The 72089-nt window shown below is 39.7% G+C and overlaps 1 protein-coding gene across 1 annotated transcript; it reads right to left on the bottom strand.

The window, feature by feature from the left end:
* Positions 1-7040: 7040 nt before the first annotated feature.
* On the bottom strand, positions 7041-28082 carry LOC104226387 (1-aminocyclopropane-1-carboxylate oxidase homolog 4-like). Its single transcript, XM_070171883.1, has 3 exons — positions 27407-28082; positions 26830-27199; positions 7041-7482 (listed from the first exon to the last, which is right to left on the bottom strand). Exons 1-3 carry the CDS (start codon positions 28009-28011, stop codon positions 7222-7224), a joined length of 1236 nt encoding a protein of 411 aa, XP_070027984.1. The 5' UTR covers positions 28012-28082; the 3' UTR covers positions 7041-7221.
* Positions 28083-72089: the final 44007 nt, after the last annotated feature.

Here is a 72089-nt window from a genome sequence, read left to right on the forward strand (position 1 = left end):
CTCTTCCTTCTGGGCAGAGGAAGCCTTCAACTTATTTAGCTCCGAAGTAGCTTCTCGAGCTCCTCCTCACGGCATGAGAGCTCATCTTTAAGCTTGGAAAAGTCTTGGTCATACAATTTCTTGACCTACAACAAAGAAGTTAGAAAGGCAAGGGTAAAAAATTAAAGCGCAAATGGAATGTCAGGAATATCACCTGCTTTTGAAGCCTATCAGTCTCCTCGAGAGCGATGGCGGCATCGAGATTTGTGTCTTCTTCGACATCGACGAAGTAGTCCTTGAGTGTATCATCCTCTACATGAGAGGCCCCCACATCGGCAGCATCCCCATCTTGGGCATCCCTTATTTCCCCGGGGGAAAATGCAGGGCACGATTCAAAGCCACCCATGGCATCAATTTCTATAAGGGTCTCTTCTCGACCCCGAAAAGTTTCGGTTTCAGGCCCTCCAACATCGCCAGCTGAGGATTCACTGGCACGTACTGTACCATGTCCGGCTTGCGGCTCGGGGACTGCGCCCAAACCCTCTTCGAGGGTCTCTTCAGTACGAGTTTGGTCTACATCGTCCACCTCCGACTCGGCGACTTTCCGACCAATAGCTTGTGGAACATCAACACTCCATCTTACCCTTTCTACCAAATGGCCATCGCCATCATCGTCATTTTCACGAAGACTTGTCGCAGCCGTCAAAGTCAAGACCGTGGCATCGGTCTTAGGCTTGCGAACCTTGGGTTTCTTTAATTCTAGAGACTCGGCCGACGCATCATTCTTCCTCTTTTTACCCTTATCGGGTTTCGAGGTCTGTTCTTTACCAGGAGGAGGCGATCTCATCAACACGCCATCCCCGAGGCCTACACAGGCATGATACGTTAAACTTACCGCCACAAAGAATACATGTAAGGAATTTGGCAACGACAACAAGAAGTACTTACCGTGGTTCTTAGCCTGCCACCGCGTCTTGGCCAAATCATGCCAAGCACACTCGCTATAAGGAAAAACAGAGTCTAGCTGACTGATCCATCCTAAACGGTGCCCTCTTTCTGAAGTAGCGTTTTTGAAGTTTTTGCCATGATTACAGCTTAATTTCAAAGAAAGAGGATGAAGAATTAAGCACAGAAAGAAGATGGATGCAGAAAGTTGTGAACTTAGTTCTAAAGACTTGAAGATATTGTAAAAGTATGAATGACAAATGAATTGAAGTATTTATAGAAGTCGTTTGGGCAGCGTTTGAGAAGCAGAAGAGTCGAGTCAATATCGGTTCGTGGGCTTTTCGATAATCGATTTGACATCGACCTCTGCGCAACCTTTTGAGTCATGGCATTTAATGCTCTGATGGGCTGACGTCATAACGTAAGTATTGAAGAGGTGAGAATTCAAGATTGTTTCTTATCATTTCACTCTAAGAAACACGGGGACTATCTGTATACGGCTAAAATCGGAGAGTCTGATTTTATGATCAATATGGCATTTCGCAGCCTATCTTTAGAAGCCTCGAAGCATAGCTCGAGGTTTGACCCCAAGGTTCCCAACGCTCGACCTGGGGGTAGTGCAAACCTAAACATTCTCCATTGTCTTTCCTTTGATTTATTGCTTACATTTATTGTATTTCATTGATTGTTCTTCATTTATTACTCATTATTAATCATAAAGAGCCATCATTGAGGCCCTTAGGACTGTTAGTCCTTCATCGATCACCCTCCAGTCAAGCTCATTAGCTCGACCTTGAGGCCCAGCTTAGGCCAGCTCGAGGCCCCGTTCCACGGCCATTCGGTTTGCATAGCACACTATCCTCTTACTCTTAGCTTACTTTTCTAGCTCATACTTAGCATCCACTGTCTAATAACTAGCATAAAAATAAATCACGTATTTTTAGAACCACAAAATCAAATCTAATTATAATTATTATTTTCAAGGTAAACATTTATAAGGTGAAATAAATAAATACGTAAATACATAAAAATTCATCAATTTTATTATTTATCATATGGAGTTCTTTTTGTCTTTTATACTTTTGTAAATTTTATGAGGAAGGCAAGCTTTGTAAATAGCACAGAGAGAAAAAGTAGAGAGAAAAAGCAGAACAGAAAAAGTCTTTAATCCGATTAGAAAGCACTGGACAGAGTTGCAATTACTAGACTTCAATACATTTTCATCTTGTATAAAATATTTATTTTTTAAAATTATAATGTTTCAGGCCAGCATGCGCGCATAATTTTTTTAAATAATATTGGGAGAGGGGAAGGGATAAAGGGCGAAAAGAATTTACACTATTGATAGGGTTTGAGTCTTTTGATAGGAAAGGACAAAGTTGTATTTTTATTTTTTGCCTGTCTTTTATTCTTTTTTCCTTTATAATAATAATAATTGAGTTATTGATATCGTCTAATTCAAGACAATTATTACTGTAGATCTTGGTAATATGATTAGAAAGTGAATTTTGACAATCGATAAAACACCATTTTTAACAATCTAACTAGCCAAAATTAAATACCATATGTTGGTTGCATAATCTAACTTATTCGCGCGGTACTATATATATAGATGGAAGACATCAGTGAATGTACAAATAATCTTCTTACAAATTTAGTCGAGTTGGAGGAAATAAAATTAACATATAAAGTTAATTCTATTTATCGATGAAATCACAGTCACTCGATTTTCTTTAGAAAACAAGAAAAATGCATGTAGCAAGACATCACAGTAATATCAAATTTAACCAAGCTTCTAAAATCTGCTTATTTTAAAAAGTATTTTTCTAAAAAAAAAGTAATTTTGATGATAAGCAATTTGCGTTTCACTAATTAATTTAAAAAGCACTTTTGTGTTTGGCCAAACTTTAAAAAGTGCTTCTAAATGTATTTCGCTCGAAAGTACTTTTCAAAAACGTATTTTTTGGGAGAAGCTATTTTTTTCTTCTTCTCAATAATTACTTCTGCTTCTACTCAAAAACACTTTTTTCCTTCTAAAAACTTGTCCAAACACTTTAAAATTGAAGAAAAAAAAAACTTGACCAAGCAGGCTATAATTTGGCTTTGAGGTAGGTCTAGGGGTGTCAATAGATCTTTAAAAATCGATTAAACTGATTGTATCGAACCGTACTTAATCGGTTGTGAGGTTTATTTTAATAAAATCGTATGATTTTATATAAACTTATAACGGTACCGAATAATAGGGTAGGTTTTTAATTTTGAAAAATCAAACCGAAAAAATATTAAACTGTGCCGAGTAATTCTATATATGAAAGATATATTTTATATACTAAATTTAAAACTAACAAAGAAGCTCTTTTTCTTGGGTCCTGGGATTAGGGATGTACATAGGTCGGGTTGGTTCGGATTTTATTATTATCAAACCAAACCAATTGTGACAGGTTATTAAATCTAAAGACCAAACCAAACCAACAAAACTCAGGTTTTTCAATCTCGATTTTTCTCGGGTTATACGGGTTTTTTTCGGATTTTTTTTCCGGTAAAATCTTCGTAGAACAAAACATATAACTTATGCTCAAAATATTTTTTTAATCCTAGTAAGATACAACTATATAAAGTATTTTTCCAAGAAAATAATACAAAATATGATATGTGTCATGGCATTATCCTAAACTATTCAACAATAAAGACAATAAAATTATGTAATATAAATATTGCTAATTAAAAAGTCATAATAAAAATAAACATAATCTAAAAGTACTAAGTCATGCTAAAATAAGTAGACTAATAAGAGGGTATTAATTACATGACTAAACGCTAAAGAACAAAATAAAAATAGTTTATACATTTTTATCTAAATTATTGCAAAACAAAAAATAGATATTCAATACATTCCCGTTCTTAGTATTGAATTGAATGTCTTTTGTTAGCATTAGTATTGATCTGATTTTGGTTTGGGCTTTTGTTAGTATTATTTAATTTACTAATATTAATGGCTATAAAACTTATTGGAACATTCAAAAATTCTAAGTCCAAACTTGAAATAATACCTTAAAAGATAAAATTATGAAATTTTTTAAGAAATATTTATAAATTACATCACAATAAGTATATTTATATATTAAATATATCTAAAATTTCTATATATGTAATGTCAGGTTGGTTTGGTTTCGGTTTGACTTTCTTTAGTTAAAACCAAACCAAACCAAACCAATTATGGTCGGGTTTTTTTTCCAACACCAAAACAAATCAAACCAAACCATAGTCGGGTTTTTTTCTCGGTTTGACTCGGATTATCTTGTTGGTGCGGTTTTTCGGTTTCCTTTGTATACCCCTACCTGTGATTATGGAAACTGCTACAAATGACAACTAATTAATATCCAAGGTCCTAACTTCCAAACCTATTGTACTACTTATATCGAAACTAAATTAGTTCTAATATCTTGAGTAACAAGCCATTAGGTATTCCAGTGATTTTCAGTAGCAATCCACAAGACATCTTTCCTCTCGTATAATTTAAATTTCTCTTGTTGGGTACTAATCTTTTAATAAGCTCTATTCTTTAGTCCCAACTCGATTAGTATCTTTCCACTCGTATGATTTATATTTCTCTTGTCTTTGTTTAATTTGTTTTGCGTTGTAATAGAATAGTGGGATGAATCTCTATTCTAGATATCTTTCATGTTCATTTGATCATCACTTTTAAAAGAGTAAAAATATCTAGAGAGTTTCGCCAAAGTCCTATGCAAATACACATTACTGCATTCTAAATTTAACTAGCGACTCTTGCATGACATTTTAAAGAAAATACCGAAATATTAACTGAACCGTACCAATAACGAAGAGAAACCGAGATGATTGGGACGATTTTGAAATGTCCAATTTTGGTTATGCAAAATGAAATAACCGAAAATTTAAAATGGTACAAATTTTATAAAATAACCGACCAAGCCGAACCATTGAACCCAGGTGGGTCCCTTGTCAACAGTTATCATTTATTCTTCTTCATTTTATAAACCCAATAATTTGTCGTGACAGATAAAAATATTCACAGGGGTTAAAAATATGAAACAAATTCTTAAGCATGTAAAATGCTTTTCATCAATTTCTGTATATATTTAACTTGATGCACGAGTATGAAATACGTCATTCAATTAGTCATAATCAAGAAAGGTGCAATGAAAAGGGGAAAATGGCACGTTGATAATAATGAAAATTAATTAATTGAAAGCAGTTTTAATAAGCAAGTAAACGAAAAGAAGCTATAATTGGAAAATTGGTTGGTAGATCTGCAATTCAAGTTTTTTCCATCTACATTGGAAAAGAAAAATCTGTGATGTTGATGTACCAACAATTAGGAATAGAGATGTTGCATTTATTTGATTTTTTCCCTTTTGTAATACTTTTTCTTTTCTTCATTTTTGGTGTTAAGTGATTGATGGTATGCCAAACTCATTATTCTTTCCTAGATATGACATGTGTCATGTTTTGTAAGATATTTTTTTTGTTCTAGAACATCCTAAAAATCATTCTACTAATAAAATTATAATATGAAATTTTTTATTCTACTGAGTATAATGAACGTTAAAATGTTAATTTGACTTGCATATCATATTAACCATAACGAAAAAATAGTAAAGTTCTGTTGAAAAATTAATTTTACAGATAAAACATCATGTCAAAATTGCATTTAGGTATTTTGAAGAATCTAAATTCTTAAAAATATGATAGTAGTATAAAAACAGAGTAATTCAGACAGTTAGTAATATCTCGAAGTGAAACGCTTAACAAATAAGTTGAAATCGGCTAGTACTTTGTAACTTTTATAACTTTAGAGAATTCAAATTCGTATAAATGCTCAAATTTTACATATTTCTATGATTCAAATTAGCTATTTAACCGTCAATTAAATTGTTTTTTAGTACTATTACTATATTAGACTTTACATCTTAAAACTTATGAGTCAAACAAGAAGTGTGAGTTTATATTTGAACATTCTAAAAATTATTTAGTAGATTAGCATTAGATCACAAAACCAACTCTTATCTCTATAGAAGAAAACTAAACCTTTTATAGTGGTGGGTTGGTGTCTGCCAAGCTTAAACATTGAACTTTTAAGCGGCTGATTTACACAGATGTTCCTTTTTAGATTACTATTTAAATCATGTACCTATTTTTAATAGTTGTGCAAATATTGCCCTTGAAAAATTATTCTTCCAAACAATATTAGATTCGATTCTAATGTTTACTCATGTATTCTCAACTTTATAGACAAAACATTAAACCGTTGTCTAAAAAATCCATAAATTGCAATATAAATAAAAAGAGGATTATTTACTAAACAACTGTCCCAAAAAGATAGCTAGCAAAAAAAATGCTTTTAAGCTACCCTTCAATTGAGTAAAAATAGCACGGGCTAATCAGTTTTCGGACTGGTAATCGAAAAATAGCCAGCGTTTGCAAAGTCATTGAAAAATTGCCACTGTTTTGCTGAAACACGGAAAGTTCCAGCATAATATGCGAGATTATGGAGCTCCTACGTGTAAACTTCCAGCATATTATATTGGAACTCCAGCACATTATGAAATTCCAGCATATTATGCTAGAATATTTTCGAATTTTGAGGGTAATTTTGTTCAAATTTTATCTTTACATGAAAATTGACTAAATTTCATGTAAATCTTTGCTATTTTTTATTTTGTTCCCTGCGATAGACGATAGCGAGGAGAAGTCCTTTGCTCTTTTTTTCCCCTCTTCAAGACAAGTCCTATATGGAAATATGTTTTGAGTTTTATTCATGTTAAAGACAATGAATTATTTCTTTCCTTCCATTTTTAATTATCCAAAAACAAATGCATTAATATATCTTTATATCTCAGCAATCTACGTTATTAAGTTTAATATCTTTCCTCAAGCCAAACATTTTCCTAAACCAGAAAAAAAATGAATTATGTCAAACTTTAAACAAGCGTAGCAAGCAATGTATCAGAGCCTTCACTTCTATTTCTGAACTTAGCAGTCTTTGAATATTCGATAATATCTCTGTGTATCGTCCAATCAAACCCGGGCATAGGCGCATAGCTGTACAATGCCAAAATGGCTCAAGAGATGCATCAAAAGTGAAACAAGCAAATTCATTTGTATTCGGCTCTTTGTGCATATATGCATTTTCCTAATATATCGATGAAATATTCCACTTGACAGTAATCTTATTCCATAATACATGTACAAGAACAGTATCATTTACACAAGCTACATATTTTGATACAAAAGAATGCTGCCTGTCCAAAGATGTTCTTATATTTGATTTGAAACCCTGTAGTAATTTGTCAAAGTCTTCCCATCCAACTCCTTTGAAAAGAATCTTCTCATATAGTCCATGAACACGAATTCCCGATAAACTGCTGGTTTTTCATCTGATATTAGTTCAGGTAGAGGTCCAAATGAGTTCTCTCTTTGGCTTGGGTTAAAGAAGACAGCAACTGATACGCGTGGTTCTTGAAAAGGGTTAGCCAGAACTTTGTGCTCCACACTTTTGTATTCGTCATTCGATATTATCTGCAGTAGCGGAATCGATTAATCATGAAACATATCGTTTTAAGGAAATGCGAGAAGCACAAAAAGATGAGCATTGAACCAAACTATGTTTAGGGAAACAGCATTAGCAAAAGCAAAAAGTAGCATACAAAGAGTTGTTCTTGACAGACCATTTTGGTCTAAGTTGAGTCTACCATTTGGTATTATGGATAAGCAAAAATAATTTTGGGATAAAAATGTACGACTGCCTTATCCCTTTCTTTGTTACTAATCCTGGGATTGGTTATCCCAGAATTAAAAATGGTACCGGAATAACTTATACCTGCCAGAGGGTGGAACAATAAACTCACGATAAGTTATCGCAGGATAATGCAGTAGAATTGACAATCCCATGATTAATACAACATATAAAACAATCAATAAAAAATAATACCAGCATAACTAATCTCAACATAACTAATCCCAGTACACTAATTTCATCATAACTAATCTCAGCATAACTTGTCTTCAAACCAAACGACCCCTAATTGTACTAATAAACCAGGTTCCAACTTTCTAGCCCGACTATTTGGCATGTTGCTCCCAACCTTGTTGGTCATCAATGTTGCGGAAGGCAAATGTATATAGTGTGAATAAGTCACAACTACTATACCAAAAATTATGACAGCCACCAAATACTAAATAAGACAATAAAGCAACAATAAAAGGAACACCAGAATTTACGAGGTTCGGTTAATTTTGCCTATTCCTCGGACACAACAAATATTTTATTTCACTCCAAAAATACAAGTGAAATAATACTTGAAAATGTTGGTTTATGTTTAGTCAACAATGGCATGCTGAAAATGTTGGTTTATGTTTAGTCAACAATGGCATGCCAATTGGAAGAGTTGGTGGAAAGAGTTGGTGTGGATGCTAGGAGGAAGCTTCCTCCTTTGATGTCACCCATGACATCAAGAGGAGGTAGTTTGATGTCACCAATGACATCAAGAGGAGGTCTTTACCTCTATAAATAGATGCACTCCTTCACTTGTAGAAATCATCCCAAAATAATACAATACATTGTAGTGAGTAGAGAGTTAAGAGAGAAATTCTCTTAAGTGTAATTGGGAAATCTCCCCTTCCTTTGTTAATATTAAAAAGGGCAATTGTTCTCTGGTGGACGTAGGATTATTTTGATCCGAACCACGTTAAATCTTGTGTTCTTTCTTTTACGTTTCCGCTAACAATTGGTATCAGAGCGACAGGATTCTTTAACGATCCAAGGAGAAAGAACAAGCAAATATGAGTTCCATGAAGTTTGAAATTGATAGATTCAATGGACGCAACAACTTCAATATCTGGAAGATCCAGATGATGGCGTTACTGCGGAGGGAAGGTTCAATCCATGCTATTGACGGAAAGTATCCTACGGATATATCAGCTCCCGACAAGGAGAAGATTGAAGGGGATGCATTGAGTGCAATCCAACTATCCCTTGCACCTAACGTGCTTTGTGAAGTGAGTACGGGTACCGAAGAGACGGCCAAACAGTTGTGGGAAAAGCTAGAAGGGCTATACCAAGACCGATCAGTGACAACAAGAATGTTGTTACAACGGCGTCTTCACACATTTAAGATGGGGTCAGGTACTTCGTTACAAGATCATTTAGATGCGTTTAATAAACTTGTCATGGACTTACAGATTGCAGGAATTAAAAGGGAGGAGGAGACGCTTGCATGTGCTTTGCTATTTTCATTGACTTCAGGATATCGTGATATTGAGAATTCAATGATGTATAGCAAGGAGCCTATCAAGCTTGAGCAAGTGCGGCAGGCACTTAACTCTAGTGATGTGCGGAGGCACATTGAAGGAGATAGAGATGACCAGGCAAGTGGCCTCTTTGTAAGAGGCCGGACTAGCCAACAGGGAAAGACCAAATCAAAGCACAGATCAAAGTCTCGTGTGAACAAGAAGAATACAGAGTGTTGGGGTTGTGGCAAGAAGGGGCACTTTGAACGAGATTGCCCAATGTCAAAGTCCAAGGAAAAGGCGAGTGCATCTACAGTTGAACAGGTACATAATTTTGATAATGATTATGTACTAACAACATCGTGTAATAATAATAGTAGTTATGAAAACAAATGGGTGTTAGACTCTGCTTGTACTCTGCATATGACGTTCCGAAAAGACTGGTTTAGCAGCTACGAGAAAAGTGGAGGAACCGTAGTAATGGGCAATAATGCAACTTGTGCAATAGTTGGCATTGGCTCAGTTCGGGTTCGCTGCCATGATGGAATCGTGAGGACTATTACACAAGTCCGTCATGTTCCTGATCTGAAGAAGAATTTGATCTCCTTGGGTACTCTGGATGAACAAGGCTACAGGTACATGAGCGAAGCAGGAACTATGAAGGTGACTAAAGGTTCTTTAGTCATGCTGAAAGGCAAGCTGGAGAACGGCCTTTACACATTGGCCGGAAGCACCATTGTTGGCTCTGCAAATGCATCTACAGTGCAGTTATCTAATGATGACAAGGCAAGACTATGGCACATGAGACTGGGTCATATGAGCGCACGTGGACTGGAGATGTTGAGCAATCGTAAACTTTTGGAAGGTGAGAAGATCAGCACGCTTGACTTCTGTGAGCACTGCGTTCTAGGGAAGCAGAAGAAGGTCAGCTTCAGCACTGGCAAACACAAGACAAGAGGAGTGCTAGACTACATCCATTCAGATTTATGGGGTCCTTCTAAACTTCCATCGAAGGGCGGAAAGAGGTATCTTCTCATTTTTATTGATGATTTCTCACGAAAGGTTTGGGTGTATTTTTTGAAGGCAAAAAGTGATGCTTTTGAAGCATTTAAAGAGTGGAAGATTTTGATTGAAAATCAAATGGAGCGGAAAATCAAGTATCTTCGCACAGACAATGGCTTGGAGTTTTGCAATGAAGAGTTTAATGAATTCTGCAAGGTTCATGGGATCTCAAGACATAGGACTGTCAGGCATACCCCACAGCAGAATGGAGTTGCCGAGAGAATGAACAGAACTCTTCTTGAAAAGGCTCGTTGTATGCTCCTACAAGCCAAAATGTCCAAAGTATTTTGGGCTGAAGCAGTTCACACTGCTGCTCATATTGTCAATCGATCTCCAGCATCGGCAATTGACTTTAAGACTCCGAATGAGGTATGGTCAGGTGAACCCTCTAACTATTCATACTTACGAGTATTTGGGTGTCCAGCTTATTATCACGTTAATGAAGGAAAGCTTGAACCAAGGGCTAAGAAGGCCATATTCGTAGGGTATGTGGATGGAGTAAAAGGGTACAAACTTTGGTGTTTGTCTTTACTCAAATTTATAGTTAGTAGAGATGTCACCTTCGATGAATCCTCTATACTTGATCCCCGTAAAGTTTCCGTGGAGTTTTCAGGAAACAAGAACAACGAGCAGGTGGAGCTTCCGGTGGAGCTTGCCAAGGAAAAGGATCAAGAGACTCAGGTTAAAGATGAGTCAGAAGATGTAGGCGTTGAAGAACTTGCTGTCAATGAACCATACACAATTGCGAAGGGGAGGGAGAAGAGGCAGACACGAGAACCGGAACGCCTTATAAATCAAGCAAACTTGATTGCATATGCGTTCGTAGCTGCACAAGAAGAGATTAAAGATCTGGAGCCCTCCTCGTATATTGAAGCAACTTCTTGCAAGGATGCCGCACAATGGCGGTTAGCCATGACTGAAGAGATGGAGTCTCTTCACAAGAATCAGACATGGGTCTTAGTGAAAAGACAAAAGGGGAAGAGGACAGTTGGATGCAAGTGGGTCTACCGAAAGAAAGAGGGAATTCCTGAAGTGGAAGATGCTAGGTTCAAGGCGAGATTGGTTGCAAAAGGTTTCAGCCAAAAGGAGGGAATTGACTACAATGAGATTTTCTCTCCGGTCGTGAAGCATAGCTCAATTCGCGTGCTACTAGCATTGGTTGCACAATTTGACTTGGAGCTTCAACAGCTTGATGTCAAAACTGCTTTCTTACACGGTGATCTAGAAGAGACAATCTATATGGATCAACCTGAAGGTTTCCTAGCTGAGGGAAAAGAAGATCACGTATGCCAACTAAAGAAGTCTTTGTATGGTTTGAAGCAATCCCCTAGACAGTGGTACAAGAGGTTTGATGCATTCATGACTACACATGAATTCTCAAGGAGTGCATTTGATAGTTGTGTGTATCACAAGAAGATGTCTGGTAACTCAATGATTTATTTACTGTTGTATGTTGATGATATGCTTATTGCTGCTAACAACATTACAGAGATAAATGCTTTGAAGAAACTATTGAGTAAGGAATTTGACATGAAGGATTTAGGAGCTGCAAAGAAAATCCTTGGTATGGAGATTTCAAGAGAAGACGATGTTGTACATCTTTCTCAGAAGAGGTATATTGAAAGGGTTCTCGAGAGATTCAATATGCAAACGTGCAAGCCTGTAAGTACACCATTAGCTCCTCATTTTAAACTTTCAGAGTCACAAATGCCTCAGTCTGAGGATGAGGTGGAGCATATGTCAAAGATTCCTTATGCCAGTGCAGTTGGTAGTATTATGTATGCTATGGTATGCACACGTCCAGATATTGCTCAATCTGTAAGTGTGGTAAGTAGATACATGTCCAACCCAGGAAAGAGGCATTGGGAAGCTGTCAAGTGGATATTGAGATATCTCAAAGGAGCTTCTGGTGTTGGTCTTACCTTTCGAAAAAGTGGTACAGGTATTTCAATTCTCGGTTATGTGGATTCTGACTATGCAGGAGATCTTGACAGAAGAAGGTCCACAACTGGATACATCTTTACCCTCGTTGGCAGTGCCGTCAGTTGGAAGTCGACTTTGCAGTCGATTGTCGCTTTGTCTACGACAGAAGCAGAATACATGGCAGCAGCGGAGGCGGTAAAGGAAGCTATCTGGTTGAAAAGTTTAGTAGCGGAATTGAGTTTGGTTCAGCTGGAATCAACTCTTAGATGTGATAGTCAGAGTGCTATTCATCTAATGAAAAATCAGAGATTTCATGAGCGCACTAAACACATTGATGTCAGATTTCATTTTATTCGAGATGTTATTGATGAGGGAACTATCAAGGTCGTGAAGGTTATCACAGACGATAATGCTGCAGACATGTTGACCAAGATAGTCCCGCTCGCTAAGTTTGCACACTGCAAGGACTTGGCGGGGGTGTGCATCAACTGATGCAACTCCGAAGAGAACAGTTGCTAGGTGGAGGTGGTATGTTCAACAATGGTTTGATTCTTCTTGTTTCTTACAACGGGGTTGCCCAGTAAGCTTAGAAGTTTTGGCCAGAGTTGTTCACACGCTCGAAACGCAAACCAAGGTGGAGATTGAAAATGTTGGTTTATGTTTAGTCAACAATGGCATGCTGAAAATGTTGGTTTATGTTTAGTCAACAATGGCATGCCAATTGGAAGAGTTGGTGGAAAGAGTTGGTGTGGATGCTAGGAGGAAGCTTCCTCCTTTGATGTCACCCATGACATCAAGAGGAGGTAGTTTGATGTCACCAATGACATCAAGAGGAGGTCTTTACCTCTATAAATAGATGCACTCCTTCACTTGTAGAAATCATCCCAAAATAATACAATACATTGTAGTGAGTAGAGAGTTAAGAGAGAAATTCTCTTAAGTGTAATTGGGAAATCTCCCCTTCCTTTGTTAATATTAAAAAGGGCAATTGTTCTCTGGTGGACGTAGGATTATTTTGATCCGAACCACGTTAAATCTTGTGTTCTTTCTTTTACGTTTCCGCTAACAATACTAAAGAGAGAAGATACAAATGCCTTAAGAAGATAAGAAGGCAAATGACAGGTGTGTATAAATCCTAAACATTAGGCCTCCTTTTATAAGAAAAAATTCCCACCAAGTTTACTTCCCAACCGATGTGGGATATTATCATATTCAACAAATCTCCACCTTGGCAAAATTCCACATCTTCAATTCTCTCTCAGTAACAAATTTTGGTTGTGTCTTCATCTTCAATCTACAGTGTTCAACAATGTTGATCAAATCCAAACAATGTTGAAACTTGACCGCAGTCACGACTTTTGTCAGCATATCAGCAGGATTCTCCGTAGTATGAATTTTCTTCACTGTGACTCCACCTTCTTCTATAATTTCTCGTACGAAATGATACCGAACATCAATGTGCTTCGTCCTTGCATGATAAACTTGGTTCTTCGCCAATTTAATAGCACTTTGACTATCACAAAAGATTGTAATACTTTTTTGTTCAACACCAAGCTTCTTTAGCAATCCCTGAAGCCAAATTGCTTCCTTCACAGCTTCTGTAATAGACATATATTCTGCCTCTGTTGTAGACAAAGCAACTGTTGACTGTAAAGTAGACTTCCAACTAACTGGTGGCTTTGCTAAAGTAAACACATAACCAATAGTTGATCTTCGTTTGTCCAGATCACCCGCAAAATCTGAGTCACAATATCCAACTACAGACTGATTGTCTTCCTGCTCAAAAACTAACCCAACATCTACAGTATTGTGAATATACCGTAGAATCCACTTCACAGCTTGCCAATGCTCCTTTCCTGGATTATGCATATATCTGCTAATAACTCCAACAGCTTGTGAAATGTCAGGTCTCGTACAGATCATTGCATACATCAAGCTACCAACAACATTTGCATATGGTACCCTTGACATATACTCTCGTTCAGCTTCATCCTTTGGCGACATAGTAGTACTTAGCTTAAAATGGGGAGCAAGTGGAGTACTAACTGGCTTAGTCTTTTCATCTATGCCAAAACGTTGTAGTACTCTTTTCAAATATTCTTTCTGAGATAAACAGAGTTTCTTTGAACGTCTATCTCTTATTATCTCCATGCCAAGAATTTTCTTTGCCTCACCCAGATCCTTCATCTCAAACTCCTTCTTCAATTGAATCTTCAACTTATCAATTTCTTCCGAATTCTTGGAAGCTATCAACATATCATCAACATATAAGAGAAGATATACAAAGGAACCATCTTTAAGCTTGCGCAAATACACACAATGATCGTATTTGCTCCTCTTGTACCCTTGCCGCAACATAAACTCGTCAAATCGCTTGTACCATTGTCTAGAAGATTGTTTCAATCCGTACAACGATTTTTCAAGTTTGCACACCATATTTTCTTTTCCAGCAACTTTGAATCCTTCTGGCTGAGTCATGTAGATTTCCTCCTCCAAGTTTCCATGTAAAAACGCAGTTTTTACATCCATCTGAACTAGTTCCAAATCCAATTGTGCTACCAAAGCCAACATAATTCTAATGGAGGAATGTTTTACAACTGGAGAAAACACTTCATTGTAATCAATTCCCTCCTTTTGAGCATATCCTTTGGCCACCAATCTTGCTTTGTAGCGAACATCTACTTGGTTAGGAAATCCTTCCTTCTTTGCAAATACCCATTTGCACCCAATTGCTTTCTTTCCCTTCGGGAGATTGGCCAATCTCCATGTATGATTCTGATGAAGGGACTGTATTTCATCATTCATGGCAATCCTCCACTTATCTTCTTCTGAACTTTGGACTGCGTCTTTATAAGTGGTAGGAACATCATCAGCTACAATTGAGGTTGCACAAGCAACCGTCTCTATGAGACGAACAGGTTTCATTATTGTTCTTTTTGGCCTGCTGGTTGCTATTGATTCAAGTTGTTGTTGAGGTTCCTGAGTTGGAATCTCCTCTACTGGCTCTCCTTCCAGAGGGTAATCTTCATTTGTTTCCTCCTCTGCTTCTTGTGTAGGAAAAATAAATTTTCCCTCAAACTCCACCTGCTTAGAAGCACCTTCATTTTGTTTGGTATCTTCTGTTACCTTATTTACCATAGCAGATTCATCAAAGGTAACATCCCTGCTGAATATTACTTTCTTTGTCATAGGACACCATAAGCGATATCCTTTGACTCCAGAAGTAATTCCCATAAAAATAGCCTTCTTTGCCCTTGGATCCAATTTTGACTCCGTCACATGATAATATGCAGTTGAGCCAAACACGTGCAAAGAGTTATAATCTACAGCAGGTTTTCCGTACCATTTTTCAAATGGTGTTTTGCCATCAATAGCAGCAGATGGTAGACGATTAATGAGGTGACATGCATATGTAACTGCCTCAGCCCAAAATTCTTTGCCCAAGCCAGCATTGGACAACATACACCGTACCTTCTCCAGCAAGGTCCGGTTCATACGTTCTGCCACTCCATTCTGTTGTGGTGTATGTCTGACAGTGAAGTGTCGGACGATGCCATCATTTTCACAGACCTTATTGAAATGATCATTTTTGTATTCACCTCCATTGTCTGTGCGAATACACTTGATCCTCTTGCCTGTTTGATTCTCCACCATCGTCTTCCATTTGAGAAAAATTCCCAACACTTCATCTTTGCTCTTCATTGTATACACCCATACTCTTCGGGAAAAATCATCAACAAAGGTTACAAAATAGTGCTTCCCACCCAATGAAGGTGTTTTGGAAGGACCCCAAACATCAGAGTGTACATAATCCAAAATGCCTTTAGTATTATGGATCGCTGTACCAAATTTAACCCTTGTCTGTTTCCCTTTGACACAATGCTCACAAAACTCCAAGTTGCAAGCCTTTACTCCTTTTAACAATCCTTGATCTGATAGAGTTTTCAAGGATTTTCCTCCAGCATGTCCCAAGCGCATGTGCCATAGCTTGGTTGCTTCTGCCTCTTTGTCGTCACTGGATGTCACTGTCGCTGTCCCAATAACTGTACTGCCACGATAGCGGTACATATTATTATTCTTCCGATTAGCCTTCATTACCACTAGTGCACCGGAGCATACTCTCATCACTCCATTTTCTGCAATGATTTTGAACCCTTTTGATTCTAGGGCTCCCACAGAGATGAGATTCTTCTTCAAATCCGGTACATATCGAACATCTATCAATGTTCTGATCATTCCATCATGGTTCCTTAATCGTATTGAACCAATGCCATATGAGGTAAGAGGGCTGTTATCCGCTGTGTGGATGACTCCATATTCTCCTTCTTGAAATTCCATGAACCAGTCCCTGTTGGGACACATATGATAGCTACAAGCCGAGTCCATCAACCATATGTCTGATGATGTTGATGACTCTGTTGTAACTAATGAGAAGTCTGAATCATCACAATCAGCTACATTTGAATCCATAATGGCCTTTCCATTGTTATGTTTGGCCTTATTCTTCAACTTCGGACAGTCTTTCTTCCAGTGCCCTTTTTCTCGACAAAAGGCACATTCATCTTTGCTGGGTCTGGATCTTGACTTGGATCTTCCCTTCTTTGTCCTCGTTTGATTTTGAGGACGACCCCTCACAAATAGTGTTTCTCCTTCTCCGCCCTTCTGTTTTTCTCGCTTTCTTTGTTCATAGCTGTACAAAGCCGAACAAACTTCTCTGAGAGAAACTTCGTCATTTCCATGGAGTAGAGTAGTTTCAAGGTGCTCGTACTCATCAGGAAGTGACGCCAACAACATCAAGGCCAAGTCACCATCATCATAAGTTGTATCCATATTTTGCAAATCTGTGACCAACTTATTGAAACTGGTGATATGTTCATTCATCGTGGTACCAGGAACATAGGTGAAGTGAAACAGTCTCTTCTTCATGTACAATTTATTTTGACTGTTTTTCTTCAAAAATTTATCCTCCAGTGCTTTCCATAATTTACTTGCAGAAGTTTCCTTTGTGTATGGATATTTCTGCTCTCTAGCAAGGTAGGATCGAATGGTACCGCAAGCAACACGGTTGAGAATCTTCCAATCTTCTTCTCCAATAACATCTGGTTTCTTTTCTTCAATGGCCAGATCTAGCCCTTGTTGAAAAAGGACATCTAGAACCTCGTCTTGCCACATCCCAAAATGTTCGAACCCGTCAAATATTTCTACCGCAAATTTCGCATTTGACACAATTCTTGTCATAAGCGAAGATGCCAATGATGACGTATTGTTGACACTTGATGTAGATTCTTCTTGTTTATTGTCTTCCATCTTTGACACAAATATTATTTAATAGCTGACGACACAAATCAAGATTATTTCCTTTCTGGTGTGGAAGGTCAGACTAAGCTGCAACCACAGAGCATACTCAGACAGAACCTTGACTCAGTTACCAAGATAAATCTTTTCTGATGTGGAAGATCAGACTATGCTGCAACCACAAAGCATACTTAGACAGTACCTTGGCTCTGATACCAATTGTTGCGGAAGCCAAATGTATATAGTGTGAATAAGTCACAACTACTATACCAAAAATTATGACAGCCACCAAATAATAAATAAGACAATAAAGCAACAATAAAAGGAACACCAGAATTTACGAGGTTCGGCTAATTTTGCCTACTCCTCGGACACAACCAATATTTTATTCCACTCCAAAAATACAAGTGAAATAATACTAAAGAGAGAAGATACAAATGCCTTAAGAAGATAAGAAGGCAAATGAGAGGTGTGTATAAATCCTAAACATTAGGCCTCCTTTTATAAGAAAAAATTCCCACCAAGTTTACTTCCCAACCGATGTGGGATATTGTCGTATTCAACAATCAACTCATCATTAATGATCACGAAGAAACAAGTATAACAAAAGGCGAATCTAACTAATCAAAAAACCAAAAGATGAAGCTACTCAGTACCTTTCTCATAGGAAGATAGATACCTTTCTATCACTGATGCAAAACTCTATACCTCAAGATTATCAGAAAATGAAGACGACAACATTTTCCTCAGTTTGGAGGCAACAAGGAAGAGAAGTTTTATTTTGACCAGAGTCACAATCAACAAAAGGGGTGTGAGAGCACCTTCAGCTTTTGACAATTGGTTTGGTGGGTCCATCTACTGAAACTTGAGTTAGTTTAAATAAACAAAGAAGAAAAATGAGTTTGTACTGGAATGTGAGCCAGTTGACATGATTAAATGAACAAAAAAATGAAAGAAAACGAAATGAAAATGGCTTGAAGAAAACGAAACACACTTCAGTGCATTAAAAACATTCTCGTTTCTTACACCTAAAACATTCTTGCACTTCTTCCTTCAATGCATTAATGTAAAAGGCCTTTTGCTTTCTTCCATCTAAAACAACTGTTCAACAGAGCCTTCTCGTTTCATTCACCTAAAACAACTCTTCAATACTTTTTTCTCTATAATGTTAAGAGTCACTCTTGGTTCTCCCACATAAACAAAATTTTCAGTCTTTCATAATTATTCCATTCAAGATATACATACTTATCAAAACGTAAACATGCATGCAATTTCTTTGGATACAACGTTCACATTGAAAACCAGTAGTAGATCGAGATTCATTACTTGAGTGGAAAGTTCTTTTACAGATTTTGCTCTTGTTTAATGTAAAGATAACTCAATTGTTAAGATCTTCTCCTGCTACTTCCATTTGTTCATGGATTTCAGATACGAATCTTTCCCCTCTCTCGTCGCTTCTTTTTATATGCTCACACAAAAGCAAATGTCTTATGTCTCAAATTGAAATTTCTTTACTTGACACTTCTAGTACTAAAATACACCTGCTGTACCATATTTTCACTAATTAGAGGTATAGAGTTCCCCCACAAGAAAAATGCAAAAGCATATCAAAAGAGATGGGCATGCTTCAAACCGCTTTCTCTTCACAATTGATGTCAACGTTTACTTCGGTATTGCATGAGCCTCGATTTTAATAGCAACCTCCTACTGCAAACTTGAGTCTTGCATCAAAGGTTGGGTGAAATTATTGTTTGAATCTCAATGCAATTGCATGTTTGAATTTTAGAAGGAAAATAGAGTTTAAAATAAATAGATGAAATAATAGTACAAAGATCAATAGCAAAAATATGGAACTTGATAGATCGAGTTAAACCTCAAAAGTTAATCCCATAGACTCATGTCACATTTGTCACATTAAAGATGATTCTGTGCTGATAGTCAATACCGTGATACTCAAGGATTATTGCTCATGTGATAGTCATGCTTTAACTTTTGATGCATTATGTGATTTCCTTTTCTTTCTTTGCTCAATTTTTTGCTTCAATCTCCCATGCCCTTTTTTCTTAATTGAACCCATAATCTAATCTAACTACCTAGAAAATGACCAATAGTTGAACTGGCCTTGTCTTTATCATGACCTTCTACTCGCTTTGAAGTTTGTAATCTCCATTTTTGCTTGATACAAATAGTTCTAACAATTTGCTTCACAGTAACTAAAGCTATAACAACAAATGGCTTTTTCATTAACCCATCTAAGCGAACTGCAATAAAGGAGCAAAAATTTATAACAGAAACAATGAAATGAGTAGGTGATATTTCTTTGTTCTTGTGAAGGACAATCTGATAAGCTTTCCCCGTATCAAGAAAGAAAGTGATAAAAGGTTAGAATATAGATGTGGTTGCTTGGTGATGTGTAGTAGAAATACGACACTTTCAAAATATAGATGTGGTTGCTTGGTGATGTGTAGTAGAAATACGGCACTTTCAATACCATTTTCATGGACTTTAGTTTCTTTTTTAAAGCATTTTAGGTTGTTTCTTATGTTGTTCCGTAGGAAATCATACTTATAGAGCCAAGAACATGCAGGAAATGTCAAAACCTCGGAAGAAGTCAGACATGCGGTCAATAATGCGATCGCAAAATGAAAATGCGGGTTGCACTTCAAACGCAAAAGCATCCAGCAAATCTGAAGTTCAAGAGTCAAATATGCGGTCCATTCTGTGGACTGCATAACTTATGTGCGGGTGGTAGATCCATCGCATAATGCAACAAGGATCTATAGTTATCAAAGGCAATAAATTTGCGATCCATTGTGCGGACTGCAGAATCAATATGCGGGTCGCATACCAAATGTCCGATGACCATTCTGAAAAGCTGAAGATCAGTTCTGCGGCCACATGACAAATGTGCAGACTGCGAATCACATCCGCGATCGCAGAGTGACACATGAAGGTCATTTTTGTCACAGTTTTGTCCATTATAAATAGAATAGTTAGGGGTTTTGTGGGGTACCTTGATTTGAAAAAGGTCCTACACTTAATAGCATTGAATATTCCATTTTTTTGAAACTTTTTGAAGAGATTCCGTCACTTTTCTTCCTTGTAAGTTTTTAATGTCTTCTTTAATGCTTTGTTTTTGTCTTCTAGTTGTAATGAGTAGCTAACTTTAATACTAAGATTGTGGACCCAATGATGGGTGTCACGTTAATGGATGTTTAACATTAAATATGTATATATAATGGATTGTTGATGTCTATTCATTCTCTCTGGTTTCATTAGTAGTTGCAAACACTAACTCATGCCATTTTCACTTGGAATGTGAGCTAAAGTTTGGTAGAAATGAATAGTTAGAACTCAAGGCTTTAAACCTTGTTTAATAGAATCACTTGGGAATAAGAAGATTTTAATTGGCATAATTGGTCATTCTTATTTGTAACTCTTTTGCATTTGGAAAATCATAAAAGAGAAAAATTCTACCTAACTATTGAAAAATATTTGGTAGTCACTTAAGGACTATTTGCATATCAAAGAACTTCCAATTAGAAATATATCATATTAACACTTATAGTATTGTATTTCATTAAAAGGGACACATCCTTAGTTTTCTTAATCTAAATAGTTAAATCTTTTAACAAAATAGCGTTTCTTCATAGATTATCAATATCAAACTCTTTCCAAATTAAGGGACATAGTTACGGCCATAATCTAGTGTCATGCTAGTAAAATAATGTTTTCACACCTATTCCCGTGGAATTCGACCCTAACCTAATTGAGCTATTCTATTTGACATCGATCACTTTATGTCATTTATATAGGTGTAATTTGAGCGTATCAAATTTTGGCACCGTTACCGGAGATTATTGTTTTGAAATTATTAATTAATGTGCATTTTACTTTAAGTCTTTTCTATTCCATCACGCTTTGTTTGCTTTGTCTTGTAAAATTAGGAATCATGGGAGAACCTAAGAATGTCAATGTATTTGCGAATATTGATGATACAAATGTCATTGTCCCACCGAGAGTTGATGTGACTGCTTTCAAGGTGGATCACAATCTTTATGTGATGTTAAAGGCTGAAGGATTCTTCCAAAATTCTATCAATGATGACCCATAGCAACATCTCAAAAATTTCATGGGTGTTTGTGCATTGTACAAGCAAAAGCATTTGTCAGATGATGCATTGAGGTTGACGGTTTTCAAATACTCTCTAACCGGAGAGGCTAGAATATGGTTGAACAAACTATCTCCAAACACCATAAAAAACTTGTTGGCCGCATTGTTAGCATTGATTCAAAGGATCCAAACCCATATAGAATTTCTCCAACAAGACGTTCTCCGGAAAATCATGATTCTGCAATCTTACCAAGTACTTACCAAGTACTGCTTGAATCTCACCTAAGCTTCATGAAGTTCTCCCCCCTAAAGTTGCTTAAAGAAGAAAATTTGATCTCAGAGCTCGGACTTCTTGCTCGGTGGAAACCACTTCGCTAGGAAAACATGCACTAGCTCGGTTCAGGTATGGATGGTGTGTGGAGGTAGTTTGTTTAGCCATATTCTAGCTTCTCCCGCAAGAGAGTATTTGAAAACTCTCGACCTCAATGCATCATCCAACACATGATTTTACTTGTGCAATGCATAAACACCCACGAAATTTTTGAAATGTTATAAGGTTCATCATCGGCTGAATTCCGGAAGAATCCCTCAGCCTTTAGCGTCACATAAAGATTTGTGATCCACCGTAAAAGTAGTCATATCAACTCTTGGAGGGACAATAGCATTTGCATCATCAATAATTTCATCAATATTCGCAAACACATTCACATCCTCACGTTCACCCATGATTCCTCCTGATTTCACAAGACAAAGCAAACAAAGAGTGATAGAATAGAAATGACTTAAAGTATAGTGCAGATTAATTAATAATTTCAAAACTATAATCCCCGGCAGCGGCGCCAAAATTTAATATGCTCAAATTACACCTTTATAAATAGCGTAAAACGATCGACGCCAAATACAATAACCCAACTAGGTTAGGGTTGAATCACACAGGAACACAACACACAACACAAGCCAGTAAAATCCCACAAGTGGGGTCTGGGGAGGGTAGAGTGTACGCAGACGTTACCCCTACCCCTGGAAGGGTAGAGAGACTGTTTTCGAGAGACCCTTGACTCAGACAATAATATCAAAAAAGAACAAAAGAATAGATCTGTAACAACCAAAGAACCAAAAAAAATAATCGAATCACACAGGAAGTGGCGTGAAAACATTGCTTTACTAGTGTGACACTAGATTATGGTCGTAATTATACCCCGTTAATTTGAAACGAATTTGATATTGATAATTTATGAAGAAACGTTATTTTGTTAAAAGATTTAACTATTTGATTAAGAAACCAATGATGTGTCATTTTAATGGAATATAATGCTATAGGTGTTAATATGATATATTTCTAAAAGAAAGTTCTTTGATATGCAAATGTTCCTTAAGTGACTATCTAATATTTTCCAATAGTTACGTAGAATTTCCTCTTTATGATTTTTTCAAATGCAAAAGAGACAAAAAATGATCAATTTATGTCGAGTAGCATCTTCTTATTCTTAAGTGATTCTATTAAATAAAGTTTAAAGCCTTGAGTTCTAACTAACCATTTGTACCAAACCCTAATTCACTCTACCACGTGAAGAAAAAGTTAAAATTGCATGAGTTAATATTTGCAACCACTAACTATAAATAAATAAAAGAATGAATAAAAATTAGCAACCCATTATATATATACATATATATATATGGTAAACACTTATTAACATGACACTCATCATTGGGTCAACAACCTTACTATTAAAATTAGTTACTCATTACAACTAGAAGACAAAAACATTAAAAAAAAAACAAGTTAGAAAAGTGAAGGAATCTCTTCAAAAAGCTTCAATGAAATAGAGTATTCAATGTGTAGGACCTTTTACAGACCAAGATACCCCACAAAAACCCTAACTATTCTATTTATATTTATATGTCAAGTTAATTAATTTTTGTTAATGGTCTTTGTATTTTTAACTCATCTATTAATCTTATTCTATATTTACCTTTTGAATTCAAACATGCAAGTACATGGAGATTCAAACAATAGTTTCACCTAACTTTTGATACAAGACTCAAATTTGCAAGCAGGAGGTTGCAATCAAAACTAACGCTCAAACAACACCCAAGCAAATGTTGAATCAATTATGAAGAGAAATCATTTTAAGCATAATCCAAGACTCTCTATTGCATGTGAATCTCTTTAAATATGCTTTTATATTCTTCATATAGGGGTATTCTTAAACAATTTATCTACTAATTTTCTACATATATTACATCTATGAACTTCGTATCTGTAATTTAAAAGTAAAAATATCTACAATAGTAAAAAAAAAAAATATTCCGGTACTAGAAATGTCAATTGAAGAAGAATTTTAGAAATCTAAAAATTTCAATTTGAGACATCTAGAATATGTTTTTTTCCTTTTTGTGTGAGCAATATGCAGAGAAGCCAGGAGAGATAGGGAAAAATTCATATGCAAAATCCATGGATGAACGGAAGTAGCAAAAGAAGATCTTAACATGTGAGCTATATTTTTTTTTTATTGTTAACATTTTAGCTATATTCAGATAGAATAGGAACCAGATCTGTAGAAGAACTATCCATTGAAAGTGTGGAGCTTGTATCCAAAGTAATGAATCTCGATCTACTATTGATCTCTGATGTGAAGGTTGTATCCAAAACAATTGCATGTTTATGTTTTGATAAGCATATCTTAAATGGAATAACTATGAAAGTCTGAAATTTTCGTTTGCGCGGAAGAAACAAGAATGGCTGTTAACATTGTGGAGATAAAAAAGTATTGAAGAGGTATTTTAGGTTGAATAGGTGGAAAAAACGAGAAGGCTGTGTTTGGGAGGCAACAAGGAAAGGGTACATAGGAGATGGGGCTCAAGGGAGAATGAAAAGATATGTCTATAGAATGAAAACTATTTGGTTGCAATATTAAGAATCAAAGTCTATGAGCTTCATCAGAAACAAATATGCAACAGCACCATCTTTCCAAACTTCTTACTGAAAATCATGATTTCCAAAATGATATCATGGGGCGAGTTAGTGTGGGCACGCCAGCAAGATAAAGGTGCGTCAGAATGTACTTACGTAATCAAAAGAGCTTGTCTTTTGGCGGAAGCATAAAATGAGAATGCAAATTATGGAAATAAGTTTCCTAGATATTGAACATGTCTCCAACCACGAGGCAAAATAACGGTTGACCAATAAAATTCTAAAGCAATTGTGAACATCATACCAAAACATTCAAAAAAGAGCAAGTTCACTAGCGAATGAACTTTCTATTTTTATAAGTAAAAATGAACTTCCTATCCAGCCACCATGCCATGTCAACATTCAGCAATTGAAATTAAAATGCTGGATCAATAGCAATGGAATTTGAAATTTTTACTCTCGTGAACCCTACAAGCATGCTAATCTTGGAAATCAAACTTGGAGACATGTGGCCGTGCTTTACCACAAGAGTCAGAATAAAAAAAATGAAAGATGATAAGCTTTCTTCTATAAGAAACGAAATTTTCTCGATGAGAAGAAGTACTCCATCCTAAACTCATCTCACAAAGTATCGGCCTTTGAATCATTTGCCACTACAATGATTAAGTACCTAATGCACCATATTTCAGCTACTGGTTCTACTATTCTTGGCAAAGCTGTTAAAATAATATCATTATGTTAGGCGCATGACTAAAGCCAATCAGTATATGGGGATAACTAAATGTTCCTCAAAGATACTAAAGCATCCATGTTATAGTTCCTTAGCAAAAGAACAGTCAAGAAACAAATGCAAATGATTTGTATTGGTCTAGTATGACACCTTTGTATAGGCATTTTAACATCTCCTTGAACTAGTAAAATATAAGATCAGTTCGTCACTAACATATAGCAAAAGGCACAAGGATGCTCTCAAATCCACATATTGGTGTCTTAACATAAAAATTTGAGCCATAAAATGAACAATTGTTAAACTTATCACAGTTTCTAATGCTAAAACAAGTTTAATACTTTAGCATCCAAAAGTTGAAATTTGTTACTTCCAGGAGCAACATGCAAATGCATTCACTGAAGCTAACTAATAACAGTTGGAGCAGTTAGAGAATCATTCCACCTTACAAGTTACAGTTAAGTGGTGTGAAATATTCCAAGTTCAAACATTTAATGTTTAAAAATAAGTGACATATAAAATCAGGACATTCATCCCCTTTGAACAAGCTTCTCTTTTCCTTTGTAACCAAATGCTTATGTCAGAAAAAGCAAAAGCTATCCAAAAGAGTTGGACTTCTCATAGGCAAGTAGCTACATAAAAGAGTTCATCAACTATCCAAAACATTCATTGGTCACCACTTCACCCTCTAACATTTTTTCATGCATCCATATAGTTTATAATCAGAAACCAACCACCAACAGAAAGATAAGCATCAATCATGCATAAACATAAATGAATTGAACATACCATCTTCCTTTTTTTAATAAATAAATGAATTTAACAAACCCATATGATAAAGTAAACAGTATAGACCTTGGACACATTTCTAACTTAAATGGTCTCTTAAATTTAGAAATTGCTCTTAACTTTGGCCTAAAATCTTCAATCTGAACTGATATAAGTCTCCGAGTTTGGGTTTTTTGGATTAATCCTGGTCCAATAGTAGGCATCTTTGACTTTAACGTGACTACATGAGAAAATGATCAAATTCATCCCGTATGTTCACGGCCTTGACTTCCTTTTCAAAAAATAGTTCACAGCCTTGACTAAATTCATTCCTCAAATATTTCACTAACCACCTAGTAGGAGGTTTTGAACTAAATGTCCCTTAAGTTTAGGAGTTAATCTAACTTTGTCCCTAATTGACGCCAAACATAAAGTCCTACAACTTTGCATTTTTCCATCAATGTATCTCCGATCACTAATGACGTCTATAAGTTCAGAGATAAGATTTCATCTCTCAACTATTACACTAAACATAAAATGTGGTTCAGTAGATTGTATTAAACTCATTCCAGGGTTGTGGTTCAATGGTTATGGTAGTACAACAAGAAATGTGAGGTAGCCACAAGACATGATAGTTTGAAACGGCTGTGAACCAAGTCTCGTATTTATGTGAAGAATGGTTGAGGGCAGGTCCACGAGTTTTGAAGCAACTAATTTCTCGGTTATAAAACAAATATATATTCCACTAAGGCTAAAAACATACTACATTAACCCATAAGAGGCCTCCAAGTATGCAAACTATACAAGTCTAGTTACGAGCTAGCGTAGAGCATACCTGAAGGATATCACCAATATTAATAATAATCGCCCCCGGAATGGGCTCCAAATCCACCCAATCGTCTCCAAACTTAACTTGCAAGCCAGTCACCTCATTTTGCACCAACACCGTCAACACACCAGGATCTGTATGCGGCGTCAACCCTTTCGTTAACTCCGGCTGAGGACAGTACGGATAATAATGAGCAGCCATAATCCTCGCATCCAAACAAGATAACTCCTTCAATCTATCCTCCTTCACACCTAACCCTTCACACAACAAACCCATCAACTCTTCCCCTATTTTCACCACTTCTTTATCCCACTGAATTGCCGCATCCCTACACACCTCCGGCACATGCTCCCAATCCGGTGGTGTGGGACCCAACCTGAAGCATACGATAACCCAAAAAATAATTCATTCATAATCTCATTACAAGAAAACTAGCACCCTTATTTGTAATATTGCAAAACTTACTCTGACTAGAAAAGTTTTTCCATATGAATTTTGACTATTACAAAATCCATTTAGACATTAACTAAAAAGAAACCAGAAAATACCAAAATGATAAACAATATAGATTTCTTATTCCAACCTCATCTGCAATGTGTCTCTCCAGCTGGCAGCTTTCGAGTTGTACAAATCGAAGTTCGTGGAGTACCCTACTCCACGTGACATGTCCCTACTGTAATACTTCATTTTTACTTTATCGGGATGTTCGTTGAATGTTTTTATGGACCCCACAATTCTGTTTATGGCTTCTACGGGGACTGAGTGATTGATAATCTGGAAGAATCCGAGGGTCGTCGAAGCTTGGTGAATTTGGTCAACGAGGGTGGACCGAGGGGCAGAGAAGTCAACGACGGGAATGGAGTGTTTGTAACCGGGTCGGGTTTTGGGTTCCGGGTTTGGTGGTTCTAGTGGGTGGATGAAGAAACTGGGTATAGCAGTAAGGCCCTTATCTACCAGACCTTTGACTCCGATTTTTGACTCGTCGAATTCTTTCAGTTCTTTTAAACGATCGGAGTTTGGGTTCGGGTTCAGGGTCGGGTTTGACATTTGTGTGACAAGTTTTTTTCTGCAGAAATGGAGTTTTTGGGTTGGGATTGAAGAATAGCGAAAGGGAAGAGTGGAGAGGGAAAGAGATAAGGGAAGAAATTGCAGGTGAGAAGAAGACAGAGAGTAGAATGACGACGTCATACTTAAAATGGAAGTTTGACTATTGAGTTATTTATTTAATTCAAAGGAAACAAAAGAACGGCATCGAATACAAACACAGACACGAAATAATAAAATAATATATATCTTAGATATTGTAATGTCTGACGAATGTTTGGACTTCGGACTGATCCCGAAACCAGCAACTCTAATAAAGTTAAAAAATTCAAAAGTACTAGTAGTCCTATTGCATATGAATTAATTAAAGTAAAATTTGAGCCGCTTTTGTCACAATGCTACAATAAAATTGAGAGGGTATTACAATTTACAAGTGAAAATTCAAATCTTCACCAATAAAGTGAAAATTGAGTTTGATGTTATGAAATATTATATTATGTAATGCATGTTTATAACTTTAAAGAAGTTACTTCCACTACTTCTTATTATTATGGTTATAACTGTCACACCTCCATAACCTCCTCCATGATCTTTTCCCATGATCTCAATAGTTAATATCATGCTCGTGACATCCATTTGTGTTACCTAAATATCATCCTATAAATAGAGGGTTTGGGCATCACATTGTGCACGCTTAAATACATGGAAAAAAATAAGAATTTCTCCTCTCTTTCTCTCTATATCTCTTATTTTCCTTGCTTTATATTGTTACTTTGAGCTAAGTTTTTAACACGTTATCAGCACGAATTTATATATTCTTCTTATACTTTCTATAAGAGATGAAAGCCTTCCATGGGAGCTACAACAACTTTGCTGCATTGCCAAGTGATAAGTTGACATTTCATGTCGTTGGTAAGTTAGACTATAATGCTGAGATGGGGCATCACCTATAATAAAGTAGTTGTACTGAATTAGATTTAACACATTTCTGCCGCCACTTTGCTTAATTGCTTTCCAAGCCACCAAAGTAATTGACAGGTAATAGTACATGTGAAGTTACTATGCAGGTATAGTTTTTATGATATTAAAAAAATTACATTCTTTAGGTGCACTCATAATTATTTTATGTGGTCAATATGGAAAAGTGACTTACTTCTATTTGGCAGCGAAAATATATATTACGCTAATTAATATTTTGCTTTAGATATATGAAAGATAATAATAGTTATATCATGGTTCATACTAACTAATTAGATGCACATATCATCAATCTGAGTTGATTACTTCCTCAAAAATCATATTTAAAAATAATAACTTTGAGGAGCAACACTATCTTATGTGTTTTAATATCCTGATTGAGATATGTGATTGTATGGCTACTCGCTAATTGATTTTCTAGATCTTCTGATAATATAGTTCATTTTTTGCATCAAATTAAATATGTGATAAGATGATACAAATACTATTAAGTTTTATTTATCGCTAGACGAGTTTTCACTTATAACCGTTGAAAGTGGTAATATTTTAAAGTTTTATGATGACTGGATGTAATGATGTCATTGATTGCGGATAAGACAGTGGGTTCAAGTCCCAACGCACTATATTGATGAAAAGACGTTGGATTCGAGTTCCCACGCATTACGGCCTTACATGCCTTTATATGGGTAAAGCATTGGGTTTGACTCCCAATACACTATATTAATGATATAATAATGACTAAAGAAATATATTCATGTAAAAGCATGAAGCTTGTCCTACTTGATTCGCGCCATTCTTAAAATGAATGTGGTAGCGGTACATAAAAAGTCTAAATGAAGACAAGTGATTGACCAATGAACGTGAGCATGCCAAAGACCAAATAATAATAGTCATTACTATGGTAATTGTAAAAAAGGAGAATAATATGGATTCTCAAAATTAACCTTCAAAGGAGAAGGAAAAATATATCAATATGATCTATTAATATGAGACACGTTCACATGATTATAGTCCATTCCTTAAAAATGTGACTTGTGATAAGCATTGTAAATGAAGACCTATTCCTGAAACTGAATGTGAAAATATATATGTGATATAAATTATGCATAAGAATGTGCTTATGCATGGTTGAATAAATACTACAACTCACCTCTACCGGGAGGTTTGAGAGAAAGAAATATAATGAATATTACTGTGTGGTTACATGAATATGTCATTGATTGTCTACATGTGGTACGCTAAAAATATTTTATCGTGCCTTATAAAAGGTTATTAAAGGCTAAGTTAAATCAAGAAATGATTTTGCTTATTATGATTTTGACCATGAAAATTATTATGGTATGATTTTCCCCGTGAAGGAGACATTCACCAAATAGATAGTGTGACAAAAGATCTTGTACTACAAAGTCAATTAAGAGCTCCGAAAAAATTAATTTGTTACTACCTAGATGAATGAAATTGTTCATGGTATTGATATTGTGGTAAGTCTCAAAAGAAACTTTTTGAGTTTCAAATATATTAGCCAAAGTGGTTGGCATATTAAGACTATAAATGAAAAAAAGATTGAATATCTTCATATTACTATAATCATACTGGGTAAATGTAAAAGATTACCCGGTTTTTCTTCTATTTGTACTATACAAGTATAAGCATGATGATGCAATCACATGCCACAAGTAAACTAGAGATTTACTGAAACAAATACTATTGGCATGATCGGTTGGCTATCCTGGTTCAATTAACAATGCAAAAAAATTGATTGAGAATTCATATTGGCATATATTAAAGAAATAGAAGATTCTTCAAGAATTCTCTTGTGTTGCTTATTCTCATGATATACCAGCCAAGATTGGGATTGAATCTTTGATTTCTAGAATGAATAAAAGGTGATATATATATATATATATATGGGCACAGTCACCTGTCATTGTCACGACCAAATCCTCTGTAAGACGCTGTGATGACACCTAGTTTTTACGACTAGGTAAGCCTAAACAGTTATGGAAATAATATGAATAGAAGTAAAAACTCACAATTAACTACAACAAATAGTAATATAACGGATAACTGTGCCGCTCAGCATGTACAATAACCAACTCCTCAATAATGCACAATCTTTCAAAACCCGGAACATCATGAGTCACAAACTATAAAAGGAAAACTAATATCTCTATACACCAGAGTCTAACAAAAGAAGTATAGAAGAATATGCACACAAAAATATGAGCAGAAGAGTAGCATGAGTACACCACAATGGTACCCAGTAAGTGCCAAGCCTAACCTCGGTCGAGTAGTGACGAGGTCAGGTGTGACAACTCGGCCAGTCGTCTCATGAGTTACCGCTCCGTTTCTCCCATTTCTGCTTCTTATTGCTTTGTTTATTGATTTTATGAGTGATCGGATTGGGTGGCCCGGGTTCGGAAAGGATTTGGTAAGATTTGAGACACTTAGTCTTTTTTGAGGAAGCTTAAGTTGAAAAAGTCATCCGGATGTTGAATTATGTGTTAGAGGGCTCGGATACGAGTTCCTATGGTTCGGATAGCTTTGGGAGGTGATTTGGGACTTAGGAGTGTGATCGGAATGTGTTTTGGAGGTCCGGAGTAGATTTAAGCTTGAATTGGCGAAATTGGATTTTTGACGAGCGTGGGGTCGTGCACTATTGGGGATTGTGACTTAGTCCATCCTGAATGATTGTTTTATTGCGTATTTGACTGAAAACTATTTTGCTATTATCATGTTTTGGGCTGAACGTCATACTTGGGCCTCGTGCCAACTATTTAAACCCTTAGGGGATTTTTATTGATATTTTCTCATTGTTTTGACTTTATACTTGAACTCAGTCGTATTATATTCTACTGTTTTCATAACTCAGCCATGTTAATCTTCTTTAACAAAATGATATTTTGGGCTCAGCATCATGTTTTACTATTGCCCGAGTGGCTTTTGAGATTTTGACTGAGTAAGGCCGAGGGCCTATGTTGTGAGGAAACACTTGATTATGATTATGAGGCCGATGACCTGAGATTTGTACGCCACGAGGTGGCTTGTTGATATAAGGCCGAGAGCCTATGTGATTATGCCACGAGATGGCTTGATAATGAGCTTGGGCCGTAATGGGTCCCTCCAGGAGTCTGCACACCCCAGTGAACGCGGGTACCCTTTGTGATGTGAGATATAGTCCGAAGGGCTGGTATTGTTCCATGTGTTGTCCGAGGGCTGATTCTGTTGGTATTTTGCTTGAGGGGCGGTTCTTTATGTATTTATCTTTCCTAGTTGCATGTCACTTACTTGCTTAGTTGTTAAAAAGGCATTTTTAAGAAGTTTAAACTGAGCTAAAGTGACTTCACATATTTTTATTGCTTTATTGTTTTTACTGGCTTTTACTGCTTCTTTATAGCTTGTTGACGTGCCTTTACGTGGTTTCTTATTACTCAGTTTGCATTTGTTATTACTACTCACTGAGTTGGAGTACTCACTTTACTCCCTACACTCTGTGTGCAGATTCAGGCGCGTCAGGTCCTGCTTGCGAGGGTTGAGAGTTGTCTAGCAAATTTCGGAGATTCACTAGGTAGTTGTCCGGCGATTCACAGCCCAATACTTCTCCCTCTATCTTATTTCCTTCTGTTTTAGTTGTGTAATAGTGGAGTAGACTCTTTTAGACTTGTAGTATTATTATAAATGCTCATGACTGGTGACATCCCGATGTCGGGTGTCGACGCCCCTTTTTTCTCTAACCGTGGGGTCAGAAATCGGGTGTACGATATTGGGAGGACAACTCTATTCCCTTTTGAGAATTGGGTTTAGAAGTTGAAGAGTCGCCACCTAATGATTATAGTACATTAGGCCACTTTTTTATTTAGAAGAGTTTGAGTTGGAAAACTAGAGTTCGGGTAAGGGCTAGAAAGTATCTCGAGGGGAAGGTGTTAGACACCTCTCAAGATCCACTAGTGTGGTTCCCGGCCATGTTACAATTGTGACTTTACAATTAAACAATCAAGGCTCAAATAAGGACTTGCATGCAACATTGCAATTAAGTTGAAAACTTTTGAAGGTAAGTAGAGAGGACAGAAATTTATAAAAAAAATATTTGAATGGTTTCACGAGAAGAGATGAAAGCAAATAAGGGGAGGGGGGTCCTAGGTTTACAATTAATATAGATCACTTCAATGCAATACCTAGCAATCACTCCTCATAAGAGGGGTCGCACGTGATACTAACGCATCGGTCATCATATCCATATCTACCCTTCCCACCCCGTCAAGGTGTTAAAGCGCGAAATGATATCGTTACTTATTGCATGCTATTACCCGTCCCAATCCTATCAGTCCCGGAGGCATATGGGACTACTAATCCTAAAGGGGAGGGAGTTGGGGCTTTTGCGGAGTTTTCAAAAGGATAAAAATCTAGGCGACAAGCAATAACAGATAGCAGTTAAAAGGGAAACAAATAGCAGTTAAGGCTCAAGTCGGCCTCCTCATTCAAAGCAGCAGATTATTTAGCTTGACTTACAAATACTGGTTTGGTCTGTATTAAACTTAACGTGGGAAGGGTGGCTAATTTATCACATATTTTTTCAGATAAGAAGTCCGAATTAGGCCTGCCTGCTGGTTGTAATTACCAAAACTGATGCAATTATAAAATTTTACCCTAAGGCTTGCCTAGGCGTTAAACAGAACCTATATGCATGATATCTATTAGTTTCAGAAATAAGGAAGTAAACTGATTGCAGAAAAAGAATTGTCAATTACAGGGACATAAGATCTGCAGGCGTTAAACATTATTGCTACTGATTTTAGGCCTATAAGCGAGTTGATGATTCAGGTTTAGTTAACAACTCCTATAGACATGCTTTCTAGGTGTTACTGATTTGAGCACTGTTATTGCTTATGCAGGAATCCTATAGGCAGGTTGTCTACATGCAATTGATTAGGTATTTAAATCCTATAATAGGTTTGCCTAATGACAGATGCAGAATGCAGAAAGTCCTATAGGCATGGTGTCTATATGAAGATGCAGAATTTAGAAGTATAGTAATTCCCTATGAATATGGTATCTATATGAGAATGCAGAGTTTTAGTGATTTATAAAATGCAGAACTTTAGAAAAAATAGTAATCCCTATGAACATGGCATCTATATGAGAATGCAGAGTTTCGGTGATTTATAAAATGCAGAACTTTAGAAAAAATAGTAATCCCTATGAACATGGCATCTATATGAGAATGCAGAGTTTCAGTGATTTATAAAATGCAAAACTTTAGAAAAAATAGTAATCCCTATGAACATGGCATCTACCCCTTGCATGCATAGTCCCCTACCCCTTTCCACTATCCGACCCCAAATGTTTATTACAAGATTATTACAGACCAGAATGAATAAGAAAAATATATCAGAAATTAAAGATTCCAACCAAGGAGAGCCTAATTCAGACCATGGATCTGAAATATGAAATAAACCAACTTCCAAAGATCAGATTCCAAAGCCTTCTCTTATATGGGGTGTTTCAGAGATCCAAGGAGTTTCAGGAACTCCAGGCAGTGCTTATGCCCCAAATATATTGCAGATTTAGATTATAGTACAGTGTGGAAATGCCAGCTCTCAGATGTCCAAGTTCAGAGGGAACTCAAAGTCCCAAAGCAAGGCTCAAAAGAGAGGGGCAGAACTTAAGATTCTAGGAATAGGTGTAAGTGCACAAGGGGGGAAGGGAATCAAAGAGAGACAGGCCAAGCTAGTGGTCATGCCCAACAATTGGGATGTTGGCACACCCATGACCAGCCTGCTAGTCAAGCATTGAGAGTTAGGATCCATTGTGGATCAAGCCAAGGCCTGGACAGTAATTAGGATACTGTCAGGCCAAGAACTTAACTCAGCACATAGAAGGGGATAGGGGTAGAGGATTCATAACAGAAATAGAAGCAAGGAAGGAAAATATTTAACACAAATTACTGAACATAGGCAGTAGAGTAAACAACAGTCTGAAGCACATAATGGTGAGGCAGAAAATTAAATAAAGGACATACCAGTTTCAGGGAAACAAGAAAATAAAAGCAGTAGTCTTGTAAAGCCAACAAATAGTTAGAAGATCTTAGAAGAGAGTTGTGAGATTATGTGTGTAAAGTGTTGAATTGAGAGTGTGTATGTAAGAGTATGCAATTCGAAATGTGTTGTAAAAGTATTGAATTGTCAGTTAAGGCCCTCAAAGTGCAGAAGGGTCGTGCCCCTTTTATAGTGCAGAAAACAAGTGAGAAAAGGTAAGGAAATAACATTGAAATCAATCTCCCTTTAGTTAAGGGATTCTGATTTCAATGGGTAAAAGCCAATTAAGGAAAGCAGTTTTGATTAAAACCTTTTCAAAGTAGCTCAAAAGGGGTAAATACAGAGAAGTTATTAAAGGAAAGAATTCAATAGTACACGGATTGAAAAAAAATAAGGAAAGGGAATCAATCAAACAGCCAGGGAAATCAAAATTACAATTCAATTCGAATGAACCAAGTCAGGAAAAGGTAAATGAGGTTCAATTAAAGAACAATCAGTAACAATCAATCAAACCCCATTAGAGGATTTCAGAATCAATCGAAAACCTTTGAAGGTAGAGCCCTTATATATAAAGTACACAAATATGTGAATACCAGAGGGGCTTGTCACATTATTTAGAAGAGAGTTTAACAAAGAAAGGTTCAGAATCATAAGCAAGAAGAGGTATAAGTCTAATTCGCAGACTCGCAATGAGTTTGAGAGTCCAGGGTCCCGAAGCGGAACCTAACTCGCACACAAAAGATCAAAATGCCAAGAAATCCCTGAACCTTGGGGTTTCGAGTTGAGTCAGACAATAGAGATGAGAAGGCAAACCATTCAATAGTGGCTCAGGAGTCTTCTCCAAAGACTTATGAGAAACAAACAGACATGATACACAGTCAAAAGAATGGAGAACACGTTTTGAGAAAAACTCTGAACTTAAACAAGTTCAGAAGAAAAAGTGGCACAAACTTAAGAAGCAGTAGATGAAACACATTTAGCAAGAACACGAAAAGAGTCCAGTAAAGCAAACAAAAATCGAAGAACTTAACAGTAAACACATATAGTAGAAGAGTAATGAAAACATAACAAGGATAATCATGTGAGCACATGAGTAACATGTATAAAGGAAAAGTAGAAGGACAATATAGGCGTGGTAGAAAAGGAAACATACGAACATAGTATAGCCACATACATATAAAGAAAAGAAAAGGAAAAGTCAGAAAAACATTTTAAGCTTTTCAGAAACCGTAGATCGGAAAGAAGTAATTTTTGAAAGAAAAATTGGGGAAAGCGTTTTAAAACTCCAGTAAAGCACAGATATAACATAGATTTAAAAGAACAATCAGAGAAAACCTCGAATAGCTAGGGTTTCAGAGGAACCCTGGAATGAGAAAGGCTTGGTAAGGGGTCTGATCTAAGTCGGATGAGGTCAGGAACAGGCTCAGAAGACCAAGAGCCACCGGAGCAAAGTTGGAGATGGCCGGAATCTTCGAATCGGTGAAGGTCTGAGTGAAGACCTTCGAGGTCTGGCCTTGAACCTTCGAGCATCAGGCATGCAAGAGCCAGAGAAGGTGAATATAGGTTGTCCATGGCCTGAGAAGCCATGGATTCCGGTGAAAACACGGCGGAACAAGGCAGGAGGAGGCTAGGGTTTGAGAACCCTCGAGAGAGTTTGAGATAGTAGAGGGTTGCATAGGCGGCGGTTGGTGAGAATGAGGTAGGGTAAAGGGGTCGTTTGAATTAAAAAAGGAAGGGGATGAGGGGAAAAGATCAATGACTGGGATAAAAAGGAAATCGGGCGGGTCGGATAAATGGGTAAAAGGGTTGGGTTAAATCGGAATTGGGCCGGTCCAATTGGGTTTCAGATTTGGGTCAATTAGGGGGGATCAATTTGGCTATGATTGAAAATAAAAATAGGCCAGATTTTAAATAGCCAGTTTTTCCCTTTTTATTTTTTATAAAAATGGTAAAATGATCTTGAAAAAAGTACTGAGCCAATGAACAATATATAAATATTAATTTAAAAAATATTGGAACCAATTTCACAATTATAAAATGATATTAATCTTAAAATAGGCTACAATTGCAATTATATGCTATTTAGCTTTTAACATACCAAATAAATTTGTAAAAATATGCAAAAATTATCTTAACTATATTTTGGTGTAAATATGAGAAATAAATAAATTATTCACCAAAAATGATAATTTTGAGAATAATTATTGAATTTTGCACTGTTAAAATAGACAATAAATTAATTTTAAAAATCTTTAAAAATTAGAAAAAAATACCAAAACTCTTGGGCATGCTTATATATGCATACACATGCTATTTTGAAAGTGATTTGAGTATAAAAAATACATAGGGAAAAATTGGGTATCAACAACTGCCCCTCTTTACCCGGGAATGATGAAAGAGTTGTCGGGTAAAGATAAGATGGCCAATTTTGACCGGAAGTGACGATTTGAAAGGAGTTTTGACCGAGCTCTGGTTTGTGAGCCGCCTACATATCCCTGGTCTTACAGGAATCAGACCATATGTAGTTCCGGAACCATTGACGGAAAATGCCGATGGCGATTTGAAACGGACGAACGCGATGTTTAGACTAAGAGAGATTTTCTGAAAAATCAATAGGCCGCAGGAACCGGAGCGGGATCGCTCCCGCTGAGATGGCGGTTGCCAGCTGGTGTACCTGCAAGTAAGCAATACGAGCGTATATCGTGCGTAAATTTAGACGTGATGCAAATTCCCATCGGACCATGAATGTTGTCCTCGGACGGTTAGGATGACGTCCTCGAACCATGACGTCCTAGGCCATGAGGCGTATGGTAAAGGATTCGCAAGCTATGAAATGATGTTCTCGGGTTATGATAATGATGCCTCCGAACCATGATGCCTTTGAATAATGATATGCAAAAGGTAAAGTAGGGGTCCTCAGGCCATGGCATGGCGTTCTCGGGCTATGCAAATGGTACCTCCGAACAATGACGCCTTTGGACAATTTGGCGATCTTTCAGCCCATGAAATGCAGAAGATGGAGATCTTTCAGCCTATGCAAGACGTAAATAAAAGGTGGCGATATTTCAGCCGACGCAAGAAAGATAAGGTGGCGATCTTTCAGCCGATGCAAGAAAATAAAGTGGTGATATTTCAGCCATGCAAGAAAATAAAGTGGCGATATTTCAGCCATGCGGGATGGAGACAGAGCTTAGTCTTGGAAGGCAGAAAGACAGCCTTATGCAGATGATGATGGAGGTAGAGCTTAACCTCGAAAGGCAGAAAAGTAGCCTTATGCAATGCAAAAAATGCAGATGGAGACAATGCTTAGTCTCAGAAGGTAGAAAGGTAGCCTTATGCAGAATGCAGATGGAGACAGAGCTTAGTCTCGAAAGGCAGAAAGGTAGCCTTATGCAAAATGCAGATGGAGACAAAGCTTAATCTCGAAAGGCAGAAAGGTAGCCTTATGCAAAATGCAGATGGAGGTAGAGCTTAACCTCGGAAGGCAGAAAGGTAGTCTTATGCAAAATGCAGATGGAGACAGAGCTTAGTCTCGAAAGGCAGAAAGGTAGCCTTATGCAACGCAGGAAATGCAGATGGAGGTAGAGCTTAACCTCGGAAGGCAGAAAGGTAGCCTTATGCAATGCAGAGAAATGCAGGATGGAGACAATGCTTAGTCTCGAAAGGCAGAAGGTTAGCCTTGTGCAAAATGCAGATGGAGATAGAGCTTAGTATTGAAAGGCAGAAAGGTAGCCTTGTGCAAAATGCAGATAGAGACAGAGCTTAACCTCGGAAGGAAAAAAGGTAGCCTTGTGCAGAATGCAGATGGAGACAGAGCTTAGTCTCGAAAGGCAGAAAGGTAGCCTTGTGCAAAATGTAGATGGAGACAGAACTTAGTCTCGAAAGGCAGAAAGGTAGCCTTATGCAACGCAGGAAATGCAGATGGAGGTAGAGCTTAACCTCGGAAGGCAGAAAGGTAGCCTTATGCAATGCAGAGAAATGCAGGATGGAGACAATGCTTAGTCTCGAAAGGCAGAAGAGTAGCCTTATATAGTGCAAGAATGTAAAAGGATGATTAGTAGTAAAATCTCTTAGCTGATAGCCGATTACGACAATATGACTGCTGGGGAGATTGTGTACGGATAGCAATTGCGGGCAAGTGATGATTCTGAGAAGTTGCATTCTTGGGAAAGTATGCGTACATTAATATACCTGACGATATTGTAAGTCGAGTGCCTGCATCCAAAGAAAATCGTGAGTTCTGTGAGGGGAAAGGTTAGTTCGTCTCCTCTGGGCTCTTGACATTGTGTGTCATTGGGGTAGCGTCGCTAAACAACAACAATTCGGATAATAGTTATGCATGATTTAGCAAATATATAATCGAAAATAGTTTTCTTTAGATGAACCAATGACTGCGACATGGTTCAAGTCATTGCAACCTCTTTCACTCCGGAATTTTGAGGGTCCTCCTCAAAATTCTGCCCCAGTTTACTAAGCGGACATTTCTGATGGTTGTGCTGAATGACTAAAAAAAATCATCTTCGGAATTTTGAGGGTCCTCCTCAAAATTCTGCCCCAGTTCACTGGGCTGGCGCTTCTAGCGATGCATGGAATAAAATCAACTTCGGAATTTTGAGGGTCCTCCTCAAAATTCTGCCCCAGATCCAATAGTGGGGGAAAATGGGATTTTTATTAAATTATGACCGAACCCATAGGGCTGCCTACGTATCCCCTCTTAAACGGGAATCAGGTCAGGCGTAGTTCAAATTACATCATTAAGGGAATCATAAGAGGTTACACATAATATCGTTTCACTGCATCTGAATTGATTGGCTTCGGCCAGACTTCTCCATCCATCTCTGCAAGAATAAGGGCTCCTCCAGTTAGAACCCGGTGAACCATGTACGGACCCTACCAATTGGGAGAGAACTTCCCCTTGGCCTCATCTTGATGTGGGAATATTTTCTTCAACACCAGCTGCCCCGGTGTAAACTTCCTTACTTTAACCCTTTTGTTGAACGCTCTGGACATTCTGTTTTGATACAACTGACCGTGGCAAACTGCATCCATCCTTTTCCTATTTATAAGGGTTAACTGCTCGTAGCGACCTTTTACCCATTCTGCATCGTCCAATTCTACTTCTTGTATGATCCTTAAGGAGGGAATTTCTACCTCGGCGGGGATGACTGCCTCTGTACCATAAACCAACATGTAGGGAGTTGCTCCAGTCGATGTGCGGACTGTAGTGCGGTATCCCAATAAAGCGAATGATAACTTCTCATGCCATTGTTTGTGCCTTTCAACCATCTTCCTTAGTATCTTTTTGATATTCTTGTTGGCTGCTTCCACATCTCCATTCATCTGAGGCCTGTAGGCTGTAGAGTTCTTGTGTTTGATCTTGAAAGTTTCACACATTGCTTTCATCAAGTCGCTGTTTAGATTGGAACCATTATCGGTGATGATTGATTCTGGAACTCCAAACCGACAAACAATGCGGTCGCGGACGAAACTCGCCACAACCTTCTTAGTGACCGCCTTGTATGATGCTGCTTTGACCCATTTGGTAAAATAATCAATTGCCACTAAGATGAACCTGTGCCCATTTGATGTGGCAGGCTCAATAGGTCCGATAACATCCATTCCCCAAGCGGCGAATGACCATGGTGAACTTGTTGTAGTAAGCTCGTTCGGAGGCGCCTTTATCATATCTGCATGTATCTGACAGCGATGGCATTTGCGAACATACTGGATACAGTCTGTTTCCATAGTCATCCAAAAATACCCTACTTGGAGTGTCTTCTTTGCTAAGACAAAACCATTCATGTGCGGCCCGCAGGTCCCTGCATGCACTTCGTCTAACAGCCTGGATGCTTCTTTTGCTTCGACACACCTTAGTAAACCCAAATCAGGAGTCCTCCACTGTGAAAGAAGTTGCTGGATAACCTACGAAGTGTGCGCTTCTGAGTAGCGTTGGAAAGTTCTGGATATTCCCCTGTCATCAAGTACTTCTTGATGTCATGGAACCATGGCTTTCCATCCGCTTCTTCCTCAACGTGGGCGCAATAAGCTAGCTGGTCATGAATCTTTACTGGGATGGGATCAATGAAATTTGTATCTGGATGCTGGATCATGGACGATAAAGCAGGTAATGCATCAGCAAACTCGTTCTGGACTCTGGGGACGTGCTGAAATTCTGTCTTTGTGAACCTTTTCCTCAACTCCTGTATATGATGCAAGTAGGGAAGTATCTTAGAGTTCTTGGTTGTCCGCTCTCCTCGAACCTGATGTATGAGCAAGTCTGAATCCCCGATCACTAGCAACTCCTGAACGTTCATGTCAATGGCCATTTTGAGCCCCAAGATGCAGGCTTCATATTCGGCCATATTATTGGTGCAAGGGAACCTGAGCTTGGCGGATACCGGGTAGTGCTGGCCAGTTTCTAATACTATGACTGCTCTTATGCCAACTCCTTTGAAATTTGCAGCTCCGTCAAAAAACAACCTTCAAACATCATAGGATTATGCAATATATTCTCCTATGAAAGATACCTTTTCATCGGGAAAATACGTTTTTAAGGGCTCGTATTCTCCGTCTACGGGATTCTCGACGAGATGGTCCGCCAAGGCTTGCCCTTTGATTGTTTTTTAGGTCACGTAAATAATGTCGAATTCACTTAGCAGGATTTGCCACTTGGCGAGCTTGCCAGTGGGCATGGGTTTCTGGAAGATATACTTTAGAGGGTCCATTCTGGATATGAGATAAGTGGTGGCACAGAAGTAATGCCTCAACTTCTGCGCGACCCAAGTCAGAGCACAACAAGTGCATTCTAAAAGAGAATATCGGGCCTCGTACGGCGTGAACTTCTTACTGAGATAGTAGATGGCTTGCTCTTTTCTCCTTATTTCATCATGTTGTCCCAGAACACAACCGAATGCTCCATCCAATACCGCAAGGTAAAGCAATAGGGGCCTTCCTGGCTTAGGCAGAACCAAGACCGGCGGTGTTGACAGGTATTCCTTAATTCTGTCAAAAGCTTTCTGACAATCATCAGTCCACTTGGTAGCAACATCCTTTTTCAACATTTTAAAGATAGGTTTACAAATGATAGTGGACTGAGCTATGAACCGGCTGATATAGTTGAGTCTCCCCAGGAAACTCATCAAGTCCTTCTTGTTCTCTGGCGGCGGTAATTCTTGGATAGCTTTGACCTTTGATGGATCCAATTCTATTCCTCAACGACTCACAATGAAGCCCAATAATTTTCCAGCAGGAACCCCGAATGCACACTTGGCGGGATTCAGTTTCAGATTGTACCTCCTCAGTCTGTTGAAGAACTTTCTTAGATCTTCCATGTGATCCCTGGCTTTCTTGGATTTGATGATGACGTCATCCACATATGCCTCTATCTCCTTGTGTATCATGGTGGTCATGGCTCTCATGTAGGTGGCACCAGCGTTCTTCAAACCGAATGGCATCATTTTGTAACACTACATTCCCCATGGCGTGATGAAAGCCGTTTTCTATGCATCTTCCTCATCCATCCGTATCTGATGATACCCAGCGAAACAATCAACAAAAGACTGCAACTCATGCTTGGCGCAGTTGTCGATAAGAATGTGTATGTTAGGCAAGGGGAAGTCGTCTTTGGGACTGGCCCGATTAAGATCTCGGTAGTCAACACAAACTCTGACTTTCTCATCTTTTTTTGGTACTGGCACGATGTTGGCTAACCATGTCGGGTACTCTACTACCTTGAGAACCTTAGCTTTGACTTGCTTGGTAACCTCTTCTTTGATTTTCAAACTCATGTCGGGTTTGAATTTCCTGAGCTTCTGCTTTACCGGCGGGCATGTTGGATCTGTTGGTAGTTTGTGAGCTACAATGGATGTGCTGAGACCAGTCATATCATCATATGACCAGGTGAATATGTCTTCATATTCCTTTAGGAACTCCGTGTACTCTTTCTTTTCTGATGGTGACAGGTGAATACTGATGCATGTTTCTTTGACATTCCCTGTATCTCCCAGATTAATGACCTCAGTTTCATCCAAGTTAGACTTAGGCCTATTTTCAAAATTCTCAACTCCTCTAACGACCTCTTCTGGCATATCATCCTCTTCTGAGTCCGTATCCATTTGTCGCGTTGTCTCATTGTAAGTCACAATCGTTGGTTAATCATCAAGGCAAGTAATAGTAATGCCCGAAGCTTTCCAGGCCCTGGTGGTTCTGATTGACCAATTGCTGAGGCGCTCTCCTCAGTTCACAACTTGTATATAAGGGTCTTCCTTCCCTTCCTCCTCAAAAATAACACAACAGTCCATATCATCATCCTCCAGGAACAGATTCTTCATTGTTGCCAATGCTTCATCTTCCTCCGACCCATATATAGTATCTGCCGGCTGGAAAGTCTGCTCCAGGTGAGGTATCGGATGCTCCAGTGGGTAGTAGGGACCGCGCCATAGTGGCGACCAGTGATTGAACTCCTCCCAAGTGTACTCATACCCCAAACCAAATGTAGTGCCATGTTTCGTCAGCTTGATGGGTTTGGCGATTCCCTGGAGGTTTTTGCCGAGTCCCTTTCCAGGTTCGTATGTGCACCAATTCAGGATACTTTCAATCTTGTTATCCCACCATTTATCTTTGTCTACAACGTTGACTCTTTCAATGTGGTGGTATGTTTCTCCGCCTATTCTCTTTCTGCCTCCAATCATCGGGATGGTCTGGCAACTATATATGGGGTTGCTACCATTGCCATGAATGATCACCTCTTGGTGATTCCATTCGAACTTCACTGCCTGATGCAGGGTCGATGCTATAGCTCCAGCGACATGGATCCATGGTCGTCCCAATAGCAAATTGTAGGATGTTGGGACATCTATCACTTGAAAGTCAATGTCGAACCAGGTCGGCCCCATTTGCAAGCATAGGTTGATCTCTCTGATAGTAGACCTTTGGGACCCATCGAAGGTTTTGACATTGATGGCCCCATCTTTGATCTCGTGCAGGCTCTTTCCCAATGTTCTAAGGGTTATCAACGGACAGATGTTGAGGCTGGAGCCTCCATCGATCAAGACTCTAGTGACAAAGTAATCCTCGCATTGCGCGGTGATGTGTAGGGCCATGCTGTGACTCAGTCCTTCCGGCGGCAGCTCATCTTCGTGGAATGTGATTTTGTGGCTTTCCAGTATTTGTCCTACCATATTTGCCATTTCGCCCCCAGTTATGTTACTGGGCACATAAGCTTCGCTCAATATCTTCGTCAAGGCATTTTTGTGTGCGTCAGAGCTTTGTAAAAGAGCTATGATGGAGATCTGTGTTGGTGTTTTATTCAACTGCTCAATGACCGAATGCTCCTTAGCTTGTATTTTCCTCCAAAGATCATCGGGACCAGTTTCAGTAGTCCTTCCCGAGGCTTGCTTACTGGACTCAGCTAGGTGCTCTAGAGTGTAAACCCTGCCTGTTCTGGTCATACCCTGCGCAGCAATTGCTTCTCCTGTCTTGGTCTTTCCTTTCCTCCTTGCTTCAGCTATGTAATCCCATGGTATGGCATTTGAGTGGATCGGTGTTATGTCTGATATTGCTATAGGAATGGGTACCCTCGGTGGTAACACAACAACTTCAAAGGTTACAGGTGCCTTTGGAACCCCAAACTCAACCTCAATTGGCCTGGCCACCTTCGCAGAAGAAGGTGCTTCAAATTCGAGAGGTATAGACACGTTTACTTCATCGCCCCTAGAGGGATGGTTCTACACAACAATTGGGTTAAGTGTGACTGCCGGTTTCTTTGGCTCATCATCCTCAGCAATCAGTCCTATCGATCCCTGGGGGTCCCAGTCATCTTCGATCTCGATCATGTGAATGTCCCCACCTCTGTGATCAGGTAGAGGGTTGTTGTAGATATTAGGAGCAGGCTCCTTTGCTACGATAACCTTATTGTCGATCAGAGTTTGAATCTTGTCCTTCAATGAGCGGCACTCATCAATGGTATGTCCCTTCATACCAGAGTGGTACGAACATGTCTTATTAGGGTTGACCCACTGGGAAGGATTTTCTGGAGTTATGGCAGGGATAGGGGAGATGTAACCAGTAGCTTTAAGTTTCTCATACAGCTGGTCAATTGGCTCAGCGATGGCTGTATATTGTCTGGGAGGTCTGCGGTCAAAATTTGGTCTGGGTCTTGGGAAATTTTGTCGAGTGGGAGGTGATTGGTAGTGAGAGTGTTGGGAATTATAAGCTTGGTAAACGGGTGCAGGTTGAGAGTATCTGGGTGAAGTGGGTTGATATGTGGGAGGTGGAGATGATTGGTAAACGGGTGGTGGATTTTGGTAAGAGGGTGCGGGTGCTTGGTAATTCGGGATAGGCTGATATGTAAGTGGAGGTGATGGGTAAGTATGGTATTTTAGTGGTGATTTGGCTCCCTGTGCGACTATTACGACATTGACATCCTTCTTCTTGGACGTGCCACCTGACTGTAAAACCTTGTTGGTGGCTTGCAATGCTTCAAGATTAGTAACCATACCATTCTTAATGCCTTCCTCAATTATTTCTCCCAACTTGATGATATTAGAGAATTTCTGGCCCTCGATCAGCATCAACCTCTCATAATATTGTGGGTCCTGAGCTCGGACAAAGAATCTGTTCATTTGTTCCTCTTCTAAGGTCGGCCTGACCTTAGCAGCCTCTGATCTCAAACGGGTAGCATACTCGCAGAATGTCTCGATAGGCTTCTTCTTCAGATTCTGGATGTAGAATACATCTGGTGCATTCTCTGTATTGAATTGGAACCTATCCATGAAATCTGATGCCATACTTACCCATCTTGTCCATTTCTTGGGGTCCTGACTAATATACCAGGATAAAGCATCCCCCTTTAGGCTTCTCATGAAGAGTTATACGGATTTTCTCATTCCTTCCGATTCCGACCAGCTTATCACAATATGTCCTCAAATGGACTCTGGGATCTCCCGTGCCATCGAACATTTCGAACTTGGGAGGTTTGTATCCCTCCGGAAGCTCATTGTCTGGCTGAATGCGGAGGTCCTCATAATTCAGCCCCTCTATGCCTTTGTTTCCTTCCATGCCTTGGACTCGGCTGGTCATCTTCTTGAGTTCTGCTGCCAAGTTTCTGATAAGAAAGTCCTTGTCATCAGACTCGGGTGCACTTGAGATTGGTTGAGTGTAGTGGGGTATGGTATCTACGTAGATGAGAGTGTTGTTGGGGTGGTCATTTATGGTGTTAAGTGGTTCAGGAATGAGTAGTGGAGTGTAACATGTGTTGCAGTGTTGAGCATGAGCGGGTTGCATCTGTGGTTGTGGGGTGTTCTATGGAGGTGCGGGATTTTGAGCATTTGGAAAGTTGACATCAGGAGCGGTGAGAGTGAATGATAAATTTGCCAAGTTCTGAACTTGATCTAGTTATTCTTGGAACTTCAACAGTTTCTGCTCAAGTTGGGCAGCAGTTTCCTTCGCAACCGGGGTACCCTGAGGAATCTAAATTCTGTCAATCTCCTTTCTGGCACTTGAATCTCCCATTCTACTTTTTTTCTTATTCCGGATAAGACTCGAAGGAGGAGGAGGTGGAGGGCCCTTGAATCTCGTACTGTATGATGAAGGTGTCAGAATGCATGAACTAACCTTTGGGGAGGGGAATAAAAAATAAAAGAAAAACAAAAAACAAGGTAACAAATTAGTGCGGATTATGAGGAAAAATGTTGCAGTATTTAAACACATTGTGCAAGAATATAAATCGCGTCCTAATTTGGGTGCCTCGTTGTGCCCGAGGTAGGCCTAACGACAAATTAATTTGGAGAACTTATAATGCTAAATGCCTCATTTTATTGATAAAAATAAGACGAATCCAAAACGACACTAAATAACAGAAAATAAAATGTCACTAATGGCCATTGGCCTTATTACATCATTAAAAGCAAAATAAAGGACTCCTAACTACTTGGTCTCAGAAGGACCTTCCCCAGATTCGGCATCTTTATCCCCCTCGAATAGCTTCACCAGCTCGCGCAGTCCTAGCAGCAAATAAGCTTGGGCCAAATGTCCGCCTGCATTCCCTTCAGCGTTTCGACAATCTTCAAACCTCTTGAGGAACTTTCCTTCTAGCTCCACTAGACCCCGCTCCAAATACCCTAGTCGCTTGTTGGCGCTGACAGCCATATCCTTCCATTCCTCGATCAATTTTTGATGGGCTTCTTGTATTTCCCGATGCTCACTTTCACACTCTCGTATCCTCTTGCGCAGTTGATTGTACTTAACCCGTTCTTCAGCTTTCTTGTCGATGATTCTGTGTCCGTGAATGAAGTCGGGCTGACCCATACCATTGTGATTATCTTCCAACCAACCAGAATAGTGCGGCGTGCAACCAGCGTGATACCTGTCTAGATCAATAGATTCTTTCCCCAAAATGAGCTTGCAATGCCACATGTGTTAAGCTTGGCATTTGTGAGGGCTATCATCGTCCGGGAAATCAGCCCTAAAGTGACTCATTTTGTCGACCCTTGGTATGATTTGCTTTCTTCCTGCCTGCCTCATGGCTCGGAAGGGAACGTAGGGATAAGTTCCTCTTAGACCAATGAGTATGAAAAATAGTGCGTCTCAGGATCGAACAATGAATTCTTCCGTAGGGAACCATTCGACCATCCACTGTACCTGGTCTTCTTTTAGATTCTCGAATAGCTCCACCCATCTTCCGGCGTCCTTTGGCTGAGCGAACATGTTAGGCATATAATTCATACGCCTTGGCTGGTGAAAGGCAATGTGATCATCCAAGTTTCTGCGTAAGATCTCCTGTCGGTATTCTCCTTTTTGGAGGTGTTCCATGAGCCAGAGCTGAAGTAATAAATTGCATCCCTCAAAATGACTGGCCTTTCGCTGACAGTTGTCCAGAGCCCGGTATATCTCAGCAACAATCATGGGCACTATACTGAAAGGCTGTCCGCCAATTCCTTCCATCAGAGTCTTGGTTACCATGGCCAGTCTGGTGTGGATCCTAGCCTTCTTCATAGGGAACACTATCATCCCCAGGAAACAAAACATGAATACGAAGACCCTTCTGTGAATATACCCCAGTGAGGTGAGGGCAAATTCATCTGAGTAGGTGCGGTATGACTTGCTATGGCCGTACCTCTCGTACAGATAGTCAAATGGGATGTAGGAATCTTTCAAACAGGTCAAGTTTGGGTTCTTCTTTAGTCCCATCATCTTAAGGAAACCCCTACCCTTGCGATTTTCTGGCATAAGCAAACCCGGAGTCTCCCAAGGAATACCAGCTAAGCCTCTTATTTCTTCGAGCAAAGGAGTCATTTCAAGGTCCCCGAAGCAGAACACGGACCTATCACTATCCCAGAACAGAGTTGCAGCCTCTATGATTTTGTTGTCAGGCTAGATTTCGAGAAGAGAAGGCAGATTCCCTAAGTATTTTCGGACGAGTGTCTGATCACTGGAGTGGAGATCTTCCCACCATTTTAGCAGCCTTGGATGAATGTTGGTTACCATGCCAAATATGGGGACTTAGTGCCTCATTTTCTGCAAAACAGAGTGTTAGACCCTTACCCCACCAGACTCGACTATTTAAACCAATAATTAGCATAAAAAGCATTTAGTTCTCCAAATAAATGCACAGAACATGTAGGTGTCTATTTGGGTTTCAGGGAAACCCGATGGACTTTGGACAAGGCTATCTTAATGAGTCATTATGTAGACAACATAACTGACTCGGCTAGATTTGACCATGATGCATGCACAGTTAGACAGAGTAAGGTTTCTATCGGGGTGTTAGATAGGTACCCTTGAGCGGACAACTCAAGAGGGAAAGGCACGGAACCGTCGACTGCACCACTGATCGACTGGTTTTACCGTAAATACGCCTTTGCCGAATTTAAAGGGTGATAATATTGGAAGAGCGCAACCACTCATTATAAGCGTTGCTATAGTATTTGTTTGGCACGAGTGGAATATGATGTTGAAGATGCAGTTTACAAGAATGAAACAAATTGACATGTATTTTCACGTTCATAAGATAAATGATTACAATAATTGCAGTAATTACAACAGTATTGAAATAAAGCAGTAAAGAAAAGCAGCTAAAGGAAAAAAAAGACATGAAGAGCCAAGTCAGTTTCGTAGTGAAAGAATAAAAGACGGTAAATAAAACAATTAATGAGATAGTAAAGTCACAAGCAACATGCAATAGTAAAAGCCTAAAGAAGTTCCCCAGCAGAGTCGCCATGTTATCGACGCCCCCTTTTTCTCTAACCGTGGGGTCAGAAATCGGGTGTACGACATTGGGAGGACAACTCTATTCCCTTTCGAGAATTGGGTTTAGAAGTTGAAGAGTCGCCACCTAATGATTATAGTGCATTAGGACACTTTTTTAGAAGAGTTTGAGTTGGAAAACCAGAGTTCGGGTAAGGGCTAGAAATTATCTCGAGGGGAAGGTGTTAGGCACCCCTCAAGATCCACTAGTGTGGTTCCCGGCCATGTTACAATTGTGACTTTACAAGTAAACAATCAAGGCTCAAATAAGGATTCGCATATAACATTGCAATTAAGTTGAAAACTTTTGAAGGTAAGTAGAGAGGACAAAAATTTATAAAAAAAAGATTTGAATGGTTTCACGAGAAGAGATGAAAGCAAATAAGGGGAGGGGGTCCTAGGTTTTCGATTAATATGGATCACTTCAATGCAATACCCAACAATCACTCCTCAGAAGAGGGGTCGCACGTGATATTAGCGCATCGGTCATCATATCCATATCTACCCTTCCCACCCCGTCAAGGTGTTAAAGCGCGAAATGGTATCGTTACTTATTGCATGCTATTACCCGTCCCAATCCTATCAGTCCCGGAGGCATATGGGACTACTAATCCTAAAGGGGAGGGATTTGGGGCTTTTGCGGAGTTTTCAAAAGGAAAAAATCTAGGCGACAAGCAATAACAGATAGCAGTTAAAAGGGAAACAAATAGCAGTTAAGGCTCAAGTCGGCCTCCTCATTCAAAGCAGCATATTATTTAGCATGACTTACAAATACTGGTTTGGTCTGTATTAAACTTAACGTGGGAAGGGTGGCTAATTTATCACATATTTTTTCAGATAAGAAGTCCGAATTAGGCCTGCCTGTTGGTTGTAATTACCAAACTGATGCAATTATAAAATTTTACCCTAAGACTTGCCTAGGCGTTAAACAGAACTTATAGGCATGATATCTATTAGTTTCAGAAATAAGGAAGTAAACTAATTGTAGAAAAAAAATTGTCAATTACAGGGACATAAGATCTGCAGGCGTTAAACATTATTGCTACTGATTTTAGGCCTATAAGCGAGTTGACGATTCAGGTTTAGTTAACAACTCCTATAGACATGCTTTCTAGGTGTTACTGATTTGAGCACTATTATTGCTTATGCAGGAATCCTATAGGCAGGTTGTCTACATGCAATTGATTAGGTATTTAAATCATATAATAGGTTTTCCTAATGACAGATGCAGAGTGCAGAAAGTCCTATAGGCATGGTGTCTATATGAAGATGCAGAATTTAGAAGTATAGTAATTCCCTATGAACATGGTATCTATATGAGAATGCAGAGTTTTAGTGATTTATAAAATGCAGAACTTTAGAAAAAATAGTAATCCCTATGAACATGGCATCTACCCCTTGCATGCATAGTCCCCTACCCCTTTCCACTATCCGACCCCAAATGTTTATTACAAGATTATTACAGACCAAAATGAATAAGAAAAATATATCAGAAATTAAAGATTCCAACCAAGGAGAGCCTAATTCAGACCATGGATCTGAAATATGAAATAAACCAACTTCCAAAGATCAGATTCCAAAGCCTTCTCTTATATGGGGTGTTTCAGAGATCCAAGGAGTTTCAGGAACTCCAGGCAGTGCTTATGCCCCAAATATATTGCAGATTTAGATTATAGTGCAGTGTGGAAATGCCAGCTCTCAGATGTCCAAGTTCAGAGGGAACTCAAAGTCCCAAAGCAAGGCTCAAAAGAGAGGGGCAGAACTTAAGATTCTAGGAATAGGTGTAAGTGCACAAGGGGAGAAGGGAATCAAAGAGAGATAGGGCAAGCTAGTGGTCATGCCCAACAATTGGGATGCTGGCACACCCCTGACCAACCTGCTAGTCAAGCATTGAGAGTTAGGATCCATTGTGGATCAAGCCAAGGCCTGGACAGTAATTAGGATACTGTCAGGCCAAGAACTTAACTCAGCACATAGAAGGGGATATGGGTAGAGGATTCATAACAAAAATAAAAGCAAGGAAGGAAAATATTTAACACAAATTACTGAACATAGGCAGTAGAGTAAACAACAGTCTGAAACACATAAGGGTGAGGCAGAAAATTAAATAAAGGACATACCAGTTTCAGGGAAACAAGAAAAGAAAAGCAGTAGTCTAGTAAAGCCAACAAATAGTCAGAAGATCTTAGAAGAGAGCTGTGAGATTATGTGTGTAAAGAGCTGAATTGAGTGTGTGTGTGTAAGAGTATGCAATTCGAAGTATGTTGTAAAAGTATTGAATTGTCAGTTAAGGCCCTCAAAGTGTAGAAGGGTCGTGCCCCTTTTATAGTGCAGAAAACAAGTGAGAAAAGGTAAGGAAATAACATTGAAATCAATCTCCCTTTAGTTAAGAGATTCTGATTTCAATGGGTAAAAGCCAATTAAGGAAAGCAGTTTTGATTAAAATCTTTTAAAGTAGCTCAAAAAGGGTAAATACAGAGAAGTTATTAAAGGAAAGAATTCAATAGTACAAGAATTGAAAAAAAATAAGGAAAGGGAATCAATCAAACAGTCAGGGAAATCAAAATTACAATTCAATTCGAATGAACCAAGTCAGGAAAAGGTAAAGGAGGTTCAATTAAAGAACAATTAGTAACAATCAATCAAACCCCATTAGAGGATTTCAGAATCAATCGAAAACCTTTGAATGCAGAGCCCTTATATATAAAGCACACAAATATGTGAATACCAGAGGGGCTTGTCAAATTATTTAGAAGAGAGTTTAACAAAGAAAGGTTCAGAATCATAAGCAAGAAGAGGTATAAGTCTAGTTCGCAGACTCACAATGAGTCTGAGAGTCCAGGGTCCCGAAGTGGAACCTAACTCGCACACAAAAGATCAAAATGCCAAGAAATCCCCGAACCTTGGGGTTTCAAGTTGAGTCAGACAATAGAGATGAGAAGGAAGTAGATGAAACACATTTAGCAAGAACACGAAAAGAGTCTAGTAAAGCAAACAAAAATCGAAGAACTTAACAGTAAACACATATAGTAGAAGAGTAATGAAAACATAACAAGGATAATCATGTGAGCACAGGAGTAACATGTAAAAAGGAAAAGTAGAAGGATAATATAGGCGTGGTAGAAAAGGAAACATACGAACATAGTATAGCTACATACATACAAAGAAAAGAAAAGGAAAAGTCAGAAAAACATTTTAAGCTCTTCAGAAACCCTAGATCGGAAAGAAGTAATTTTTTAAAGAAAAATTGGGGAAAGCATTTTAAAACTCCAGTAAAGCACAAATATAGCATAAATTTAAAAGAACAATCAGAGAAAACCTCGAATAGCTAGGGTTTCAGAGGAACCCTGGAATGAGAAAGGCTTGGTAAGGGGTCCGATCTAAGTCGGATGAGGTCAGGAATAGGCTCAGAAGACCAAAAGCCACCGGTGCAAAGTCGGAGATGGATGGAATCTTCGAATTGGTGAAGGTCTGAGTGAAGACCTTCGAGGTCTGGCCTTGAACCTTCGAGCATCAGGCATGCAAGAGCCAGAGGAGGTGAATATAGGCTGTCCATAGCCTGAGAAGCCATGGATTCCGGTGAAAACACGGCGGAACAAGGCAGGAGGAGGCTAGGGTTTGAGAACCCTCGAGAGAGTTTGAGATAGTAGAGGGTTGCAGAGGCGGCGGTTGGTGAGAATGAGGTAGGGTAAAGGGGTCGTTTGAATTAAAAATGGAAGGGGATGAGGGGAGCCGTTGATCTTTGTCGGATAAATGGGTAAAGGGGTTGGGTTAAATCGGAATTGGGCCGGTCCAATTGGGTTTCAAAATTGGGTCAATTAGGGGGGATCAATTTGGCTATGATTGAAAATAAAAATGGGCCATATTTTAAATAGCCAGTTTTTCCCTTTTTATTTTTTATAAAAATGGTAAAATGATCTTGAAAGCAAATTAAAAGTACTGAGCCAACGAACAATATATAAATATTAATTTAAAAAATATTGGAACCAATTTCACAATTATAAAATGCTATTAATCTTAAAATAGGCTACAATTGCAATTATATTCGATTTAGCTTTTAACATACCAAAAAAATTTGTAAAAATATGCAAAAATTATTTTAACTATATTTTGGTGTAAATATGAGAAATAAATAAATTATTCACCAAAAATGATAATTTTGGGAATATTTATTGAATTTTGCACTGTTAAAATAGACAATAAATTGATTTTAAAAATCTTTAAAAATTAGGGAAAAATACCAAAACTCTTGGGCATGCTTATATATGCATAAAAATGCTATTTTGAAAGTGTTTTGAGTATAAAAAATATATAGGGAAAAATTGGGTATCAACATCGGGCTATGTCTTTTTTCCGCAAACTGTATTATTTACCATATTTTTAGGATTTATTATTATGATTAAGTCTTAATTCTATTATTTAATTGCTTAAAAATAAATTGAGAATGTGTCGGCTGGCCTTTTCTTCACGAGAGGCGCCATCACGACCGGGTCCGGGTTAAGGGTCATGACAAGTTGGTATGAGAGCCTAGGTTACATAGGTCTCACGAGTCATGAGCAGGTTTAGTAGAGTCTCGCGGATCGGTACGGAGACGTCTATATTTATCCTCGAGAGGCTGCAGAACCTTTAGGAAAACTTCATATTCTTGAAATTCTTGTCGTGCGAATTTGTTGATCCGAGTACTAAACTTCTGTTATTCTATTCTCTCACAGATGGTGAGGACACGCACTACCGGTCACGATAGACAACCACCAGTGGCCCCAGCTGTGGCCACTAGAGGCCGAGGACGCGGTCGTGGTCGCGATAGGGGCAAGGGTGTAGCCTTCACAATAGCTAGGGCAGCACCTGCAGATCTACCAGCCGCCCAGTTCAGGATCAGGTCCTAGTTGTGGACACTCCAGCAACACCAACTCAGGCACCAACTATGCCCATTGTGATTTCGGGTCTTCAGGAGGCCTTGGCTCAGATTCTATCAGTATGCACTGGCCTAGCCCAGCCAGTTGCAGCTGCTCAAGACTATGTGGTTCTTGCCATGCCAGAGGACAAGCAGCGTAGGTTGGAGAGGTTTGGTAGACTTCAGCCTCCGACCTTTAGTGGCGCAGAGGGCGAGGATGCCCAGGGTTTCTTGGATAAGTGTTAGAGGATGCTTCGTACAACGGGTATTCTAGAGACTAGCGGGGTCGCTTTCACTACTTATCAATTTTTTGGAGCTGCCTTCACTTGGTGGGAGGCTTTTGAGAGGCGTAGGCCTATTGGTGCAACACCCCTTACTTGGCAGCAGTTCTCCGTTATCTTTCTGGAGAAGTATGTGCCGCAGTCTCGCAGAGAGGAGCTGCGCAGGCAGTTCAAGTGGTTGCATTAGGGAGAGATAAATGTGACGCAGTATGAGATGAGGTTCTCCGAGTTAGCACGTCATGCGATTTAGTTCGTTCTGACAGATAGAGAGAGAGGATTAGGAGGTTTGTGGATGGACTCACTTATTAGCTTCGTATTCTTATGACTAGAGAGAGGGTGAATTGTGCTACTTTTGAGAAGGTTGTAGACATTGCTCATGAGATTGAGTCTGTTCATCGCCAGGAGTGAGAGGAGAGGGAGGCCAAGATCGAGGATATGGTAGTTATGGTGGTGCTCCTTAGAGAGGTTAGTTTCAGCACGGCAGAGACCGTCCATTCAGGCATGCTCAGCCAGCTCGCCCAGGTTATTGTGGGGCGTCATCAGGTCATGGTTCTCACAGTTCTCATTAGGGCCAGTCATCACTTAGTGCCCTTCCAGCTTAGAGTTTGTCTCGTGCTCCATCAGTTCAGGGCTCTTCTATGCCAGGTGCATTAGCTAGTCATTCCGGTGCTAGGGGTTCCCTTTAGTCCCCGTCCCCAGCATGTTATGAGTGTGGAGAGAAGGGTCACCTGTGGAGGCAGTGCCCCCGTTGTCTTGCGGGTTTATCTCAACAGAGGAGTTAGCCATCGGCTTCAGCACCCGTTACTTCCCCACCATCCGCCCAGCCAGCTAGGGGTGGAGGTCAGTTAGCTAGGGGTCACCCTACAGGGGGAGGTCGATCATGTGGCGGTCAGGACCGTTGCTATGCACTTCTAGCTAGACCCAATGTTATTGCTTCTGATGCTGTCATTACAGGTATTGTCTTAGTCTGCCACAGAGATGCTTCTATGTTATTTGATTCCGGTTCCACATTTTCTTATGTGGCATCATACTTTGCTTGTTATTTGGATACATTTCGTGAGTCTCTTATTTCACCTATTCATGTATCTACTCCGGTAGGCGATACTGTTGTTGTAGACTGTATGTACCGGTCGCGTGTGGTGACTATTGGGGGTTTGGAGACCTGAGTGGATCTTTTATTATTATGTATGGTGGACTTCGATGTTATTTTGGGCATGGATTGTCTAATTCCGTGTCGTGCTATTCTGGACGGTCATGCTAAGATAATGACATTGGCTATACCAGGTGTGCCACAGAATGAGTGGCGAGGTTTGACTGATTATGTTTTGTGTAGGGTAATTTCATTCTTGAAGGCCCAGTGTATGGTTGGGAAGGGTTGTCTTTCGTATCTAGACTTTGTGAGAGATGTCGGTGTAGAGACTCCTAGTATTGATTCTGTTCCAATTGTGAGGGATTTTCCTGATGTGTTTCCTGCAGACCTGTCGGGCATGCCACCGGACAAGGATATTGATTTTGGTATTGACCTGGTACCGGGCACTCACCCCATTTCCATTTTGCCGTATCGTATGGCACCAACGGAGTTGAAGGAGTTAAAGGAGCAGCTTCAGGAACTCCTTGATAAAGGGGTTCATTCGGCCTAGTGTGTCACCATGGGGTGCGCCGGTTCTATTTGTGAAAAAGAAAAATGGCACTATGAGGATGTGCATTGATTATAGGCAGTTGAACAAAGTAACAATTAAGAACAAGTATCATTTGCCTCGCATTGAAAATTTATTCGACCAGTTTCAAGGAGCGAGAGTGTTCTCCAAGATTGATCTCTGTTTAGGTTATCATCAGTTGAAGATCAGGGACTCGGATATTCTTAAGATAGCTTTCAAGACCCGATATGGTCTTTATGAGTTCTTGGTGATGTCTTTTGGGCTGACCAATGCCACAACAACGTTCATACATTTGATGAACAACGTGTTCCGGCCTTATCAAGACTCGTTTGTCATAGTCTTCATTGATGATATTCTGGTGTATTCGCATAGTCAGGAGGAGCATGCGGAACATTTGAGAGTTGTGTTGCAAAGATTGAGGGAGTAGAAGCTTTATATAAAATTCTCCAAGTGTGAGCTTTGGCTTAGTTTAGTGGCTTTCTTGGGGCACGTGGTGTCCAGCGAGGGTATTCGGGTTGATCCGAAGAAGATAGAGGTGGTTTAGAGTTGGCCCAGACCGTCCTCAGCCATAGAGATTTGCAGCTTTCTTGGTTTGGCAGGCTATTACCGCCGGTTTATTCAGGGATTCTCATCTATCGCATCACCCTTGACCAAGTTGACTCAGAAGGGTGCTTCATTTGTATAGTCGGATGAGTGTGAGGAGAGCTTTCAAAAGCTCAAGACAGCCCTGACCACAGCTCCAGTGTTAGTTTTTCCATCAGCTTCAAGTTCATATACCATGTATTGTGATGATTCGAGAGTTGGTATTGGGTGTGTTTTGATGCAGGAGGGTAGAGTTATTGCTTATGCTTCTCATCATTTGAAACCCCATGAGAAGAACTACCCCGTTCATGATTTGGAGTTGGCGGCCATAGTTCACGCGTTGAAGATTTGGAGGCATTACTTGTATGGTGTGTCTTGTGAGGTGTTTACTGATCATCGTAGTCTCCAACACTTGTTCAAGCAGAAGGATATCAATTTGAAGCAGTTGAGATGGTTAGAGTTGCTAAAAGATTATGATATTACTATATTGTACCATCCGGGGAAGGCAAATGTGGTGGCCGATGTTTGAGCTGAAAGGCGGTGAGTATGGGGAGTTTGGCATATATTCCAATTAGGGAGAGACCTCTTGTAGTTGATGTTCAGGCCTTGGTTAATCAGTTCGTGAGGTTATCTATTTCAGAGCCTAGTCGGGTATTGGCTTGCGTAGTTTCTCGGTCTTCCTTATATGATCGCATCAGAGAGAGCCAGTATGATGATCCGCATTTGCTTGTCCTTAAGTACAGAGTTCAGCATGATGATGCCAGAGATGTGACTATTGGTGATGATGGGGTATTGAGGATGCATGGCCAAATTTGTGTGCCGAATATGGATGGGCTTCGGGAGTTGATTTTGGAGGAGGCCCATAGCTCGTGGTATTCCATTCATCCGGGTGTCGTGAAGATGTATCAGGATCTAAGACAACATTATTGGTGGAGGAGAATGAAGAAAAATATTGTGGGATTTGTAGCTCGGTGTCTCAATTGTCAGCAGGTGAAATAGGAGCATCAGAGATCGGGTGGCTTGCTTCAGCGGATGGATATTCCAGAGTGGAAGTGGGAGAGGATCACTATGGACTTTGTAGTTGGACTTCCACGGACTTTGAAGAAGTTCGATGCTATTTGGGTGATTATGGATCGGTTGACCAAGTCCGCGCACTTCATCCCTATGCGTACTACCTATTCTTCAGAGCGGTTGGCAGAGATCTATATCCGGGAGATTGTTCGTTTGCATGGTGTCCCAGTTTCCATCATTTCAGATAGGGGCACTCAGTTCACATCACAGTTTTGGAGGTCGGTGCAGCAAGAGTTGGGTACTCAAGTTGAGTTGAGCATAGCTTTTCACCCTCAGATGGACGGGCAGTCTGAGCGCACTATTCAGATATTGGAGGACATGTTGCGTGCTTGTGTCATTGATTTTGGAGGGTCATGAGATCAGTTTCTACTGTTTGCAGAGTTTTCTTATAACAACAACTACCAATCGAGTATTCAGATGGCTCCATATGAGGCTCTGTATGGGAGGCGATGTAGATCTCCAGTTGGTTGGTTTGAGCTGGGTGAGGCTAGGCTATTGGGGACAGTCTTGGTGCAGGATGCTTTAGAAAAGGTGAAGGTAATTCAGGAGAGGCTTCGTACAGTGCAATCGAGATAGAAAAGTTACGCTGACAGGAAGGTTCGGGATGTGTCCTACATGGTTGGTGAGAAGGTTCTGTTGAAGGTTTCACCCATGAAGGGTGTTATGAGGTTTGGAAAGAAGGGTAAATTGAGTCCTCGGTTCATTGGGCCTTTTGAGGTGTTTCGGAGGATTGGGGAGGTGGCTTATGAGCTTGCTTTGCCACCCAGCTTGTCGAGTGTGCATCCGGTATTTCATGTTTATATGCTCCGGAAGTATACTGGGGATCCGTCTTATGTTTTGGATTTAAGCACGGTGCAGTTAGATGGTGATTTGAGTTACGATGTGGAGCCAGCAGCTATTTTGGAGCGTCAAGTTCGAAAGTTGAGATCAAAGGATATAACTTTAGTGAAAGTGTAGTCGAGACATCGGCCCATGGAGAAGACTACCTGGGAGATCGAGCGGGAGATGCGGAGTAGATATCCTCACATGTTTGAGGCTTCAGGTATGTTTCTTGATTCGTTCGAGGACGAACGTTTGTTTAAGAGGGGGAGGATGTGACGACCCGACCAGTCATCTCATGAGTTACCACTCCGTTTCCCCCATTTCTGCTTCTTATTGCTTTGTTTATCGGTTCTATAACTGATCGGGTTGGCTGGCTCGGGTTCGAAAAGGATTTGGTAAGGTTTGAGATACTTAGTATCTTTTGAGGAAGCTTAAGTTGGAAAAGTAAACCGGATGTTGACTTATGTATTAAAGGGATCAGATTTGAGTTCCGATGGTTTGGATAGCTCTGGGAGGTGATTTGGGATTTAGGAGTGTGACCGGAAAGTGTTTTGGGGGTTCGGAGTAGATTTAGGCTTGAGTTGACGAAATTGGATTTTTGGTGTTTTCCGGTTGACATGTGAGATTTTGATATATGGGCCGGAATGGAATTCCGAGAGTTGCAGTGGTTCTGTTGTGTCATTTGGGATGTGTGCGCAAAATTTTAGGTCATTCACACGTGGTTTGGTTGGTTTTTTTATCAAAAGCGTAATTTAGAAGATTTTGGAATTTTTAGGCTAGAATCCGATGTGAATTTGGTGTTTTGATGTTGTTTTGAGCGTTCGGAAGGTTGGAACAAGTTTGAATGATGTTATGGGATATGTTGACATGTTTGGTTGTGGTCCAGGGGGCCTCGGGTAAGTTTCGGGTGGTCAATCGGACAATTTCATGTTTTGGAAAGGAGCAGAAAATTGTTGTTCAATGTTGCAGAGAAATGACCTTCGCGTTCACGAGTAGGCCCTCACGTTCGCGAAGGTTTAGCTGGTAAGGCTGAGATTTTCGCCTTCGCGTTCGCGAGGAAGGCTCCACGTTTGCTAAGGGCTGGGGTCGTTGTGCATCACGTTCGCGAAGGTGGCTCCGCGTTCGCGTAGAGGAAGTTGAGCGGTTGAGGTTCAGGTTGATTTGTTCATCGCATTTGCTTTGCGAGAAGGGGAGCACGTTGGCAAAGGTCGGGCTGAGGAACCATCACGTTTGCGAGGGACTAGATGCGTTCGCTTAAGAGGAAATTTGGTCAAAGTTAGATTGTGCTTCGCGAACGCGAGGCGTTGACCACGTTCGCGGAGAAGGAATTGAAGCCTGGGTAGAATGTTTAAATAGTCATCTTGTCCGCGATTTTGGGGTTAACTTCCACCATTTTTGAGCAATTTTGGAGTTTTTTAAAGAGAATTGAAGAGGGATTCAAAGGGAAACACTTGGAGGTAAGATTTATGGACTTAATACTCGATTCTTATATGGATTATACCTAATTAATCATGGAATTTAAGCCTAAAATTGAAGAACTAGGGCTTGTAATTTGAGACCTAGAATTTTGGATTTGAGGGGTCGTTTTTGGTTGGATTTTGATGGTTTTGGTATGAATGAACTCGGGAAGTGATAAAGAGTCCATTGATGTAATTTTTATTGGAATCCGAGACGTGGGCCCGGGGGTCGGGTTTGGCCAATTTCAAGATTTGTGTTGTAATTTGATTTCTTTTAAGTGAGCTTTGTTCCTTTAGCATATTTTAATGGTTTTGCACTGATTGTGGTTAGATTTGGAGCATCCCAAGGCCGATTCGAGGGGCAAAGGCATCGCGAGCTAGAGATTTGGACCGGGTAGAGATGAGTAATGATTGTAAATGTTGTCCTGAGGATAAAACCCTGGATTGCACATCGTTGTGCTATATTGAGGTGACGCACATGCTAGATGACGAGCGTGAGGTCGTGCATGTTGGGAATTGTGACTTATTCCATCCTGAATGATTGTTTTACCGCGTATTTGACTGAAAACTGTTTTGCTATTATCATGTTTTGGGCTTAATGCCATACTTGGGCCTCGTGCCAACTATTTGAACCCTTAGGAGATTTTTATTGATATTTCCTTACTGTTTTGACTTTATACTTGAACTCAGTCGTGCTATACTCTACTGTTTTCATAACTCAGCCATGTTTACTCTGCTTTAACACTTAAAATAATATTTTAAATAATATTTTGGGCTGAGCATCATGTTTTACTATTGCCCGAGTGGCTTTTGAGATTCTGACTGAGTAAGGACGAGGGCCTATGTTGTGAGGAAACACCTGAATATGAGTATGAGGCCGAGGGCCTGAGATTTGTACGCCACGAGGTGACTTGTTGGTATAAGGTCGAGAGCCTATATGATTATGTCACAAGATGACATCACGATTGGGACCGGATTTAGGGTTGTGACATCAGGTCAGGGCCCACTGGTGTATATGAAATAATCAAGGCAAGGAAACTATTGTAATGTAATAAAAGACTGGAATTAAACAAAAGGAAATCCACAGAGAAGTAACAGTACAACACACAAAAATAAATAGTGGGGGATCTCCCGAGATACCGTCTCGTAGTCCCAAAAGTAAATGAACAGGGAGAACTCTCAAGGTACCTCCTCGTAGTCTCAAAAGTAGATGTGCAGGGGGATCTCCCGAGATATCGTCTCGCAGTCCCAAATTAATTATGCAGGGGGATCTCCCAGGATACCGTTCCGTAGTCCCAAAGTAAACACACAGTTCAAGACAATAGAAATACCAGTAACAACACAAAATCCTACAGTTTGGACTAAGTACAAGTCAAGGAAAAAGCAGAAAAGTTCACTAAGCATGTTGCACAAAGTTCAGATAAGCATTTAAGACACGTAGACATGCTATTCTAGGCTAAACAGGATAATTAAACATGCTAGTACAACTAAGGGTGTCTAACGGGCTAGGTCAACCCGTTTTCGGACTGGCCTAGACTGATTAAAATCGGAACCGGCCCGAACGGTACAAAAGGGGCCGGGTGGGCTGGGTTAATGAGGTAAGGGGGGTTGGTCCATTCACCTTTGTTCAACCGGTTAACCGGACCAGTCAACAAGATTCACTGTATTAATCGACCCGGCCTAGGCCGGTTAACGGCTAGTTGTTTCAATTTTTTTTAAATGATTATTACCGTTGGCAATGGTCAGCTGGGCCAAGGGGCCGTTGCCCAATGGCTGTTTTGAACAAATAGCCCTTTTTGGGCCATTTTTTTTAAATTAACATTTTTGTAATTACTAATTTAGCCATTTGAAAAACTATAAATACACCTCCCCTCTTCTTCATTTCTTCACTCATCTCTTATTTCTCAAACTCATATTCTCAATTATCATTCTCCCATTCTTCACCTAAAGTGCAATCAAGTATTTGGCTCTCATTTTTTGGAATTTAATTTATCGTATTATTTATTATTTAAAGTTTGAAGTTTGAACAGTTGACGTTTCTTCGTGGTAACATTGGAGTTGAGAAATCATCAAGTGTTCAATTTATTGCCGAATTCGGTGCACTCCCTCCAACTCTTTCTCTTATTTACTATTTTATTTGCATATTTAATTTTTGCTAGTAGTTAAATTTTCAAAATATGTTTACTGCTGCAAAAAGAGTTTATAATAAGGTTACTAATCGGGAAATAGAAAAGAGGTACTACTTCAGCATCTAGTAGTAATTTAAATGAATCTACATATATTTCTGAAATATTACCTGATAATAATATAGATTATGAACAATTACAAGAAGATTTCGGTATAGAAGATAATAAATTAGAAATTGAAGATGAGACACCACTTACACCTAGTAGTGTTGGAGTTGGTAGCAGAGGTGGTGGTCATGGTGCTAGTAGTAGACCACCTGTGGCCCCGACTACTAATCGGAAAACAAGAAGTAAGGTTTGAAAAAATGCAAGCAAAATTCAAAAAATATATCTTTCCAATTCCCCTGATATACTTAATTGGTGCTGTTTTAAATCCTTTTATTAAGATGTCTGATTGTCACCAATTAATCAATACTTTATATACTTATATGGAGATTAGATCAACTGAAACTCCATATATATATATATATATATATATGTTTGTATGAACAAGCTAAATGATTCTTTACAATAATTATATAATTATTATGCAAATATATTTGATGATGATGCTCTTAATGTAGGCAATGTTAATCCCACTATGTAGTGTACCACTTCTACTACTATGGATGATGATGAAGGCCTTGATAGTTTTAATATTTTTTCTGCATTTTCTAACACTCAAACCAGTAGCAGGAACATTGATGAACTTCAATTCTACTTGCAAAAGCAAAAAGAGCCTCGCACAAAGGAATTTTCAACGTTGGGATGGTGGCATGAGAATGGAAAGCAATTTCCTGCTCTTTCCGCTATGGATTGGGACGTGCTGAATGTGTCAATTTCAATTGTTGCATCAGAGAGTGCATTTAGCCAAGCAAGACAACAACTTGGAGACACTCGTCACTCATTGGGAAGCAATGCTTTAGAAGTTTTAGTATGTTTCAGAGATTGGATTAGATCGGAATGAAGAAATCAAGGACGTGAAGATGTTGATAGCCTAGAAGACGAGGAACTTGGAGAAATATTAGCACATGGTAACCCATATGAATTTAACACTCCAGAAGAAGGCCAATCGGTTCGTATTGATTATGAAGAACGTACTAAGGCAATGCAAAATCTTTGAATTTACTCTTTTTTCGTTAATTTACTTGTTAAATGTAAACCTTTCAATTTATAAGTTTGAATTTTAAAATAAATGTAGCATTTGTAATTTATAAGTGCAATTTTTTTCACATCTTCATTGTATTCTTTATATTTTTACTTTATATTAATATAAATTACAAATGTTATACAAAATAAAAATTAAAAAAAAAAATACTAACCCGACCTGGCCCCTTAGACCCGTAACCCTTACAGTTCATTTTTTTACCCGGATGGACTCGAACTCGTTAAGACCGGTAAACCCTAACCTGTAACCGGCCCGGTTCAGAACCCGGCCGGTTTTAATTTTTCCCTACCCGACCCACCCATTTAACACCCTTAAGTACAACTCAATTAAGGAAAAACAGGTTATTATTTAGTAAAAGTCGGATTTACAACAAATAGCCTGTGTACGTACTCATCACCTCACGTATACGATAGTCACATATCACAACAGTACCCAGTCCTAAGGGGATTTCCTCCACACAAGGTTAGGCAAGCCATTTACCTCAAACCAAGCTCAAATCAATCCGTACGATTGCCTTTTCCTTGATTATCCAACTTCGAATGATCCAAATCTGGCCAAACACAATTACATATCATAAGTACAACTATAATAAACTAATTTAATTAGTGAAATCAAGATTTAATAAGAAATTCGAAAATTGCCCTAAAAATCCTAACCCGGGCCCACGTCTCGGAATCGGGTAAAAGTCACAAAACATGAACACCCACTCACTCACGAATTCACTCGCACCAAAATTATCCAAATCCGATATCAAAATCCTAATCAAACCTCAAAAACGTAGTTGAAGAACTTCCAACCTTCCATTTAGGGACTAAGTATCCCAACACTCTGAAACCAAAAACAAAACCTTCCGCCAAGTCACATAAGTAGAAACAGATATGGGGAAAACAGTAAATAGGGGATCGGGGCTATAACTCTCAAAACGACCGGCCGAGTTGTTATATCCTCCCCCTCTTAAAACAATCATTCGTCCTCGAATGAGTATAGAGACATACCTGATATGGTGAAAAGATGAGGATAGCGACTACGCATATCCTGCTCGGTCTCCCAAGTCGCCTCCTCGACCGGCTGACCCCTCCACTGAACCTTCACTGACGCATGTTTTTGACCTCAGCTTTCGAACTGTCGGTCCAAAATAGCCACCGGCTCCTCAACATAAGATAGATCCTTATACAACTGGACCGAGATGAAATCCAACACATGAGATCGTCGTGATACTTCCGGAGCATAGAAACATGAAATACCGGATGAACTCCTGCTAGGCTGAGAGGTAAAGCAAGCTCATAAGCAACCTCCCTAACTAGCTGCAACACCTCGAAGGGACCAATAAACCTTGGGTTTCCCTTCTTTCTGAACCTCATAACGCCCTTCATAGGCGAAACCCGGAGCAAGACCCGCTCTCCAACCATAAATGCAACATCGCGAACCTTTCGATTTTCATAACTCTTCTGTCTGGACTAGGCTGTGCGAAGTCGATCCTGAATTACCTTTTCCTTCTCCAACACATCCTGAATTAAGTCTGTGCCCAGTAACCTAGCCTCGCCCGGCTCGAACCAACCCACTGGATACTGGCACCACCTACCATACAGAGCCTCATACGGTGTTATCTGAATGCTTGACTGATAACTGTTGTTGTAGGCAAACTCCGCAAGTGGAAAGAACTGATCCCAAGAACCTCAAAACTCCATCACACACGCATGGAGCATATCCTCTAAAGTCTGAATAGTGCGCTTGGACTGTACGTCTATCTAAGAGTGAAATGTTGTGCTCATTTCAACGCGAGTACCTAACTCATGTTGTATGGCCCTCCAGAACTATGATGTGAACTACATACCCTGGTCAGAGATGATAGATACCGACACACTATAAAGTCTGACAATCTCTCTGATATAGACTAGAGCCAACTGCTCGGAAAATAGGTAGTCATCATAGGAATGAAATGAGCTGACTTGGTCAGCCTATCCATAATCGCCCAAACTGCATCAAACTTCTGATGAGTCCGTGGAAGTCCAACAACTAAATCCATAGTGATCCGCCCCGATTTCCACTCCGGAATCTCTAACTTCTAAAGCAATCCACCCGGGCGCTAATGCTCATACTTCACCTGCTGGCAATTTAGACACCGGGCTACATATTCCACTATGTCCTTCTTCATTATCTTCCACCAATAATGCTTCTTCAGGTCCTGATACATCTTTGCGGCACTCGGATGAATGGAGTACCGCGAACTGTGAGCCTCCTAGAGAATCAACTCACATAAACCATCTACATTGGGCATACATAGCCTGCCCTGTATCCTCAATCCACCATCATCTCCAATAGTGACCTCTTTAGCATCACCGTGCTAAACCGTGTCCTTAAGGACAAGCCGATGGAAGTCATCATACTGACGCTCCCTGATACGATCAGAAATAGAATACTGAGAGACCACGCAAGCCAAAACTTGACTCGGCTCAGAAATATCCAATCTACCAAACTGGTTGGCTAAGGCCTTAACATCCAATGTCAATGGCCTCTCTACTACTGGTAAATATGCTAAGCTCCCAAAACTCTCCGCCCGGCGACTCAAGGCATCGTCCACCATATTGGCCTTGCCGGGATGGTACAAAATGGTAATATCATAGTCCTTATGCAACTCCAACCACCTCAGCTGATGCAAGTTAAGATCCTTCTGCTTGAATAAATGCTACAAAGTTCTAGTAATCAGTGTAAATCTCACAAGGGACACCGTACAAATAGTGCCGCCAAATCTTTAAGGCATGAACAATAACTGCTAACTCAAGGTTATGGACAAGATAGTTCTTTTTATGCACCTTCAGCTATCTGGATACGTAGGCAATCACCTTACGGTCCTGCATCAACACCGTGTCGAGACCAACCCGCGAGGCATCATAATATATAGTATAAAACCCCGAACTTGAAGGCAATACCAATATCAGGCTGTAGTCAAAGCTGTCTTAAGCTTCTGAAAGCTCTCCTCACACTCCTCTGTCTACCTGAGTGGAACACCCTTCTGGGTCAACCTAGTCATTGGTGCTGCAATAGATGAGAAACCCTTTACAAATCGGCGGTAGTACCCCGCCAAAACTAGAAAACTCCATATCTCCGTGGTTGAGGACGGTCTGGGCCAACTCTGCACTGTTTCCACCTTCTTCGAATCCACCTTGATCCCATCACTCGATACAACATGACCCAAGAATGCCATTGAGTCTAGCCAAAACTCACACTTCGAAAATTTTGCATATAACTTCTTTTCTCTCAAGGTCTGGAGCACAGTACGCAGGTGCTGCTCATGATCCTCCCGAGTCCGGGAATACACCAGAATGTCATTGATGAATACGATGACGAAAAAGTCAAGATAAGGATGGAACATACTGTGCATCAAGTGCATAAAAGCTGATGGGGCTTTGGTCATCCCAAATGATATCACAAGGAACTCGTAGTGGCCATATCGAGTCCTGAAAGCAGTCTTCGGGATATCTAGCTCCCGAATCTTCAACTAACGATAGCCTGAATGCAAGTCAATCTTGGAGAACACCTTGGCACCATGTAACTGATCAAATAGGTCATCAATCCGAGGTAATGGATACATGTTCTTCACTGTAAATCTGTTCAGATGGTGATAATCAATGCACATATGCATAGAACCATCCTTCTTCTTCAGAAACAAGATTGGAGCACCCACGGTGACACAATGGGCCGAATGAAGCCCTTATCAAGCAATTCCTGTAACTGTTCCTTCAATTCCTTCAACTCAGGAGGAGCCATACGATATGGAGGAATAGAGATAGGCTGAGTTCCAGGCAACAAGTCAATACCAAAGTCGATATCTTTGTCGGGCAGCATGCTCGGAAGATCAGTTGGAAACACATCAAGGAAATCCTTCACTATTGGAACTGACTCAACTGTAGGGGTATCAATACTGACATCTCTCACATAAGCTAGATACGCGTCACGCCCCTTCTCAACCATTCATTGAGATTTAAGAAATAAAATAACTCTTCTAGGATTGTAATCTAAGGTACCCCTCCACTCTAACCGCGGTAAGCCTGGCATAGCCAGCATCATAGTCTTAGCATGACAACCAAGAATAGCATAATGGGGAGACAAGCAGTCTATGCCCAGAATAATATCAAAGTCTACCATGCTGAGCAAAAATAAATCGGCTCTGGTCTCAAAACCACTAAGAACAACCAAACATGTCTAATACACACGATCCATAATAATAGAATCTCCCACAGGTGTAGAAACATATATAGGAGAACTCAAAGAATCACGAGATACGCCCAAATATGGGGCAAAATAAGATGACACATAATAATAAGTGAAGCTTGGATCGAATAGAACCGATGCATCTCTTTGACAGACCGGAACACAGAGTCGGAAGCAACTACCTCTGTATAAGTAGGAAGAGCATAGTATCTATCACGACCCAGATTCACCACCCTCGGGAGTCGTGATGGCGCCTACTCGTAGAAGCTAGGCAAGCCATGAACTTAGAGTTCATTAACTCTTTTGTTTAAATCTTTTTAACAACTTGCAAATTAACAGATGATCAACATTTAAATAACAACGGAATGTGAAATTAAGCGAAAGTCTTAAGCATTTATAAAACCAAAATATCTCGAAAACTAACACATGCCTCTACCCAGAAACTGGTGTCATAGCATCCACGGACTACTATGATTTACTACATACATCTGTTTGAAGAAAGGAAATACTGCCTGTCTCGGATACAAGAGATAGAAAACATAGTAAAAGATAGAGGAAACGTCGGGCTTGCGGACGCTAGCAAGGCTACATTGGTGTCTCGGAGGACTGAAGGCTGGCTCCTCTACTGCTGTTGATCAAGCGCTGCTCCTGTATCTGCATAGAGTGCATAGTGTAGTATCAGCACAACCGACCCTATGTGCTAGTAAGTGCCTGGCCTAACCCCGACGAGGTAATGACGAGGCTAGGACCAGACTCCAGATAAACATGTGCAGTTATACATATACGGCGGAGAAATAGAAGGAGATAAACAATTAAAGCTGGGGAGGGAAAAACATGCTTCGGGGATAGCAGATAAAACAGAATATCAGAAGAATAATACGGAAAACCACAATATAACTTCTAACCCAGATAAGGAAAATTAAGGCAACTTTCACTTTTGATTTACATCTTGTTGCAGGCATGCAACCCGATCCCATTTTCTCAGATCTTGTGGTAGGCGTACCACCCGCTCCCATTTCATGAACTCTTGTGGTAGGCGTACTACCCGTTCCCATTTTATTAACTCTCGTGGTAGGCATACCACGCGCTCCCATTTCATTTATCTTGTGGTAGGCGTACCACCCACTCCAATTTCATTTATCTTGTGGTAGGCGTACCACCCGCTCCCATTTCAATATATCTTGTGGTAGGCGTACCACCCGCTCCCATTTCAATATATCTTGTGGTAGGCGTACCACCCGCTCCCATTTCAGGCCAATACAAAATCACAAGGAAATTGGAACAAAGCAATATAGTAACTTCCCGGCAAGGGAACAACAATATTGAAACAAACATCTTGGCAATGGAGAATCAGCTATAACCAATCTTAACTCAACTTCTATTCAGTTCAATTAATACCAATACTCAGCCATAAATAAATTCCATGAAATAAACTAATTCCTTGCCCAATACCGAGAATCACCAATTAAAGCATCCGTAAAATCATTTAAGAACACAACAAATAACAATTTAAGACTCACGGTCATGCTCGACACCAACATATAGATACTCGTCACCATGCCTATATGTCGTACTCAACATGAAGCAATTAGCAAATAGGACACAACTCCTAATACCTCAAGCTAAGGTTAGACCAAACACTTACCTCGATGCCACGAACACAACTGAAGGTTCAATTATAGCTTTACCCCTTGGTTCCACCGCCAATTCGCTCGTATCTAGTCACAAATTACTTAATTACATCAATAAACGCTAAATGAATCAACCCCAATGTATAAAAATAAGTTTTCCAAGGTTTTACCCAAAAAGTCAAAAATTGCCCCCGAGGCCACGTGGTCAAAACCCGAGGTTCGAACCAAAACCCGATTACCCATTCCCCCACGAACTCAAATATATAATTTGTTTTGAAATTGGTCAAATCGAGCTCCAAATCCCCTTTTTTTTTAAAAACCTAGGTTCTACCCAAAACACCCAATTTTCCCCCATGAAAATCATTGATTTGAAGTTGAAATTATGTTAAAAGATGTTAATGATTGAAGAAAACTAGTTAAAAATGACTTACAATTGATTTGGAGAAAAAAGGTTGTTTGAAAATCGCCTCTTATATTTTTGGGGCTTTTGAAAAATGCAAAATAACTGAAAATCTCGTCTATTTATACCCCTCTCAGCCCCCTATGCGGATCGCACAAAATGGACTGCGGCTGCACATGCCTTCCTGAGGGTACTGCGGTCCAGTGCCCTATGCGTACCACACAAAGTCGACTGCGGCCGCATAACAGCGCCCATGTGCAGACCGCACAAAATCGATTGTGGCCGCACAACCCTACACCGCTGTGCGGACTGCACAAAGTCGACTGCGGCCACACAGCCCTACACCGCGCACCGTACAAGGCCGACCGCGGACCGCACTGGCGGGTTTAGAGGCCTGCAACTTCTGGTTTCAAGCCTAAAACATCCCGGAACCTACCCCAAAACTCACCCGAGCCCTCGAAACTCCAAACCAAGTGCACACAAAACCTCAAAAACATCCTACGGACTTATTCGTGTAATCAAATCACCAAAATAACATCATGAACATCAAATTAAATCTCGAGATCAATGAAATATTCTCATAACTTCTTTAAACATAAATTTTGCAATTTAAGTCCGAATCACGTCATATGACATCCGTTTTTCAGCAAATTCCACAAAAATGTCTTAAATCATATATAAGACATATATCGGGCACCAGAACCAAGTTACGACCCCGATACCATCATGTTCTAATCAAATTTCATTTCAAATTTCTTTAAACAAATTCCAGAAAACAATTTCCTTTTAAAATTCATTCCTCGGGCTTGGGAACTCGAAATTCGAATCCCGGCATACGCACAAGTCCCATATTTTCGTACGCACTCTCCGGGACCGTCAAATTATGGGTTCGGGTCTATTTATCCAAAACGTTGACCGAAGTCAAATTTATTCATTTTACAGTCAAAACTTATCATTTTTCACATATTTTCACATTTAAGCTTTCCGGTTACGCGCCCGGACTACGCATGCAAATTGAGGTGGTGCTAAGGGAGGTTTTTAAGGCCTCGGAACGTAGAATTTCATTGCAACACAAGTGATGACCTTTTGGGTCATCACATTCTCCACCTCTAAAACAACCGTTCGTCCTCGAACGGACAGAAGAAGGAAGTACCTGAGACGGGGAAAAGATGGGGATAACGGCTTCGTATATCGGACTCGAACTCCCAGGTCGATGCCTCAGGAGGCTGACCTCTCCACTGAACACGAACAGAAGGAAAACTCTTCGATCTCAGCTGACGAACCTGCCGGTATAGAATAGCCACCGGCTCCTCCTCATAAGATAAGTCCTTGTCCAACTGGACAGTACTGGAATCTAACATGTGGGATGGATCGCTGTGATACTTCCGAAGCATGGACACATGAAACACTAGATGCACGACTGATAATCTTGGCGGCAACGCAAGTCTATAAGCCACCTCTCCCACTTGATCAAGAATCTCAAACGGACCAATGAACTAGGGCTAAGCTTGCCCTTCTTCCCAAATCTCATCACGCCCTTCATAGGCGACACTCGGAGTAATACCCGTTCACCGACCATAAAAACCACATCTCGAACCTTGCGGTCTGCATAACTCTTTTGCTTGGACTAAGCTGTACGAAGCCTATCCTGACCTTGTCCAAGGCCTCCTGAACCAGATTCGTACCCAACAACCGAGCTTTTCCCGGCTCAAACCATCCAACCGAAGACCGACACCGCCTACCATATAAAGCCTCATAAGAAGCCATCTGAGTACTTGACTGGTAGCTGTTGTTGTAGGCAAACTCTGCTAAAGGCAAAAACTGATCCCACGAGCCTCCAAAGTCGATGACACAGGCTCGGAGCATATCTTCCACAATCTGAATAGTCTGCTCGAACTGCTCGTCCGTCTAAGGATGAAACGTTGTACTCAACCCAACCTAGGTTCCCAACTCTCGTTGAACTTCTCTCTAAAAATGCGAGGTAAACTGCGTACCTCGATCCAAAATGATAGATACAGGCACACATGAAGAAGAATAATCTCCCAGATATAAATCTCAGCTAACATCTCGAATGAATAGGAGACTGCCACAGGAATGAAATGCGCTGACTTGGTCATCCTATCAACAATGACCTATACTGCGTCAAACTTCCTCCGGGTCCACAGGAGTCCAACAACGAAATCCATAGTGATCCGCTCCCACTTCCACTCGGGAAGCTCAATCCTCTGAAATAAACCACCAGGCCTCTGATGCTCGTACTTAACCTGCTGACAATTCAAACACCGAGCTACATATGCAACGATATCCTTCTTCATTCTCCGCCACCAATAATGCTGCCGCAAATCCTGATACATCTTCGCGGTGCCCGGATGAATAGAGTACCGGGAGCTATGGGCCTCCTCTAAAATCAACTCTTGGAGCCCATCCACATTAGGCACACAAACTCAACCCTGCAATCTTAAAACTCCATCATCATCTAAGGTAACCTGCTTGGCACGTCAGCACTGCATCGTGTCTCTAAGGACACACAAATGGGGATTATTATACTTCTGATCACGGATACGCTCCAATAAAGAAGAACGAGCAACCGTACAAGCTAACACCTGACTGGGCTCAGAAACATC

Source organism: Nicotiana sylvestris, chromosome 4, assembly GCF_000393655.2.
Source record: "Nicotiana sylvestris chromosome 4, ASM39365v2, whole genome shotgun sequence".
Taxonomy (NCBI): domain Eukaryota; kingdom Viridiplantae; phylum Streptophyta; class Magnoliopsida; order Solanales; family Solanaceae; genus Nicotiana; species Nicotiana sylvestris.

Coding starts and splice junctions, on each gene's coding strand:
- LOC104226387 (XM_070171883.1), bottom strand. CDS start 28,011: ATGACGTCGTCATTCTACTCTCTGTCTTCTTCTCACCTGCAATTTCTT. Junction 27,200..27,406: donor AGAGACACATTGCAGATGAG/GTTGGAATAAGA, acceptor CGTATGCTTCAG/GTTGGGTCCCACACCACCGG. Junction 7,483..26,829: donor ATATTGGTGATATCCTTCAG/GTATGCTCTACG, acceptor CCGCTACTGCAG/ATAATATCGAATGACGAATA.